Consider the following 72,089-nt stretch of genomic DNA (forward strand, 5'->3'; position numbering starts at 1 on the left):
GTTCGAACTAGGCAGCAGTAGTGCACACCTATGATCCAGCACTTAGGAGGCAGAGGCAAATGGATCTCTGAGGTCCAAGGCCAGCCTGATATATAGAGTGAGTTCCAGGACAGCCAGGGCTACACAGAGAAAGAAACCCTGTCTTGACAAATCAAAAAGAAAAAAACCTGTTTAGTTGATGTTAATTTTAGACTAGTTCCTAACTAGCTCTTATAACTTAACCTGTTTCTAATGCTGAGTTTCTCTCTCTGCCCAGAAGTCCCGCCTATTCTCTCCCGCCTAGCTATTGGCCATCCAGCTCTTTATTAAACCAATCAGAAGGAGCCTTAGGCACATCTTACAGTATACAAAAAAAAAAAAAAGATTATCCCACAACATTTTGTTTGCATCTTTAGTCTTTAGATGGTAATTTCAAGTGACACTTTCCTGGTATAAGTTTATGTGACTATCAAATAATGTATTTTAATATACCTAAATGCTATTTAGTCAAGTAATATGGAAAATGTGATACAGCAGTTAGATACTAACCAATTAAAAAAAATCAAGCAAAATTATTCATTTTTTTCTTATATTTTTCCTAACCCTTAACATTAATATATTTCAATTTAGGATTTTGATGTAATAAGACTTTCTCCACAAACTCACACTGTTTTGCTTAGAATAGAAATGAAATGTAAAGTTTTAAGAACTTGATTTTATTGCGAAGGAATATCAATAAGGCCTGATCTCATTTCTCCTATGCATTATGGAGTTGTTGTGCCCTTCACCAGTGGTGCCTAGGTCTGGACTTTGTATTGATAAACTTATCACTCTGAGACATACTTAACTGAATTAGGACAAATTTATATTTCCCTTGGGAAAATGTCCTAATTATTGAACTAGCAATGTTTAATTGGGAATAAGTCATGATTATGGTATATCAGATTATGGTATGTCATATAGAATAAGATTTTTTTCATACTCATACTTATTTGACTACAAAGTTCACCTTTTCCCTTATTTCTTATTCTAACTTAAAGAGAAAGCCTTTTTATTTTCCTCCCGGTATATTTTCTAACCTATACACAATGTATTATCACAGTTTGAAGTGACTCTCCCTCCTACATTTGCTCTGCTGCCCGCCTCAATGAACGAAAGTTAACTGTCGTTATCTTTGCTATTTACTTGTGAATATGCATTTTAATCTGTACCCCTTCTAATGTGACTTAGCGCGTCTCACTTTCCTTTTTTCTTTTAGGATACAGAAATGGTCGATTTAGATTCAGATGGTCCTGGAACTTCATCTGGAAGAAGGGTGAGGAAATGAGTAACTTTCTGAGATCAAACATTTCCAGGTTTCCTGAGTCAAGAGATCCCAATTCTTTTTTTTTTAATTTATTTATTTATTAAAGATTTCTGTCTCTTCCCAGCCACCGCCTCCCATTTCCCTCCCCCTCCCCTAATTAAGTCCCCCCCCCCCCCTCAGCCCGAAAAGCAATCAGGGTTCCCTGTCCTGTGGGAAGTCCTTATCCCAATTTTTTGAGAGTAGCTGAGACTCTTGGAAGCAAATACATAGCTTACACATGATTTAGATTCATTACAGCAGCAGGCCGCGACATACAGACCAAACGCAAGAAAAAAACAGCAAGGGCTGGGTGGAACCATATCAGTTCCCATAGGTTTTCTTTCTCCTATGAGGGGACTATACAGCAGTCTTCTCACAGCAATAAAAACGGAAATATGTATGTGATTAGTGACTCAGTTACCAAAAATTTTACTAGTGACTGGGGTATGTAGGCACCTTCTGACTAAGACATATCTTCATCCCAGATTCCTACAAGAAAAGCAGGCCATCTGCACAGTAATGTTGTTTATACTGTTTAAATAAACAGTCTTTACAATTCAAGAGACAGTTCAGGCTCCCAAGTACTGGCCACAGGTCGACACTTTTTAAGTCAAGGGGAGTAGGGAGACATTTACTTGTCTGTACTTTATTTGCAGTTTAGATTTTCTTGAAAGGAAATACAGAATACTAGAATTGTTGGCATTTGCTTTTTTTTTTTTTTTTTTTTTTTTTGCAAGACAGAATGGCGCTTTTAAGTAAGACATATAAGCAGTAGCTGGTGCATCTTATACAAGTGACTGCCATCGGGGTGATGGCCGTGTTAACATGGCTGCTTAGATCTGGACTTGGGTAATACCAGGCTTTTCTGAGAAAATCAAGGAATAGTTCTGGTTAATTCTCTTTGATTTGTAGGTCAAATGTCGAGGCAGAAGACCGTCTTTGAAGTGTAATCCTGACGCTTGGAAAAAACAATGCAAAGAACTATTGAGCCTCATTTATGAACGTGAAGACTCAGAGCCATTTCGACAGCCTGCAGATCCTCCTTCTCAACCAGTAAGCATCCCATTGCTGAAATAATTACCAACAGGATGATTTCTGTTAATTATCCAAGCTAGTATCTATGTCTGAACAATTTTCCTTTTAGTTATAACTCTTTAAAACAGTAGCCATGGACTTAGGATGGAATTGATATAGTTGCTAGAAGAGACTGGAATCACCTGGATGTGGCGGCACATGCCTTTCCTCACAGGCAGAGACAGCTGGATAATGGGGCTTTTGAGGGCAGCCTGGTCTTCACAGAGATCCAGGCGAGCCAGGACTGCATAGTGAGATGCCGTCTACAAGAAAACAAATGAAAAGCCCTTTTCATTTAGTTCATGCTTTAATTTATTTATTTTAGTCAACTAACTTCTAATAATACCTTTACACACTGTAGACTTAGTAATAATATATGTCAAACCTGTTTAATTTATAGTAAATTTGTTATCAATATGGCTACTTATAATTATCCACATACCAACGTTACTTTTCAACAAGATAACATTATGACAGTTTAGATTATAGAATTATTTTTACTTTCAAGACAGGGTCTAACTGTATTCTCCAGGCTGGTATGGGACTACTGTGTCCTAAGCTGACACTGTGTGCCCCACTGCTAGGATTAAAGGCACGCACTACTTTGCCCTGTGACTAGGATTTCTTTTATAAATATGTGACAACTCCATATACTGTAGACACTTGGGAACATATTGTGTATGTTTTGGAATGAAAAAGAAGTAACAATATTGCAATCAACTAAGTTTGATTTGTTTGTAGGAAGTTTGAGGAGGACACATGAGGCTTATATTTTTCAAAGCAGAGTATGGTAAACACAGAAATCTTTCAAGTAAAACATTATTTTTGTTTGTGGATTTTTGAGCCTTTGAATCACAACTTCATTGCAAGTCTTGATCCTGTGGAGTGGTGATGTGAAAATGACCTGTGTTCCTTATCCTGACAGGCTCACCAACAGCAAGAAGGAGAACCCTCAGCATCAGCTCTTCCAGATAGTCAAGATCCATCTCAGTCTGAGGTAGGCTTAGGCTGGTTTTGTGGTGTTCCCTTTGAAACTTTTCATGCCAAACACAAATTTTGTGCACTTTGCTCAATTTGCCTTTCAATTCAACTTAGTTTCTTTTTATACCTTTGTTTAAATTTTTGGTCATTTTAATTTTTTAATTTTGGTTTTTGAATCAGCGTGTGTTCAGAATTGTTCTTCATGACATCATATAGTTGTTTATTTGGAGATATGGCTAGAAAGCCATGCAGCAAAGCAGAGAACATTCAGTGGACTTTATTATATCTGTGTCACAGTGATATTTCCCGCACAGATTTCCCTAAATAGTCAGCTGAGGAATTTGAGTTCTTGTCTTACTATACACGTTCCAACATTATTCCTTATGAAAATATCACTGCTTTAGAAGGCATAAGCTGTTGGAATATACTTTTGGTGTTTTTATAACTTAAGGAAATCTATTTTAATACCCTTTCTCTGCTACTTTTTTGCTCTTTTCTCTTTCTTGGTAGATGAAAATGTGGTGGTTTTACTTCTTAACATTGTAAGTAACATGAGTGACTGAATACATATGTGTTTTACTGAAAGGTATTCAGGGTAGTGGGAAATATAAGTCTGTTTCAGATATTATTCTATATGATAGCCCTTGGAAAAACTTAATGGACTTGAAAGATTTAAGTTAAAATGGATTTTCTTTCTTCTAATTGCAATCAAACTAAGTTCTGAATCGGTGAGACTGAAAACTTGAGATGAAATAACAAATCACATTGGTTAAAGATCCAAAAGGCAGCCAAATGTGATGGTGCAGAATTATAACCCTGGTCCTTGAGAGGCTGAGATGGGAGAATCAGGAGTTTAAAGCCAGCCTCCACTGCATATAGACAGAGAAGAGGGGTACCCGGCACAAACTTTGACCTCAACTAGTGACAACTTATGTGAAATGTCCTAACTCAGAATCTTGGAAATATGAAGGTAGTTTGTGGAGTGGGACTCTGCAATTCTACCTGAAAATCCCATCATCTGTCATTAGATAACTTTGGCACTGTGTCAGCAGCTCAAGCCAGCGACTTTGACTTTTCTTTTTTAACCCTTTAAACTCATGTTATTTTCAGAAACCTAAAAAGGATTTGGTTTGGGAGCGGGAATAAGTAGTTGGTAGACATAAAGGTGGTGTTTGTGTCAAGATAACTTGCTTCAGTGGGTAATGTAATTCTCAGTGCTATTTTATTTAGGATTGTTTTGCAATTTGAGTATTTAAATGTAACACATTATCATTTGTAGGATTATCAAGATGGTATAGACACACCTATGGACTTCAGCACTGTGAAAGAAACTTTGGAATCAGGAAATTATGATAGTCCTCTGGAATTTTATAAAGATGTTCGCCAAATATTCAGCAACTCCAAAGCTTATACTTCTAATAAAAAGTCAAGGGTATGAAACTAATATTAAATGGGCAGTTATGTATTTCAGGCAGTTTTCCTTCCACAGTTTGCAAGATCTGTAAACAAGTTGCATTCTCAGTATCTTCTATGCACTCTGGATTCTTTTCAAGGCATATGTAAATATACTTTTAGAATAATTCTGAAATTAAGCAGCTTTTTCTTTCTCTTATCTTACTTTATTCTTTAATGATAATTACATCTGCCAGAGAAAAGAAAAAGAAAGGAAAGTTAATAATTTAAATACTCAAATCTCCATTAAATGAACTGATAAATAAAATATAAAGGTAGTTGACAATATTAGTTTATATGAAATGTTTTAATTAGCTCTTAATATAGATATTCCCATTACTATCACAAAGTCATCCCTTTTGGGAAGTTACAACTTTATTCATATTCATGTTAAACATTTCCTTATATATTATCAAAACTGAAAATATCTTGAGAACAAGAAATAGAAACAGTAATATTTCTCTTTTGGAGCCACTAGTGTCTTACTGTCAGATTAGTTGCATGGTATGCATATGTCTAAATGCTTCAACTCTTTAATATACAGTAAAATTTTCACCAATTTCTCTAGGTTGTAATTTTTTTGCATTTCCTTTTCCCTTTCATCATAACTTTTAGAGTAATAGAAAGTTTGAAAAATATGGAAAAATATTTTAAAAATCAAACTATCACATTTTTATTTATAGTTAATATTTAATGTGCTTTCTTCTAGTCCTATCTATACTAAACTTAACATTCAGGTGCTTATAAAATATTAGATTTCATATTTAAAGTCATTGTTATATGTGTATTATGATTTTAAACATCATTTTTATTAATTATTTGAGCATTTCATGCAATATATTTTGAACATAATCACTTATTACCCTGTCAAACGTCCCATCCCTTCCCACCCAACTTTGAACTTACTTTTTTCTTTTAATTCATTTCTCATCAAACCAATTTTGTTGCCCAGATAGTCTTGGAATCTCTTATTCTTAGCCAACCATGGGATGTCACCTCATTAAAATGGGTCACCATTACATGCTATATAGCCCCTCAGCTAGTGATAGGATTACATGATCAACCTTCCTGCCCTCTAAGCTGGGATTTTGTCTGTCTGGACCTTATGCAGAACTTGTACATGCTTTCATATTCTCTCTGGGTTCGTATGTGTATCTGTCCTGCTTCCTTGAAGTCATCCACCACTTCTGGCTCTTAACAGCCTTTCTCCCCTCTCTTCTGTGAAGATCCCTGAGCCTTGGGGTGAAATATGAAAGTCTGATTGGGGCTGAGCACTTTACACTTTTGCTTTCTGCACACTGACCAATTGTGGGTCTCGACGTTAAGTGCCATCTGCTGTAAGGGGCAAGTTTCTCTGATGAGGGTTAAGAGATGATCTGATCTGTATGATGACTGTTTAAAATGAGGTTTTTGATGGTATTCTTTTCTCTGACTATTTAATGGTTTATTGGAGTTTTGTTGATTTCATTTTTTACTAGTATTCTGTTACTAGAAAATTGAGTGATTTAAAAAATAATTTCCTACTTTACACGAATAATGACTAGCTAAAGTCTTTAATATCATTTAGCATTTTTATCATGTGTGTATAGTCCCCTGATTGTTCCTTACAACAGATTTCCAGAGGTCAAATTATTAACCAAATGATAGGTGTATCTTTAATGTTTTATGATACATATTTTAAATTATCTTTTGGGATATTGTCTCAGTAAAAATTATCTTATAATATATGAGGATTTTCCCGTCATTCACAGCACTAAATACTATCTTTTAAAGTTTTTATTACTTTTAATAAATGAAAATGACATCTTAATTCCTCCAGAATTTCAAATAGCTAGTGTGTGTTTTCCATCGGGAATGATGTTCATCCTCTTCTGTGATTGCTAAAACAAGGCTGTGCTTTCCACCTTTCCAGATCTATAGCATGACGCTGAGATTGTCTGCCTTATTTGAAAATCACATTAAAAATATCATCTCTGAATATAAGTCAGCAATCCAAAGTCAGAAGAGGAGAAGGCCTCGGTACAGGAAACGCCTGAGAAGCAGCAGCAGCTCACTGTCCAGCAGCAGAGCTCCTAGGTACATTACACTGATGTAGCAGTAGGCATTAAAGCACTTTGTATGTGGTAGCTCATCCGTAAGGTTGGCGAGTAAACTTAGCACGTCTCAGGGGACTCAAGAAGTCCTGTTTCTGTCTCTGTCTCCTTTCATCGCCTGATGAAGGTTAATATTCATGAGGATGCCTATGTGTTTGTCTTTGGATTCACCTTCTTATTTAGCTTCTCTAGGAACATGAATTATAAGCTCAATGTCCTTTATTTATGGCTAGAAACCAAATATGAGTGAGTACATCCCATGTTCCTCTTTTTGGGTCTGGCTTACCTCACTCAGGATAGTGTTTTCTATTTCCATCCATTTGTATGCAAAATTCAAGAAGTCCTTGTTTTTTACTGCTGAGTAATACTCTAATATGTATATATTCCATACTTTCTTCATCCATTCTTCCGTTGAAGGGCATCTAGGTTGTTTCCAGGTTCTGGCTATTACAAACAATGCTGCCATGAACATAGTTGAGCATATACTTTTGTTGTATGATAGGGCCTCTCTTGGGTATATTCCCAACCAGACAGAAATCTCAAGGTCCAAATCAGGAGCAGAAGGAGACGGAGCACGAGCAAGGAACTCAGGACCACGAGGGGTGCACCCACACACTAAGACAATGGGGATGTTCTATTGGGAACTTACCAAGGCCAGCTGGCCTAGGTCTGAAAAAGCATGGGATAAATCCGGACTAGCTGAACATAGCGGACAATGAGGAATACTGAGAATTCAAGAACAATTGCAGTGGGTTTTTGATCCTACTGCACGTACTGGCTTTGTGGGAGCCTAGGCAGTTTGGATGCTCACCTTACGAGACCTGGATAGAGGTGGGCAGTCCTTGGGCTTCCCACAGGTCAGGGAACCCTGATTGCTCTTCGAGCAGATGAGGGAGGGGGACTTGATCGGGGGAGGGGGAGGGAAATGGGAAGCGGTTGCGGGGACGAGGCAGAAATCCTTAATAAATAAATTAAAAAAAAAAAAAAGAAGTCCTGTTTCTGTGCAAAGGTGGAGTTTGTAGCCCAAAGTATTGATTATGCTGATTTTACTGTGCCTTTAAATTTTTAATTTTTTAATTTTGTTATGTGATTGAAGCTTCACTTTGTCAGCTCACCTACTTTAGGTATTTCACTTGAAGTTCTAGGTAGTTTCCATTTTGGTCACCATCAGAATTTTGTGTCATATTGTTCATCATATTGAATTACTAACAGAAAAAAATGTTCATAATTGTATATCTATATTTATTTATTTATTTACAGCCCGAAAGGGAAGCAGAAGCAAATGAAGTTACAGCCTAAAAATGACCAGAATACCTCAGTGTCTTATGCCAGGACTGGTTCTCCTTTCTCTTCTCCTGGTAAATATATCTTTGGTTTTGTGTTCTATAATTTTGGTGCTAATTAAAGGATATAGAGTTGGTATCACTGTTTATAGTACAAAGAGCAATAGATTTGGATTTAGAAAAATTACATTTTAATCATTATTTTACTTGCTAGCTGTATGGCACTCCTGTAAGACATTAGGTAAAGTGATTTGGTTTCTTTGATTAGGTGATTTTTCAAAACCACTTTAAAAAAAATCTATTGTGTATTTATGAGTCTTTTGCCTACCTGTGCATTTATACTCCATGTACATTCCTGGTACTCGCAGAGGCCAGAAGAGGGTGGCAGATCCCCTGAAACTGGAATTACAGATGGTTGTGAGCTGCCATGTGGGTGCTGGGAATCTTCCTCGGATCCTATAGAAGAGCAGCCAACACTTTTACTTATTTATTTATTTATTTATTTATTTATTTATTTATTTATTTATTTATTCATTTGTTTGTTTATTTATTTATTTATTTATTTATTTATTTTATTCTCAGCATTTATTTATTTATTATTTTTTATTAATTTTTTTAATTAAAAATTTCCGCCTCCTCCCCACCTCCCTTTTCTCTCCCCCTCCCCCCACTCCCCACACCCCACTCCCCTTCCCCTCCCTCTCCAGTCCAAAGAGCAGTCAGGGTTCCCTGCCCTGTGGGCAGTCCAAGGTCCTCCCCCCTCCGTTCAGGTTTAGGAAGGTGAGCCAGCCAATACTTTTAAATGCTGAGCCTTCTCTCTCTAACACCTAACTGTATGAATCTAAATTAAATGTCCCTTTGAAAGTTCTGTAGCTGTATGATTTTTATTATCTATAATATCTCCAAGAATGTGTACAATATATTTGTCAGTGTAAGACTTGGAGATTAATATGTGATGGAGGTTTTTTCTCAGGTTTTTTTTTTTTTGACATTTTGTATTTGAAAGTTTTTAGTGATGATAAATCGTTTGTTTTCCTGTTGTCACATACTCATACTTACTTTGGGGGTGGGCTCTAGGGTCTTGCTAAGTAGCCAAAATAGATTTCAAACTCACTGTCCTCCTAGCTGAGTTTCCAAAAAGCTGGGAATATATGTGGGATACCAGTTGTAAAGCAATGTTTAATTTTATCATGAAGTAAAGTAGTGAAGGTAGTTTTAAAAGCAGCCTGTATTAAAATTTCCTGAAAAACAAAATTATGTTAACATCATAATCTCTTTAAACATAAGTTTCAGATGCTGCTGAAGGTGTTTCACAATATCTACTTGATGATGAAGGAGATGGGCCATTTTCTCCATCGAGTTTCAGTGGATATAGCCGAAGTGGAAATAGCCATGACCCAGGAAAAGCCAAATCATTTCGTAATAGAGTTTTACCAGTTAAACAAGGTAGGAAATGGAATATTGGAGAGGTAACTTGTTTTCTATTTTTGTATGATGGATGACGAGTCATTTAAAAAGATGATGTGTTAGGGCAGTACAGCTAGTATGTCTTGGTACCGAGTAAGAATTATAATAGCCAAATTTAAGTCAAAGGGATTTTATAAGCACAGTTTGGAACAGATGTTTGGCAACTACTTTTGAACAGAATGTAAAATGAAATGAATAAGAGAACAAAACGAAATGAAGAATTCTTTCCCCAAGTGCATAAGAACCAGACTGTCAGGAAACATTCAGAATTTTTCATGTATTAAACCATGTCAATAAGAAGTGAACAGGTCTCAAATATTTCAAAAGCACTCCTTCTTCCAGGCTGTTTCAATAACTTTATATTTGAAGAAAAATTTAGTGCTTACAAAAATCATTGACTTAATTCATGAGTATGTTTATCTATCTTGTATGCCAAGCGAATTGGTTTTATAAGTATTTGAAGTTTACTATTATCCAGAAGCTCTTATAAAGGGTCCTGTACACACCTTGAACATGCTCAAAGATACTTCTATGTTCAACTATTTGAAGTTTGTAAAAATATTTAATTTGGTTTTACAAATAGGTTACTTGGAATTCATTTTAACTTTATGTACATTTTTAGTGGATATTAATTTTTCTTATGCATTGTTTTATAATCACCAGATGACCTAAAATAGACTATAAATACATTCTTGGTTATATGAAAAATATTGAAACACATTGTTGTTGATCTGCGATAAAAGACTGACAAGCAGTTGTGACTTATTTTTATAGTTCCCATTTTGAAATCTATTTCTCTCTGATTCTGTTGCTTTGTTCATATTTATTCTTCGTGGGAAAGCTTATAGACAGAGTAGCCTACATTTCATGCCTCTTCTTTCATCCATGACCCTTTATCCTTCATAGCCTAGTTTGTGTGCCAGGCACTCTCCACAAAGCTCTTCTCCCCCAATCACCAGTAATGCAGACTGCCCAAGCAGTGTTCCTTTTCTCAGTATCTAACTTCCTGTTCTCAGTGTCACTGGACACTGTTTCCTGCCTCTTCTCTAAGCTTGTCTTCACTGCTTTCTAGACTCTGCTGATATTCCTATACAGTTCTTTGTCTTTACTTTGCTTGTGCTGAGCTTTATTGGCAGTTTTCTGCTATTTTTAGCTCTCTTGATCTTTGGCTTCTGCAAATAAAGAACTCTAATAAATCTGTTGACTAAAGCAGTCGTCATATTTTTTATAGGCCAGGGTGGTACTATGTAGTTCTTAGATGGTTTGGAACTCACGATGTACACCAGGTTGGCCACAGACTCAGAGTTTTGCCTGCCTCTGCCTCCTGGGTGCTGGAAATAAAGGCATGTGCCACCTTTTCCAGTTTAAACTAATCTTCCTGATGCTAGGGCCTATGGAGATGTACCAACCCAAACATCTGTTCATTCTACCAGGCTCATTTCTAGGAGCTTCCTAAAAATAGTTTCATTCCTTTTCATCACGTTTGTGTCTCACAGTCATCCTTTTCACTCAACTTAAATCTTATTTTTTTTATTGAGAAAAGAAAAAAAAAACATAAACAAAAAAACAAGTTTCCACCTCCTCCCAGCCTCCCATTTCCCTCCCCCTCCTCCTACCCTTCTCCCCCTCCTCCCACCCTTCTCCCCCTCCCCCCACTCCTCTCCCCCTCCCTCTCCAGTCCACAGAACAGTCCGGGTTCCCTGCCCTGTGGTAAGTCCTAGGTCCTCCCCCCTCCGTCCATATCTAGGAAGGTGAACATCCAAACTGGCTAGGCTCCCACAAAGCCAGCACATTAAGTAGGATCAAAACCCCGTGCCATTGTCCTTGGCGTCTCATCAGCCCTCATTGTTCGCCATGTTCAGAGAGTCCGGTTTTATCCCATGCTTTTTCGGTCACAGTCCAGCTGGCCTTGGTGAGCTCCCAGTAGATCAGCTCCACTGTCTCAGTGGGTGGGTGCATGCCTCGTGGTCCCGACTTCTTTGCTCATGTTCTCCCTCCTTCTGCTCCTCATTGGGACCTTGGGAGCTCAGTCCAGTGCTCCTGTGTGGGTCTCTGTCTCTATCCATCACCAGATGAAGGTTCTATGATGATATGCAAGATATTCGTCAGTATTGCTCTAGGATAGGGTCATTTCAGGTTACTAATCCTCAGCTGCCCAAGGAACTAACTGGGAACCTCATCTTGGGCACTTGGGAGCCCTTCTAGGGTCAAGTCTCTTGCCCACCCTAAAGTGGCTCCCTTAACTAAGAATTGTGGTTCCGTGCTCCCCTTTCCACCCTTCCTTTATCCCAATTCTCCTGTTTCCCCAAGTCCCCCCTCCTTCCCTTCTACCTTTTCTCTCCCTATCTTCCCTTACCCCCATCCCACCTCACCCCCAAGATCCCAATTTTCTCCCCAGCAATTTGGTCTACTTCCCTTAGCCAAGAGGATAACTGTATGTTTTTCCTTGGGTTCACCTTCTTACTTAGCTTCTTTAGGTTCACCTATTGTAGACTCCGTGGCCCTTATTTATGGCTAGAAACCAATTATGAGCGAGTACATCCCATTAAATCTTATTTTTAAAGGTGTGCTCTCACTAGGTAGTCTAAGCTCACCTCAAATTCTTTATCTTTCTAACTTAGACTCCAGAGTAGGGAAGTTTGAAGCTCGTATCACCATGGCCTACTCAGTAATTTTCAACTCTCCATTTTCCTCTTGCATCCACATAGTTGTAAAGCCTTGTTAATTCTATCTTTTTAAATTTGCATTTGTGATTTTGTATATATGTTTGTGTCTGGTTGTGGGTTTGTACGTGTTAGTGCACAGAGTCCAGAAGACAGTATCAGATTCCCCTGGACTTGGAGATATAGGCAGTTTTGAGCTGCCCATGTGGGCACATGGAAAACAAACTCTGCAAGAACAGCAAATCCTCTTCACCATCTCTCCAGCCCCTCTATAATTCGTAAATACTACTAAAATAGCTTATCTCCTCGTTTTTTTGTTGTGTGTGTGTGTGTGACACCAACTTAGTCTCTAGCTGAGTGTCTTAGTCACTTTAGATAACCATAAAATACCAGAGCGAGGAGCTTAAACAACAGACTTTCATTTTCCCACAGTTCTGGAGCCTCTAAGTCTGAGGAATCAAGGTGCATGGAGAGTATTATCTGACAAGAACTTTCTTTTCCTCAGGCTTGTAGAAGACCACATTTAAGCTGTATTCCTTGTGGCCATTTTGTCTGTCTCTATATTTCTGTTCCTTTGTGTGCTCCTCTGTCTCTGGCCTCACTCCCAACCATGTGTGTGTGTGTGGGGGGGGGGGGGGTAAAAAGATGAGAGAAACTTAGAAACTTCCTAATCTCTTTGTTTTTTCCATAATAATTGTGACCTTCATTAACTTTCTTTACTATGTAAAGGACTCCAGTCTCCAAATGAATTTCCTTAGGGAGTTAGGGCCTTGGCCTAGCAATTCTACCTTTAAATGCTAAGATAACATACTTTGCTTTCCTCATCCATTTTCTCTCCCTTTATTTCTCTTCATAGACTGAAAATGTCTGGAACTCCCTCCCTAGCTCCATAATCTTAGGAGATCCAGCTTGTAGACATGCATGATATCTCATTTCATTTTGGCTGTGCTTATGTATGTACATACATATGCAAATGTATACCAAGAGCTGAACCCAGGGTTTTGTGCATGCTAAGCATATTACCATTGAGCTATCCTCTTAATCCCTGTTTGTTTTTTCATGTCTTTTTTAGATGTCTACTGGCATCTAAAACTAGAAAACTTGGCCTTTTCTCAACATGCTGCCCAAACTTGTATAGTCTTGTATAGTGTTTCCCAACTCATCCAGTATTTCTGCCCATTACCCATGTCTTAGACTAAAAGCATAGGGGATACACTGTTTTATTCTTAGTATTTGGCATCAAAACCTTCAGCAGGTCCCATTGTTTCCACCTTTGAAAAACAATTATTCTGGTGGGCCTTCTAGGTGGAAATGTTGTACCAGATTAGATGTCAGTTCTTGACCCCTCATTATGCCGTACCTAGACTACTGATTCAGGGGTCTCTTCTCCAGTTCTGTCTACTTAACCACCGTCTACAGTCTGTTCTCTATAGAACACCAGTAATATTTTTAAATGTAAATCAGATGTTGTCTTTCTCTGACCATCTCCTACCATTTCGTTTTTCTACTCCATCCTGTCTAGACTGAATTTTCTTAGTTCTTTTTCTACTACTCAAACTTTCCCCCACATTTCACTTCATTAACTCTTTCTTTAAGTATTGCATTCTAAGAAACATCTCATTGATCTACTAGATAGCACCCCAAAACACAGTCAAATATGTTTGTGCTCTTATTTTCATTGTTTAGCATTTTTCTCTACTTAAAATTGTATTAGTTTTTTATTCACTTTGTTATCATCCAAACTGTCCTTAGTAGTATATGAATCATGATGTATGATAGCAAGTTCCAACCTCCTACTAATACCTGTTTCATACCAGTTAATTGCTAAGGATTTATTAATTGAATAAATGAGACTTGTATGCTTCCTTATAATTCTTCTTAAGTTTATGCTAAAATTTCTGCCCAGATAAACTCAAAATCCCTCAGCCTATTTTTTTTTTTTACTTCAAAAGAAGTGTGGAATAAGGATCCAAACTATCTGTCCCTTCAAATAGATCTAAGATCTATTCCAACACCTTTGATTCTGTCCAGTCAGTTTGGGGCCCTAGATATTTTTAGTAGATTATTTTGATTTTGAGTCTGAATGGCTGTCTTACAATGTCAAGGCTTGATTTCTCAAAAACTCGTTCATTTTTACTTTAGATCACTCCACTGATGGGCCTCTTACAAATGGCGATGGCAGAGAGCCCCGAACAGGAGCCAAAAGGAAACTACTCAGTGCATCAGAAGAGGACGAAAGCATGGCAGGAGAAGAAAAGGAGATGAAAGAAACAAAAGAGAAAGCGCATTTGTCCTCCTCCGAGAGTGGAGAGCTAGGCTCCAGTTTAAGTTCAGAAAGCACCTGTGGCTCCGATTCTGACTCGGAATCTACTTCCAGAACAGACCAAGATTATGTAGATGGCGATCATGGCTATAGCAAATTCATACAAACCAGACCTAAAAGAAAACTCAGAAAACAACATGCCAATGGAAAGAGAAACTGGAAGATGAGAGGCACAGGAGGAAGAGGCAGATGGGGAAGATGGGGTAGATGGAGTAGAGGAGGCAGAGGCAGAGGTGGCAGGGGGCGAGGGGGGCGAGGGAGAGGTGGAGGTGGGGGGAGAGGGCGAGGGCGAGGGAGAGGAGGAAGAGGTGCATCTAGAGGAGCCTCCAGAGCCAAGCGAGCACGTATTGCTGATGATGAATTTGATACCATGTTTTCAGGACCTTTCAGTAGACTTCCTCGAATCAAAACAAGAAACCAAGGCAGGAGGACTGTTTTGTATAATGATGATTCGGATAATGACAATTTTGTGTCCACTGAGGATCCTCTGAATCTTGGTACATCCAGATCAGGCAGAGTCCGTAAAATGACAGAAAAAGCCAGGGTTAGCCATCTCATGGGATGGAATTATTAACAGTTAATGAATTTAGAGTAATTTTTAAGAATAAAATCAATGGCCTTCTACTGCAGGGAATTTACCAGAAAATCCACAAAGCAAGTTGTGTGGGGACTTCTGCTTCCTTTCACATTGGTGCTTTTCCATTATGCCAGTATGCATTTGTTTCAAGACTTTTAATCTCCACACTTCATTTGTTCAAACAAGCCTTACTCATTAGGCCTTAAATTAAAACAAATTCTGCCCACACATATACATGTGTGCACATACACATGCGTGGACATGCGCACACAAGCGCACACACACACACATACATACACACGCACACACACACACACACACACCACAGACACACTACAGATTTACTACATTAAAGGAGCATTCTGCTTCTTAAGAGTAGCATGACATTTTTATCTCAATAAGATATCCCTCTTTGCTTTTGTATCACAGAAGTATAGCACCTTCTTACAGAGTTTTATATAGTTTGTTTTTGCCATTTTGATTCCTATACCCAGTAATAATAACTTTTGCACAATACACCAATCCTAAAGGCAGCTATTAAATGTTTACAGTTTCTATATTGTAAGAACGATCTGGATTATTTTACTCTTCCCAGGCCAAACTCTCATGAACTGTACTGAACTGAAGTATATATTTATACTGCAGTTTTGGGGTGGGTGGGGGGATCTTGATATGCTTTTCATTGATTTGCTTAATTCACGTTTAAGGTGAGAAAGGGTTGGTGCCTTGTAAATATGTAGCAAATCTTTGTGGTGTGTCCTGATGTGTGCATTAACTTTATTAAAAGAGAATACTTGAGGTATCAATCTAGACAAGGTGCCAAATGCAAAAGTTTCTTGCATCCATTTTTCTTTTCCTGTTATATTTTATTGCATTAATAGAAACTTGTGTAGCTTAATAGTAACTTAAACATTTGAAAAATCCTCATCCACAAAGAATACTTGTTTGAACAGTAGCTCAGCTACCTCTATTAACTACAACTACTGGAAATGCTAAGGAAAGTAGATGCTGTTACTCATTACTAAGGAGAAATAGAACAAGCTTGGTAGGGATGAATACTCCTAAGTTATAAGCTGAGAATTTTCAGTAATCACATTGGCTCTCAAATTCATAGGTGTGACAAATTTTCCTAAGTATTCTATGCTCTAGGCTTCTGTAGAACCTATTTATGTAAGCAGACTTGCTCTGCTGCTTGGCTATCTCTGCCACCACTTCCTCTTTAACAGCTGTGAGTTACTGCTTTTCATTTGAATCTGGAAAGGTAACAAAACACCTAACTTGAGCTGGCCTAATTTGGCTAGCTAATATTTGGAATCAACTTTAGTGGGTTCTTCTGTTCTCATTCCAAAGGGTTCTTCTGTTCTCGACTTCCAGAAAAGAGCCTCATTGCACTGCAAACAGATATATTGAATCATTATTTTATAGTTGAGAAAAAAATCTTTAGAATCATTTATTGTCTTGTTTACAGCAATAGAGTGCACATAGAGTTCCATAAGTGAGCTTCAGTTCCAAGATCAATTGTCGTCCTCAAATTTGACATCACAGTTGCGCTACTTCGTCAGATACTTCCACTCTTGAAGTGGGAGGGATAATAATTGATCTCTACTTTTGTAACAGCAATTTTGTTGCACTTAAATCAGACTTGTGTGATGAAACATTTTCTTAATGTACACCTGGTAGTCCAGGAGATATCTTAAGCTGACATGTTTGTCTCATGCTTTCAATCATTTCACGCATCTGAAAAATCTGTTAAGTGCAGAGGAAGGAGTGCACACATAACTTTGCTTTTTGGTGGGGTTGTGGGGGGGTTATTCTTGAGCTAATACCCTTAAGCAATTTTCACTTGCAGTAGAAATGATGTTCAGGCTTTAAGAAAGTATAATGAACTGTTAATGGCACTAATGTCTGTTGCTAGGGAGCAGACCAAGCTGATATTTTTGTTGTTGTTGTTTTTCTTCACCATACCAAAATGATTTCTGGTTATAACTCAGCTGCCATTTTAACCATAGCATAGATTCAACATGTTCCTATTTTGAGAGTCTACATTTGGTTTTTACTAAAACATACTATTTCAGTTTTTCATCTCTTGGGCGTTTAGACTAAAATTGTGCCTGTGTTTTCCTGGAGTCAGTAATGTTTTGTCCTACAACAACCGACATATTGTAGTTGCTTAAATTCCTGGATATACCCAAATATGTATCATGTGTACCATTTTAGTGTGAGATTTTTGTTGGCATTCTTCTATGAAGAGCTGAGCTCTTGAAACGTAGAAGAATCGCCATTTGTATGATGCTAGCTGTCAGGAGCTTTATTTATAATTTATTTTGAAAAATGAAAATGCCACATTTATTCCCCAAATGTCAAGATTTTTTAGGCTTACAGAATTAGAAGAATAAGGCTAAAGACATTTTTAAGCATATTTTCTATGTAGTGAAATACTGTGAAATACTAGTGGGCAGCATTTTGCTGTGATGTTGACTTCAGTTATTAGAATTTAAAGAGTTAGTCACCAGGGTATGTTAGGTGAACATAGTTATCATTTATTATAAAACAAACAGATAATTTTCTGTTTGCATGCAAATTATTTTCATAAGTGTGAAAATAAAAGTCTGGGAAATGATATTTTTACTTTTCTAATCTGGACTTCCCCCTTTCCTCAATTTATATTTTGGGTTTTTTAATACCACTTCCTACAAATGTGTCATAATTTATATCATATTGAATACTTTATCATTTCCGTTTTCTAGAGATCTTTTAAACCTAAGTAAGATCTGGGTTCAGCCATAGCAAAGAAATTAGGGAATGAGTTAAGAATTCTGCAAATGAAGACCACTGTTCTATTTAGGCCCATGAGAGCATACACATGTATAAGCTTAATCCTATGCTATATCTGAATAGCCAGTAAGCTATAATATCACTCATAAATGCTAATGTTCAGATTCCAAGCTTTATGATCTTAGCATGTGTATATGTTTATAAAACTCAATCATGTATTCTTTTCTGGCTTGCTGTATGTAACTCATTTAGCAATAGGATGCTCTCTGAAACATTGGCAAACCTACTAGCCTAATAACTAAATTTGTTTCTGTATAAGTATTTGTGTACTTGTGTGTATGGAGGTTTTTCCAGTTTGCCATACCTTATCCCAGACATTAAAAAAGAGAATATTTTATATGGAGGACACTGTCTACAAATTATTTGCCTCTTTAGAGCTTAGCTGTGCATTTATTAATGCTTAGTCATCCATGTCATTATGTCTCTTCGATAACCAGTTCTGGTTCTGTCATATAACTGTGTCCCTCTGTTCTTTGAATTTGCCATTTTACTTGTTTCTTTTTCTCTTTCCCTCAGCAGAAATCAGGCTTATTCTATAATTCTTCCTTACAGTGTTTTGTTTCACCCAGAGGCAAAGCAACTGAATAAAATTCCCAAGTTTCAGTCTACACAATGGAGTTCTCATACATCTAAATTATATTGCAGATATTTTAAAGTAGATTGTCATCAGACAATACAATGATCTAAAGGGAAAGAGGTGAATACCACTCCTAACTTTTTAATGAAACTTTTTTTGAGCATTTTTCAAAATGTCTTAAGTTTGTGGCAATGATATACACAATATGTGTATATATGGAACCATTTTATGCACATTTGCCAACTGGTACTTATCTTTAAAGTTGAATTTTCATGAATTTTCATGCCCTTAAAAAGGGGTCCTAAAATATTTGATTTTTCACTACTATTTGATGCCCAGCCTTTTAAGCAATTACAATTAACATTTGAAAATCTGAAGTTAATAGTTCCAGGGAGAAGGAATAAGACTAGATATTTAAAGGCCTTTCTTTTCAATGCTAACACATTCCACAACCTCTTTGTGGTATGAAAGGCTTTATGGGTGTTTTATTAAAATATTATTAGATCATTTTAAAGCTCGTTTTAAAAATTATTGGTAAAATAGTTGCATGCTGTTTTTATTTTGCCTCTCTTAGCAAAGATTCTTTACCAAGTGTTAATTTATCATATTTACAAAGTTTGGATTAAAATCCAGTATAAAGTTAAATGATCTCATGGTGCTGTATTTTGTGGAACATGAATAGCACTCAGGTTTCTTGTTATTTATTCCCTGGTATAGTCTTATCACCTTGAGTATTCCTTGTCTCACCTTTCCTCTTGGACTTACTCTTATCTCCACTTCTCTTTCTACAACGAAGACTGCACTTAATGTAGCATACTTCAGCCAGACTGGAAATTTTCCATTCATTTATGAGGGAAGTACAATAGAAAGGCCCTGCAGTTTAGAGTTAAGGTGTGTTTATTTATATGTATGCCCATTTCTTATTCTTATACCTATCTTAATTAAATCTAGAATATGGGACTTAGACATATAAAAGCATGGTAATTATTTTCTAAAAAATAAAATTATTGATACATATTGAGATCACCATTAGTAATTTACTTTTAAAAATCCCATATTGAAATACCTAGAAACCCAGTTGGAAAATGTGTTTTTTGCATATGTCACCAAATATACATTAGGCAGTACTACAAATGTTAATTCTTTAAACAATGCTGTGGTGATGGCAATCAGTAATTTATTTCTTTGTTCTGTAACTTATCATCCTTGTCTTTTGTAATCCTTTACACAGTATTAACAAAGCTGTACTTTGTGTTTGTTCTTAGTGTCCATAAATTTTAAGATGGAAAAAAACCATTCATTTAATAGTTGATGTTATGCTGTATATGGGCAGAATGTCCATTAAACTAAAACTCAGTGGGGAAAAAGGTAAACAAAACTGGCTTGGTTTATAAAAGATGTTTTGTTTGGCAGTTGTTGGTCATTATAAGCAATTACCTTCAAAGACAAAAAAAATACTGGACTAATTTGTTGCCATTCTTTATGGGATGTTTACAATAAAATTCCAAGTTGTTTGGAATCAGTTGCACTCTCGCTGCTTTATGCCTTAATTCATCCTAGAGATAAATTAACAAGACAGAGAAATATAAGAAATATGAAGTTAACCTTTCTACTGCCAGCTTTCGAGACTGTGTCATGTAATCCTCGGGTCTCCTTTGTCATATTTTATTGCTATCATTTTTTAATCTTAGAAACTGAGTTGCTTCCTATGAAAATAAAAGATGTATCCTAATTCTTGCTGATATTCTTTGGATCACCATTAGGTAATCATACGTATGCTGTTAACATTTTAAAATATGGGCTGCTCAGTGCCTTAAATAGCAGCCTCCAAAGCACTAGTCTGCTGATTGTTCTGCAGAGCTTTTGGAGATGGATAGATGTCTAATATATTTATTGTTGAATTTTAACAGCTGAGCTATGGATACCTAGCACTCTTTATTTGGGGTTAACTTGCCCATCAACTTTGAATTAATTATAAATGGTGCTTTCATTTGATGTAAGTCTAGGAGGGAGAGCAAGAAGTGAGCCAGGATCTGAATCTTTTACCAGGAATACTCATCACTGGCCTTTAATCTATCTCCACAAGTTTTCTCCCAATGTCAAGAATTTTACTGAGGTCAAGATAAATAAGCTGGCTAAAGACTGCTGTGCATCGTTCATATGTAGGCTGTTTTGTGTTTTTAGAATTAAGTGAGATGACTCGGTATAGGTCATCTCATCTGGCATAGGATCCATTTACTGATAGCCTAGTTTTCGCAATACCCTGATTGAGGTCTGGGGATACTTGTTATTTTTGTTTAGCTGTTTGACTGCTTAAAAATAGCCCTCTTTTACAATGTAAATATGTTATATTAAAAATTTTTTGTTAGCAAACTTTGGTATTTTCTTACTTCACTCTCTAGATTTCTTAAATAGAAAATTTAAAGAATTTTTATGGTAAAACTTTGCTGAAGTATTCAGAAGATTGTTTGCTTTGTTGAGAAGATCAAGAAGAGAAGTGTTCCTTGTCCTTCCTATATAATATTTACCACCTACCTAAAGCTACATTCCAAAAAATGCACAAAATAAATTGAAACTCATACATTGAGCTTGTGAGTTAATATTAAATGAAAATTTGGTGCTATATGTAAGCTCATGTACTTTACTGTTTCAAGTTTTTTTATATAAGCACTTAAGGCATTTTATGATGCATAATGCTGGTAGACCAAATATAATATTAAATAAAATGTTTATGGTGTCATTCCCCCCCCCCAAAAAAATTGGAGTAACAGCTTTTTCTCATTTTGTGATTTTTAGTGGACTTTCCTTGGCCATCTGTAGTAACTGACTTAATAAAGTTACTTCTCACTTGCAGAACATAAGGATCTAGTAGCTACTTTTAGGAAAATTGTTATCAAACTGATCTTTCACATATCCTAAGGACTTTCAAATCTGTGATGCTAATATGATTGCATTCATTTGTAAAGTTCTACTTAATAACTTGCCTTCTCAGTGCCCTCCAAGTCTCCAATTTTATAAATTTTCTCTCAAACATTTTAAGAAATAAATACGTTTCAAATCATTTAATACAGGTTACTAATATTAATTGACAAGGAAGTTTATTCATTCTTAGAGGTGTGATGTGGTTCATCTTTGTCCTGTCAAAAATCTAAGTAGAATTTTATAGTTGTTTGTTCATTTGTACTAGGAATTTTGTGTACTCTGCGAAGTATTTTATGGATAGAAGCTTGTCATAAGAGTTTCTAGTTTGTCATTTTGAATGAAATATGCCTCCCAAATTGTACGATAGACATCTTAAGAGGACATTTTGTTGCCCTTGGGAATTGTTCACTTAAAATGCCAGGAATGAACTGCTGATTGTTCTGGGTTGTTTCCATATGTTAAGCTGAATCTATAAACTGGAGGTTTCCTTGTATACAAAGCATAACTGTTACTGGATCTAGGCTGACCTCATAATATATCTTGCCCTTTTATTACATGCTTCTAATTCTTCAACTGAAAATTGTCAGGGACTGAGTCACATTCTTTCTCTGGAGTTGTATAGTGGTTTTCTTCCTATATAATATTTACCAGCAGGAGTTTAAAGCCTTTAATCTTTGTGTTGGTGACAAGAAATGGCGGCAGAAAGACTGTGCTGTTCTTTCCTAGGGTTGTTCATCTGTGCCTTCTGTGCTTTTAGCACTGTACTTTTAAAAAAAATAGTTTTAGAGCTTAGAAAATTTATCCCTCAAATATAGTCTCAATCACCAGAAAGATTATCTGTTGACTCCCATTATTTTTCCAAGGAGAAAAAAAATGAGTTTTGGTAAAACCAAGTAATTTGCCTAGGTCCATGTAGCTAGTAATCAAAAAGTAAATCAAAAATCCTGATTCATCCTGGTGGATGGTGGTGGCACACACCTTTAATCCCAATACTCCGGATGCAGGGACAGGGGAATCAGGGGAATCACTGAGTTTGAGATCAGCCTGGTCTACAGAGCAAGTTCCAGGACACCCAGGGTCACACAGAGAAACCCTGTCCCGAGAGAGAGAGAGAGAGAGAGAGAGAGAGAGAGAGAGAGAGAGAGAGAGAGAGAGAGAGAGAGAGAGAGAGAGAGAGAGAGAACACTTGATTCATCCAGGGTACTTAGTTCTAGTTTTTCTTTAATTCCACTGGCTTCCTTCCTAACTGCTATGAAATAGAGATCCTATGTCTTCTATGTAAGTGTAACTTAAAGAGAACTTTCTGTTGCTCTTCCCAGTTTTACTGTATGTGCTACCAAAGTAAAAGTAAGCATATGGTTCCGATTTTTCATGAAGATGTTCACTGAGTTGTGTCTTCAAAGCTTCTACCTTCTTTGGGGACACGGTGGCTACAGGGTCTTTTGATTCACGGGATGGTAACTGCTGTTTCTGATGCTGTTGTGTCCACATTGCTCATCCAGCTGATGAGGACTACTGTGACCGGAGAGATCTCAGGCACAACCACCTACTGTGTGGTGGTCTCTTCCTCTTCCATTTCTCGGTAACAAGACAACGTGTTCCTGGCCCAGTGTTCTTCTGCTGTAAGATGATCTGACAATGCTAACAAAAGAGAGAACCCACCTTGGTTCAGGAAGAAGCTTTTAGTCCCTGTAAAACGGGAAAAACTGAATAGGTAAGGCTGACCTATTTGGACATATGGTCAGTCTGGATACTTATTCAAAGAAGTTGTGGGCAATAGGGTGCTCATTGAGAGGAACAGCAGTTGAGGAAAGTGGCAAGGCCGTGGGACTCTAAATGACAGGTTGAAAGCAGCAGTGCACATTCATATTTTAGTAGAAGATTGGTTTTGGAAGAGAACACAAAATCAGGAGAAACCGGGATAACTTAAAAAGAACTGATGAATGAGTTGACAGACGATGTCAGATAGCCCAAATGACAGCTGAATTAATCACCTGTAAAGGATCTTAATTTTTTTTTCTTAGAGCAGTGGTTCTCAACCTCTCTAATGCTGTGACCCTTTAATACAGTTCTTCATGTTGTGGTGACCCCCAGTCATACAATTATTCCGTTGCTACTCCATAACTGTAATTTTGCTACTGTTAATGAATCATAATGTAAAATCTGGCATGCAAGATATCTTATATACAACTCCATAGAGGTCGCAACCCACAGGTTAGGAACCACAGCTTTAGAGTTTGACACTGAAGAATTAACGTGGAAATTGTATCCTAACATTGTACTGTATCCCTAGCCCAAGACTGGCTGCATGCACAGCAGTGGGGCTCTACTTCACTGTAGCTAGCCTTCTTCTTTGGATATTTGCCAGTGGGACTGTTAAATATTTTTGTTATCGCAATCCCATCTCACTGACCACATTAAAGGCAAAAATATTTTTAAAAATTCTCCACTATGAGATTTTTACTTCTAAGCAATTAATGATCATGAAAAAGTTTACAGTTTTTACTAGTCCATGGGATAATAAATTTAAAGTATAAAAATCAGTGAACTTTTAATGTCTGTATTAATACAAGTGTGTACAAAAATAAATGCTTGGAGTCTGAAGAGATGGCTCAGTGATTAAGAGCACTGGCTGCTCTTCCAGTGGTCCTGAGTTCAATTCCCAGCAATCACATGGGATCTCATCTGTAATGGGATCTGATGTCGCTTGGCATGCAGGTATATATGCAAACAGAGCACTCATACAAAAATTAAGAAACTAAGAATTTATAGAGAATTTAATTATGAAGATTGTGTGTACAAGTCTGCTTTTCCACTATGTTTGACTAAATACCAGTTCTTGTTACCTTCCAAACTACACATGCCAGTACACTCTTAAAATTTTTATTTTTCTTCTAATAAGTCATGTGAATTTCATATAAAAATTCTTAGAAAATACCAAAAAAAGGGGGGTTGTGACTTACTTCTCCTTGCACTTAATTAGGATACCCCCACTTGGGCCACCTCAGATTTTTTTCTTATTATTTAATGCCCCCTCTTTTTTATGGCCTCATATTTTAAATTGTGTTGCAAAAGCCAAACTGTCCAAGACAATAAGATTATTTCATTAAGGAAACTACCATTCCTTTTTTATATACTTAACTTTGAAATACTTACAATAATTTGGTTTTTTTTTCTACTTAACACTGGGCAGTGATGGTAACTGGTAAGGGTTTGATTAGGTCTGTAGATAGATAAATCAAACCACCAAATTCCATAACAATTCCATAACTAAATGGGAAATTTTCAAATAATTATACTAAGGATTTATACTTGCTGACTTCGTTCTCAAGTAATGAGGTTCTTCAGGTTTTGCAATGTATTTTTATTTTTTGTTTTTTTGTGATAGAATTTCTCGACATAGCCCTGGCTATCCTGGAACTTGCTGTGTAGACAGGCTGGCTGAACTAACAGAAATCCTTCTCCCTCTGCCTTCCCCATACTGGGATTAAAGGCAATGGAGTTCTAAAATCCTCCAGGACTGCTTCAGTTGCATTTGGTTATAATGTATCGTATTTTATGGTGCCACAGTTTCCCTTCTAAATACCTACTGTCCTTTTGCCCATCCAAGGAGGATACATATTAGTTCCAACAGATAGCTTATGAAATCCTAATAGAAAACAAAAACAAACCAGAAAGGGAATAGAAAATAACATTAATTTTCAGGACTCCCTGCCTCCTTTACAGAAAGTAATTTCCAGTCTGTTGTCACCCTTAAAATAGAACACAGCAATTTCTATTATGCCTACTTATACTAATACTAATATTTGCTTGCATTAATAGAATAGAGTTTATAAATCTGCTCTCTGGGCAGTAATTAGATTAGATACCACGCTGTGCTCTGCCTTGTATGTCTTTAGATGGAAGTGCACCTTACCAAAATCTAAGGTTCTTGCCTGATTTTCTCTCAATAATTAGGAGATAAAAATTGGTGGAAACAGATAGTTATTCTACAATTTTTACCAGAACTGAGCAAAAAGAAATTCTCATTTCCCTCTGCCTTACCTTCAGTGATATAGACAATATGAAGCTAGGGTATAAGAATATGTAGATTTGGCTGAGTGACAAGTTCCTCTCCCTTGGGTGGCCTATCCCTCAGCCTTGATATGGAATTTCTTGGAGAAATTCTAACCCTTAGTGCCCCTGACCTTAGGAGAGGTAAGAAGAGTAGGAAAAGTAAGGAGACACCCGAAGGTCTCTTGAAGCTTCATCTCAGCAAAGAGGCTGGCAGGTTTGGGGGAGGGATAATGAAGAGTGGAAATCATCAGTGTTGCGTGGATGTCATTTGTTCCCAAATAGCAGCCTGAGATTCGAATCACTGGAAAGAACAGGGATGCACACACCTGGGTTTTCTTTGTATTTTTGCTGTGGAATAGGTTGGAATGGGGGTATTTAAATGTACTACTAGCACTCTGTAGTATTTTAATGTTCGTATCATTGTATTATAATAGGCTTCCCAAAGTGTCAAACCTTATTAAGAAGTCATTATCTTTAGCTCCATGTATAGATGAAGAATTTGCATAGGAAAGCCAAGTTCCTGAAGTTATCACTGGTTAAACGGCAAGTTTTCCACTTGGATCTTACCGAGGCTGTAGACTTGTTTGGTCAGAAATTTGCTGAGTGTCTTTAGCCAAGTCTCTTGTTTTCCCTGGTTCCAGTTGCTCTCTGTGCAAGGTTGAAATTGAACATTAACTTCTTTTTTTTTTTCTTTATTTATTTATTTATTTATTATGTATACAATATTCTGTCTGTGTGTATGTCTGCAGGCCAGAAGAGGTCTCCAGACCTCACTACAGATGGTTGTGAGCCACCATGTGGTTGCTGGGAATTGAACTCAGGACCTTTGGAAGAGCAAGCAGTGCTCTTAACCACTGAGCCATCTCTCCAGCCCCCAAACATTAACTTCTAAGGGGCTCGTTGTTCTGTTCTTTGAACTTTCTTGCTTGTTCTTTTTGTATCTTCTTAATCTCTAAAGTGAACTGCTGTTGAAGGTTCCTCATTCTCAGGAGCTTGGTAAGCCCCATATCCTGGCTAAAGTAGCTTGTTTGAAGGCAAATCTCCTCCCTGAAGTATTTGGGAGGCTTCACATTTCTTAACGGAAAGTTTATCAAATGCAGTTTAGGACATGTACAGTAATTGGGAACTGACTAACGGCATAGCAACATGGACTCCAGTGACTTCGTTCTCAGTGAAACTTGTGGAAAATGCTTTTGAAATCACTAAGAAATGCTTGACAAGGTCCAAAGGACAAGAGAAAATAGACAAAACTCTTCAAGAAAACCTATGACAATTCATTAAGGGAAAACCCAGTAGTTAAACTCCTACACACACTTTCTTCCTGGTTGGGGGATGTGTCCATACTCCTGGGCCTTGTGCTCTGCTCAGCAGCTGAAATTCCGTCTTCCTGCTGCAGCCCCAGATGCCAGACCCTGATAACCCTTGCCCTAGCTCATGAAATATTTAAATACCATGAGAAAACCTCAGCTACTGCCCTGGCCCTGCTAAATGCTCAGCTCCCAGAAAGTGTGTGTGTGGGAGGGTCTTTCACTCAGAAGTTTGACATTCCAGAGCCTTGACTCACAGAATTTTTGCCTGGGGTTGGGGGGAAACCAGAGAGAAACTGTAAAAGACTCTAATCTCATCCTGGATGCAGTAGGGACTTCATGAATTCTAAAAGCGGTCTAAAGGATAGCAGAACTTCAGGCCTATGTCTGGAGCTAGGCACTGTTGTCAAGGGCTGACCCATATGTGCTTTCTCAAAGAGATTGTGGAGAAATGGGAATGGATTGCTAGGTGGGGAAAGAGGGAGGGAGAGAAAACAATTTTTATTGGATTCATTTTCAGTGTAATTTCTTCCTGCAATGAATGGATTTTAAAGTGTAGCCAGAGGTGTAGAAGAGACCTCTCCCAAACTACCGATTTGCTGGAGTGATTGTGGGCATACCACAGGCTGAACTGCCTTCAGGAGGAAAGTGAGTCTCTTTTAACAACCGGGAGAGAAAACATTTCAATGAAATAATCCAATTAGTTACTAAATACATAACCAAGTAAATAACAAGATCGAATGTCTAGCCTCAGGGCTAGAAAGGGGGTGTCACTGCCTCGAGTCGCTGTACCATATTCTCAAAAAGGCCAGTTACCTTCCAAAAAACTATTTACAAGTTATGAAAATGAAAACAAATACGGCAGAAAAAATTAATACATATAAATAATTGCATCAAATGTGAATGGACTGAATAATCCAATCAATAAACAAATTCTTCAAAAACAAACAAGGACAAGAGAGATGGTTCAGCAGTTAAGAGCACTTGTTGCTCTTTCAGATGACCGAGGTTTGGTTCCCAGCAGCCTTGTGGTGTGATCACAACCATCTGTAACTCCAGTTCTGGAATCCAATCCCCTCTTCTGACTTCCAAGGGCACCAAGGACACGTGTAACATAATACATGCATGTAGGCAAAACACTCCTATACATAAATCTAAAAAGACTTAAAATTCTATTATGTGCCATGTACACAATATAATTTTTAATTCAAAGATGCAAATATATAAGCAAAAAGATGTCAAGAGAGGGGAGCATAGAAAAATGTAGAGCACAACAAAAATCAAAAAAAAAAATCAAAAAAGAAAAAAGATGTCAAGAGAATGAAAATAGCAACCAAAGGAGAACAGGGTATAGTACAATAAGCAAACATAGGCATTAAGATAAAAACTATTTATTAGAGATCTTTAAAACTGTAAATATATAAGAAGAAAAAGGTTCTAAAAATTAAGAGATAAAACTTAAAAGGTAAAGGACAGTTAAAGAGACAGCTAAAATAAAGACTAGAAAACTGCTAAGGATACATTGAAATAAGAAAGTCCACAAATATCAACAAAATTCAGCCAACGTTCACTACATCAGTGAGAAAACTAAGAGAAAAAACCTAAAATCAAGAATGTAAAATAAAATACCTACCTCACAGAAAACAAAAGGGGAAACTAGGAATCGACTGAGTAGCCTGAACAACTGAAATAATAGCATCTGATACAGATAGGAGACTAGAAGCTAGACATTGACTTTAAATTTAGAAGAGGAAAAGATTGAGGCTAAAGCAATCAGCACGCCACTAGTTTAGATAACATTCACGAACAACACGTTCATAGAAGGCTCAAACTGACAAAACTAGAAGTAGACAAAGTGTATACAAGTAAAAAAGACTGAATCCACACTTTCATTGGTTTCCAGAAGCAAAAACTCCAGTCCAATATGTCATCCTCACTGGTAAATTTTATTGAATATTTAAAGGAAAATGAATACTAATCTTTGGCAGAATGTTGCAGAGGATTTTAAATGTCCAACTAATTCTGTGAAGCCTGTATTACACTGATAACTGGGTCTGAGAAAACATCACAAGAAAGCTACAAAATAAAGTTCTTCTTAAATGTAGATACAAAAATCCTCCAGAGTGCCGACAAACCAAATCTAATAATGTAAAAAGCCACATACAAGTAAGACTTGTCCTCAGAGTGACGAGGGTGAAGCTGTTGTCTTTGAGAACAATGGAGACTTTCTCATCTCGGGTGTCCGAAACTCAGGCTAAAGTGCCAGATGTCCGTGCTCATCAAACTGCCACTGAGTGTCTCTGAGTCCTTTGTCTTGTGATCTTGAGAAATGAATTCTTGACAGCAGTTTTAAAAGGAGTAAAGCCTTTTAAACAAAGGACTAATTGCAGAAGGAAAGCAAGCAAGCTACTGTAGGAGAGGCATCCCAGGAGGGCTTGCCTCTGAGGGGCTTTGTCTGGGGGGATCAGAAGGCTTTTTACTAAGAAAGCAAATTGATATTTCAAATGACCAAGCTGAAATAACGAGAGGTGGGCTGCTTAGTTCAGGTGATCCAACCACCAATCTCCACGAAGCATCCACCAACCCCTCCATGCCAGTGACTGGAGTAGGGCTCCGATGCACACCTCTGAGGCCCAGTGGACTATCTGATCATGCACAGCTTCCAGGCGGCGGTGCTCATTAGGTTGCTATGCTAAGGAAGAACATAAGTGCATCTAGCAGATGCACTTCTGGCTTCTGGCCAGGACAGAAATGCACGCAGGATCAGTGACCCTTCTGGCCAGATTAGAACCTCTTGTCAAAGACAAGAAGCAGAGCTGCCAGTTACAGAGGTCTAACTGCCTGACAAATTCCCTCTATTGTCATCAAAAGGTTTATGTAAGTCTAAAACTCAATATAATATATTAATAAAGTAAAATGAAAACGACATGCTCATGTCATTAGAGTCATCAAAAAAGCTTTTGACGAAATGCAATGCCATGGACACTAAAAGCTTGCAACAAGCGGTGGTTAGAAGGAAAGATCCGCAAGCTGATAGCTGGCACTTGAAAACCTCATAGCTAACACCATACAGCTGTGAAATGGGGAGTGCTTTGCTCTTACAAGAAGGATTTCAACTCTCAATATCTCCATTAAACATTGTCCCAGAGGTTTTAACATAGAAAATTAGTTTTACAAAAGGAAAATGTATCAATGTGGAAACAAAAGCATCTATCTAGGTAATTATTGTGTTCTTTGTTGTGTAGCTCTTTCCTCTTAATTGAAACCTTCCTTCCCGGAGGGAGGAAGGAGGTTTATTAGACTCAGGAAGTAAATGAAATAAGGCTCAGGATGCTTCTGACCCTTCTGATTAACAACAGACATCCAGAAGGCTATGTCAGCACCAACATAGCCTTCAACATAGTGAGGAGACAAGACTCCAATTAGCTGGGCTGCCTGCAAGTTGTGCAAGAAGCTCCAGGAATGCAGCTCTCATGAGTCCACATCCACCCTGGGGTGGGCTAGCCAGTGATGCATATACATTTGAGTCACTCAGGCTCTGGTAAGCAACCTCAGTAAAACACTGGTGACTAAGCTAGACCTGGGTGAAATTGCTCCTTTGGTCTGTTGGGGTGCTATCTTGGGCGAATACACATTTGTTCACATCTCTCTGAGAAAAGTCACACAGAAGGTTTAGCACATGAACAGGGACCAATGGAAACATAGGTCAATAGCGGGGGGAGGGGGAGGATGAGTGGTCCTATGCTTAGCATTCATCACAGGGAGAACAACTGTGTCACTACAACAAGGAGGAATACTACACACACACACCCCCGGGCGGGGAAAGTAAAACATATTAGGATTGTTCTAGAGATATTCCAACCTCTCGCAGATCAAAATTAGTTCCTGTCTCATCATCAATGACAGGGACCATAAAACCATTCCCCCTTGCACAATTTTCAGGAAGCTCAGCTGAGGCTGGAGAGTCTTGTCTCCTCAACAACAGTTACTGTGGATGCAACCAACCTTCCTAAGGATGTTGTTAATGCTTCCTGTGATGAATGATTAAATATGCAACAAAGGTCATGCCATCTTAAAATGCAATGTCATTATTATCAAAACTGCAATGTCATTCAAGGGAATCTCAGGGTGGCCATATTCCTTGTGGTATGGGGCAAAATGCCTCACTGGTAAACAGGGGCTGCCATGCAAGTATGTAGATATTTCTCAAATGGCTGATGGATGAAATAACATATTATAATTCCCGGTGCATGTGAGGGCTGGGATCATAAACAGGCTATGATGCTCAATTTACTGGGTCACATAAGGGGGTTCTATTCACAAACCAGGTATGAATCTCAGGATTGGTGTTAGTCACTTTGCTGAACCATGGGGTATGATTTAGGAGTTGCTTTTGTGCATCTAAATGGTTTAGATTAGCATGCAAATTTTGCTCATAAAGTGTAGTACTGATCAAGAAGGGAAGAGCATCTGGGCCACCCAAAAATGTAGCAAGATTCATGCCAAAACTGCTGTTCCAAGGGGAAAAAATGAGTAGAAAGGCAAACACTGTATTAAGAGTCTCGAAATGTGAAGCCTGACCAAAAGTTCAAAGAGGACATAAATGATAAGACAGAGCAGATGAAAACATTTTAAAAGCCTGCTGTATGGGTGGCCAATATCCCCCAGAGTATTCCATGTACATTTTTACCTTGAAAGAAAGTATACGGGGAACACATTAACTACTCTGCAGGGGCTCCTTTCAGTGGCCAGGTATGACAGATGGAAAGGCAATTGCTGTGGAACAGTGGTCTTGTCACCTGTCACTTATATATTTTAATAAAATGCTGATTGGCCAGTAGCCAGGCAGGAAGTAAAGGCAAGGAGACCAGGCAGGAAATATAGGGAGGGAAACCAGAAAAAGAGAATTCTGAGAAGAGGAAAGGGTCAGTCTGCAGGCATCACTCAGACACAGAGGAAGCAAGATGAGAATGCCTCACTGATAAAAGGTACCAAGCCACGTGGCTAGCACAGACAAGAATTATGGGCTAATTTAAGATGTAAGAATTAGTTATTAAGAATAATAACTTCTTATTATTAAGCCAACCAGTTTATACTTAATGTAGACCTCTGTGTGTTTCTTTGGGGCTAAAAGGCTGTGGGATAGGTCAAGACAGAAATCTCAGGCAACAGGCATTAACCACAAAGATGGATGGGAATGTGTAGGAACCAGGGTTTTGGCTTCAGAATTAAGCACAGCAGTCTACCATATAGTCCTACTACATTTTAGAACTGAGAATGGCTGAGCAATGCTAGCTAGCCCCAGCAAGTCGTTAGGGGTGCCCCAATGAATTATGGTCTCAAGGGCATAGTAGTCCAGGGTGAGAAACTGGGATTGTTTATGGAAAGTGGATTATAGATTATGGAGGAGGGTAGTGTCCCCCAATATATACCACTATATCCAACATTGCTCTTCTAATATTCTAAGAATTGAGAATCCTATACATACATATAATACATTTCCATCAAGTTCATCCCCCAAATCCCTCCCCTCCAGCTCCTCCTCTAGTCTCATCACAATTATTCTCTCCATTTTTTTTGTATTTTTCTCAAGCCCATGAAGTCTACCTATTACTGCCAAGAGGTGCATGAATATATAGCTAACTACTTGCTGAAGTATGCACGAGTAGTTTCTCAAGAGCTGCATCTCTGTAGAAGACTGGCACTCCCCTTCCAGTGGCCATCAATGACAACAGCTCTGTAGCAGGGGTTGGGACTCCCTAACTAGAACCCCTTCCAAATCAGGATTTCATCTGCCTTGATTTTGTGCAGGTCTTGTGCATGTGTGCAGCTGCCTTTTTGTATCAAAAAGCCCAGTGTTGGGAGCTCACCAAGGCCAGCTGGACTGTGACTGAAAAAGCAGGGGATAAAACCGGACTCTCTGAATATGGCGGACAATGAGGACTGCTGAGAAGCCAAGGACAATGGCACTGGGTTTTGATTCTACTGCATGTTCTGGCTTTGTGGGAGCCTAGCCAGTTTGGATGTTCACCTTCCTAGACCAGGACGGAGGGGGGAGGACTTTGGACTTTCCACAGGGCAGGGAACCCTGACTGCTCTTCACTTGAGAGGGAGGGGGAGAGGAGTGGGGGGAGGGGGAGAGGAGTGGGGGGACGGGGAGAGGAGTGGGGGGAGAGGGGGAGGAGTGGGAGGCTGGGAGGAGGCGGAAATTTTTTTTTTCTTTTCTCAATAAAAAAAAAAAGAAAAAAAAAAGCCCAGTGTTTCTCTGTGTTCATCCACTGCCATTGGCTCTTAAAATTTCTGTTCCAAAGTCAGGCAATGGTAGTGTGTGCCTTTAATCCCAGAATTTAGGAACAGAAGTAGGTGAACCTGAGATTCAGGCCACCCAGGGCTATGGATCAAGTTCCAAGACAGCTAAGCCTACATAGAGAAACACTGTCTTGAAAAAAAAATATTTTCTGTTCCCTCTTCTAAGATGATCTCTGAGCTTTGGGAAGAGAGTATGTCCCATTTAGTAATCAGCATTCTGTGATATCTTATTCTCCGCACATTGACCAATTGTGGGTCTTTTTGTTAATTGCCATCTACTGCAAAAATAAGATTTTTCTGATTGGGGTTGAGAAATGAATTCATCAATGGATATAAACACAAGTCCTTAGGTAAATACTATGCCCGTTTTCAGAATAATAGTACTGGGTTCTCACTTAGGGCTATTACCCACATATCCTTCAGTTCTTTGCCCCCCTTTATTGTGTTCAGGGTCAGTTTATATAGAGATAGCCATGCCCCAACCAAACGCACCAGAAACCATTCCCCTGCCATCAGGAACTCCTGAGGGTCTCATGCTCAGAGCAGCTGTAGGCACTCAGATCAGGGGAAAACAAGTTGTTCACAAGAAATTCAGGAGCTGAGGATTCACAGCTCCCAACAAAACAGGCCTTAAATTTAATTAAAAAGTCATTGGTTAGTAACATAATATTGGTGTGATGTCACTACGGCACCAGTGAACATAGCTTGCAGCATTCACTGTGGGGTAAGACTGATGATAACGTTTTCTTTCCTGGTGGCATGCATAGCAACTTCCAGTATTACAAAAGCTAGCCAGTGGGAATGGAGCTTTCTTTGTGTTCTATGGTGCAAATATTTTGTGTCTTTGGCAATAGTGTCTTACCATCAAGTTCTGGATGGCAACCAAGAACAATGGCAATAGCCAGTAATGTAGTCACCATTCAAGAACCATCATGCAGTTGGTGGGTTTCTGCAAGGTCACTCTCGGCTCCATGGATAACAGGGTATTCTGAGAGTCAGGGATCTTCTGGCCATAGTGACTAGGCCAAAGGCAGGCTAATGGGGTGGTGTGTGAGGCAATAAAAACAGTGTCATGAACAGGGAGCAGTGAAACTATATGCTACACCTCCCTTGTTAATGGGACATGAGAATCTATAAGAAGGAGAAGCACCCCAAATGCTCAGAACATGTCAATATTCTCCAGCTAATATGCCCTCTGTTGCTTCGGGGGCTTCTCTGAAAGTGTTTTCTTGATGTTTTGGTTGTGACTCTAGTCTTTAATCTCTAGATCATCTCTTCAACTTTGAAAGTGTTTTCTTTATTGACACACATAGTAAAAACTGGGAAGTGCTTAGGAAATGCAGGGACCTGCCATAGCCTCATAAGCTTCTCCCAGCAAGAAAGCAGTTCTTCTAGCTCTCAAGCCGTGCCGGATTCTGTTCACAGCTGTGGAGACTTTCTACTCTGTCAGATTATTTTATGTATTTCCTACTAATGGCCTTTTATTTATTCTCCAGTTTATATTTTGGCAAGGTACATGTGCAAACAAATAGCAGGCCTTCCTTCTTAAGGCCCATGAATCAAAGGAATACCAGTGGGGAAGGACAGCTTAAGGGAGCCTTTGCCGTGTACTACCCATATTAAGACAAGAGCAGATATATTGGAGCATCTTCTGGATCTCTTTGTTTCTCCAGAGCTTCCTCTGGAGATTTAGTCGCTTCTTTACCATCATAAGTATGGGTTCCTGTGTCCTCTCCTTCCTAATAGGGACCTTTAAGAAGGGATAACCTGTTTGGAGTATCTACTCTTACCAATGTGACTTTTGAATACCATGTGACCTTAATGAATTCCTAGTCTTATCTTGCCAGTGCAAGATCAACCCTTCAAAGAAACCTCTGGAGAAAGCAACTTTGACCCTTCATTCTCAAATGTATAATCTGTAAACAAGCACAAAAGGTACTCAGAGTAAATAATTTACCACTTGCACCCATAGTCTAGAGAACATGGAATGCTCTTTTCCCTTAACCCGCTTTTGTCACACTAACTGGAAAGGGAAAACAAAAGCAGGGGTTCCCAGGGCCTGATGGGGGCAGAAACAAAAGCGGATCTGAAAGCAGGGCAAAGGAGAGAGATACCAGGCAGAAACGGGAGGCATTATTACCTGGCGATAAGATTCAGAATAGCTGTCAGGCTTCTCCTCCCACATATGCGGACTGATGGGTCTTTTCTTCTGCCTGTTAGTGGAAGCAGCTTGTTTAGCATCTTTGAAATGATGATGCGGAGGCAGAGTGTCCTCTTCATTTGTTTCTGAATGGCTGCTGTTACAGCTTTGGGGGTGGAATCCAGGACCTGTGTGTTTGGACGACCCCTCTACTGCAGAGCCCCACCTGTACCTTCGTAGTCAGCATTTTTCTCATTTTCCTCCTTGGCCCCTCATGAGCTTGAGTAGCTTCAGAATCCAGTTTCCTTTTGCAAGTCCCACAGAGAGCTTTGCACTCAGAACAGAGACACAGGGAAGTAGAGGAAGGCTCGTGTGGGGGGGGGGGAGGGCTTTCATCCTGCCATTCCAGGAGTAGTCACATGGGTTCTGGAAAAAAAAAAAAGAACAGCTAAAGCTCTTTGGGGGTTCCAGCACCCAATATTTGTGTCCTTTTAAAAAAATCAAGTCCAATATACCCTTACCAGGGCCATATTCCTATAGAAAACTCTCTCTCTCTCTCTCTCTCTCCCCCCCAGTAGTGATGAATTTCCCATAGTTCCTCCACTAAGGGAGGGACCTCATGTATCTCGTGTACACTCCCTCTTTTCATGCTGGGTTTATGGTGGGCTTGAGTTTGCACAGGTCTTATGCATACTGCCACAATTGCTGCCTTATTTTATCCAAAAAACACAGTGTTTTGTAACCATCCAACACATCTGGCTCTTAGACTCTTTCTGCCCCCTCTTCCATAATGACCCCAAGCCTTGGGAAGAGGGTATGTGATATAGATGTCCCATTAGAGATGAGCACTCTGCAGTCTCTTATTCTCTACACATTGGTTAAGGCTCTCTTTGTTAATTACCACATACGGCACAAAAAAGCTTCTCTTATTAGTGCAGAGATAATGCATTTCTCTATGGGTATAAAGTTAAGTTTTTAAGAGTTGGATAATACTATTTCTATTTAACAGACTAATAGGAGTAGGTTCTTTCTTGGGGCCTATTACCTACCAAGCCTCATGTTCTTGGCCCCATCAATGGTGTCAAGCTTGAGTTCCATTTCATGTAACAGGTTTTAAATTCAATTAGAAAATGATTGGGTGGTCCTTGGACATCCCACAGGGCAGGGAACCCTGATTGCTCTTTGGGCTGACGAGGGAGGGGGACTTGATCGGGGGAGGGAAATGGGAGGCGGTGGCGGGGAGGAGGCAGAAATCTTTAATAAATAAATAAATAAATAAAGTATAAAAAAGAAAAAGAAAAAAAAAAAGAAAATGAGCTGGGTGGTGGTGGCGCACACCTTTAATCCCAGCACTCGGGAGGCAGAGGCAGGCGGATCTCTGGGAGTTCGAGGCCAGCCTGACAAGAGCTAGTTCCAGGACAGGCACCAAAGCGACAGAGAAACCCTGTCTCGAAAAACCAAAAAAAAAAAAAAAAAAAAGATTGGTTAGTACTATAACATTGATGTCATTTTTGCACCAGTGGCTGTATCTTGCCAGACTGTACATTACCATCCTTTGTGGAGTTCACAGCCTGGTAAGACTTTTCTCTTCTGATAGCATGCATTAACAATTCCCAGTAGTATGAAAGCTAGTCATCGTCTTAGTCAGGGTTTCTGTTGTTGTGAAAAGATACCATGGCCATGGCAACTTTTATAAAGAAAAACATTTCATTGATGTTGGTTTATGGTTACAGCAGTTTAGTCCATTATCATCATGGTGAGAAGCTTGACAGCATACAGGTAGACATGGTGCTACGGAGAGAGCTCAGAGTTCTACCTCTAACTTTAGGCAACAGGAAGTGAACAGTCTACCACACACTGGGTATAGATAGCTTGAGCATATAAGACTTTAAAGCCCATCTTCACAGTGACACACTTTCTCCAACATGGGCACACCTCCTAATAGGGCCACTCCTTATAGGCCAAACATTGAAACACATGAGTTCATGGGAGCCATACCTATTCAAACCACCAGTCATTAAGAGAGAAGTTGCCAGATGAGTACCAGCTTTATTTCTTCATGTTCTTTGTCTTAAGAATGTGATGTCTTTGGCAAAAGTGGTCTTGCCATCAAGTTTGGTAGGTTAACCAAGAACATTGGCAATAGCCTATAATATTTGGGGAGATCTAAAAGAGGTAACCCAGTTTTTAACTCTGGGCCCTTTGTTTATTAGCCTGTGGTATCTAATAGAGGCATTGTTGTCCAGTTGTAGGTTAATTCAGTATGTGTGTGTGTGTGTGTGTGTGTGTGTGTGTGTGTGTGTATTCTAGAAAGCTTCTATGATAGTAGGTCTCCGCATACGATTTTTTAAAGGTCTTTAGTGGCAGTTCTCCTTTCCCATATTCCCTCCTCCTCCTGATTTTCCCATTCCCAAGCTGATTCAACCCTTCCTGTTCCACTATTCCCCTGTCAAACTTTATACCACTGCAGCCTATTTCCCCTCTCTTGAAGGCCACCTCTGTTACTCCTTATTAGTCTTCTGACCTCTATGGTTAGTCCAAATGGAACACATATACCTGAAGATTCAAAGGTAACATTCATAAGTAAACCAGAGAAAATATGAGACATTTGTCTTTCTGGGCCTTATTACCTCATCATAATGACTGTTTCCATCTCCCTCCATTTACTTGTGGTAGTTTGTTGTGCGTGCTTTAATAAGTCTTTCTGGTGCTCACGTTCTGTGATTATTTGACCTAGAGAATTGTGGTCACAGGATCATTGCTGTCAGTAATGATTTTTGGGAGTGGCAAATGTGTAGAAGAAGTTAACAAACAGCAAAGATCCGCACAAATGAAAGGTGCCATTATGGTTATGTTCACTTGGGTCCTAAATAAGTTGAGCGAGGAAGATCATTGAACAGGAAAAAATAGAATATCCAAATTTCTTTCAGAGTGGCATACAGAGTAATGCAAGTTAATCCTAAAAATAAATAAGAAAGATTAAACACTAGATGGCAGCAGTAGAAACATATTGAAAAGCAGAAGAGGGCCAGGTGCCCCGTCTACCATTTTTCTTCTTTCAAAGTTCTCAATTTTTTTTATACAAAACCATGTTCATTATTAGAAGATTCATTAGTTTAATTTTGAGATATGAAAAACATTATTCTTAAGTGGTGCTAATAACCCCTCTCCATTTAATAATTAGAAGAAATAAATGAAAGTTAAAAACTGAAATGTGTAGCTCCAGAATTCTCTTGGTATTTTTCAATTGAAAATTCATACAACATATTCTGATCATGGTTCCCCTACCCCATATCCTCCTAAATTCTCCCAACCTCCCTATCCGTCTGACTCCACATCTAGTTTCTCTCTCTTTAGAAAACAAACAAACAAACAAACAAAAAACCCCATATACATGCAGACACAAAAGCAAATCCCATTAAAAACACAAAACTAAAAGCCATAATATATAAACAAAAGACCAATAAGATAAAAGGTGTATAGACAAAACAATATGAGACCAAAAAATCCCCTAAAATACCATTGACTTAGTTTTGGGTTGACCATCTTCTGCTAGGCCTGGGACCTGCCATTAAATGTGGTTTGTATACCTAGCGAATGTGGGTATCAATTGCAGATAGCTTCTTAGTTAGGTTCCCATCCATCACTTGTGTCCACTTCACCCTCTCAATGTGGGAACCCTTCTGGCTTGAACCTGTGCAGGCCCTGTGTATGCTGTCATAATCCCTGTGAATTTATACGTGCATATGTCCTCCTGTGTCAGAAAGGCACTTTCCTTGCCATCTTCCTCTATTATGGATCATCTTCCTCTGATTTCCCTGAGCCCTGAGGGGAGGGACTTGATGGTGACATCCCATTTAAGACTGAATGTTCCAAAGCCTCTCACTTTCTGCACATTGTCTACCTGTGGGCCACATATCCTGCGGGAGGAAGCTCCTATAATGATAGCTGAGTAAGATTTGAGTATACCCAAATGTCATTGGGGGCATTTTATCGCGCTGTTTCTTTAATAGAACAATAGGATTTGGTTTTCCCCTAGGCCCACAGCCTACCTAATCTCAGGTTCTTACCCAAGCAATGTCAGATATGGGTTCTGTAGTGGTTTGAATGCAAATGGTCCCCACAGGCTCTTAGGGAGTAGAATTGTTTAAAAGGATTAGGACAAGAGTAGGGGTTATTTGGAGGAAGTATGTCACTGGGGGTGGACCTAGAGGTTTTATAAGCTCAAGATAGACCTAGTTGGCTCTTTCTCTCTGCCTGCTGATCTGAATGTAGGACTCTCAGCTATATCTCCTGCACCAAGTCTGTCTGCATGCCACCATGCTTCCAACCATGATGATAATGTTCCATCTCATGGAATGGAGCTTAAATTCAATCAGATAGTGGTTGGTTACTCTTATGAGCCACTATTGCAGGTCACCATTATAAATCAAAGGGTTTAGCTGGGTTGGTGTTTACCTTTCTCCTCAGGCAGAATACCTTCCATAAACACTAGTCAGTAGACATGAAGGTACAAGGTAGGGACCAGCTTGACTTCCCTATGTTCCACGAGTTATATAGGTGTTGTCTTAAGCAACAGAGCTTTCCCATAAGTTGGGGAAAGCAACCAATTCCTGGCAACAGCACAGGATATTTGGGGGTCTCCATGGGCTTCCATTGCCCTACAACTCAATTACATGTAGCCCTTTCCTGGCAATAGAAATTTCACTTAGTGGCAAAAGAAGAGCAGTTGCTGAGATTTTCCTATTTTCTTACTATTGATAACATCTTGATAAGATTAAAATCTGTTATCTATAATATTTTTAGCATTTTAAAAATAAATTAACTCTCCATAATACAATAAAGCATCAGTGTACCAAGATTCATATATACCATGGTAATACATGCATAAGTTGGAATTTGAATTAGTAGTTGGCTAGAGGGATTTGACATGCCCACACAAGCATTTTTATTTTTCTCAGTATTGATTATAATAGTATTATTTCAAATAAAGTTCTAAGCCAGGCGGTGGTGGCGCACACCTTTAATCCCAGCACTCGGGAGGTAGAGGCAGGCAGATCTCTGTGAGTTCGAGGCCAGCCTGGTCTACAAGAGCTAGTTCTAAGACAGGCTCCAAAGCTGCAGAGAAACCCTGTCTCGAAAAACCAAAAAGTTCTGGTAGCTGGCTCGCTTTGTTTCATATGCTTCCTAGCATTTGTTCAGTGTTTAGATGTTCAGATGCTGTTATAAAAAATGACATAAGCAGTTCTCAAGGCACGCATACTTACTGAAGATGACAAAAGATAGGTACAGTTTTTGCTAGAGGGAAATGGAGGATGTTAACAAGCGTTTCACTGAAGAAGCAGCAGAGAAAGGGTAAGAGCAAATACAAAGGCATTTCTGCTTAAGAGACTATCTTTGGATACGTCAAGTAACTAACTGATCTGACAGGAATGAAGATAGTCTAAAGAGAAACTTGTGTCCATCCTTTTGACTATCAGATTATTGAAACAATAGATTCTAAGGGATTGGAACTTTCCCAGAAGTCTCGTGGTGGAAGAAGAAAAGGGCTGAATCCTGGTGCCAAACAAAGGGAAAGGTTTCACACAGTTCTGAGGGTTGGTCTGATCACTTTGCCTGAAAGATTGGAACCTAGTTAGACAATGAGACCACACCTTGGCCTGAACTGCATACCTTTTGCCTTCTATTTAAATCTAAATGTCCTAACAGGATCCTCCGATGTGGAGGGAGAGTTCACTGGACATGTTTACTTATTTGTCTGTCTATCTATCTATCTATCTATCTATCTATCTATCTATCTATCTATCTATCTATCTATCTTTCATCTGTCTATTTATTTCCTAATGTGGCCACATTGAATAATTCTTCTTGCTCTGATTTTCTGTTTGACTTGTTTCTTTAATTGGCTTATTGAGGAAGGATAGTGGGGACTAGCTTGTTAGGGTTGCCAGGGATCAATCTCTGACCAGCATAACTTGAGTAACATAGGGAAAAGATTCTGTACCCCAATAAGCCTCTCCACTGACACAACAACCCAAATCAGACTAAATTAAACTGAATTAGAAAAAGCCCAATTTTAATGGATACAACGCTCCTGGATGATTTTCCAGCCCCCCAGAGAGAAGATGAGAAAGGAAGACCGGAAAACCAGATGTCTGTTTTCTGGGGGTCAGTTTAAATACCCTGTGGGAGTGGTCTTGAGCACCTCTTGGGAAGGGGTCATCATTTGGTGGGCTTTCTGAGATGCATCAGGGTTTGGTGAGAGATGGGGGAAGGGGGCTTGGAGTGAACCTTGTTTGATTCATGTGTATTACCCTGATCGTTGAAGCGAGATTTTAAGTCCTTATACATTTGAGGAGAAGTTCTGAACATTTCATTTGTGATTTAAATGCTTTGGTGCATTCTAAATACATTAGGAGTCACAGACAAAGGGTTTGAGAGAAGTTTTGAGTATTGGCAGAAGCGTGAGGGTTTGAGAATCAGAATCCAGGGTTAGACAATCTTACAATGCTTGTGGTTGCACACTAAAGAGCACAAGTAAGTTTTTCCTCGGGACTCTTCTTCCTATCTGTTCCCAAATCTTTGTAACTGAGGTGTTGTCTTTTTCTGTCAACACACAGCCATTTAACATTGAGTTTAGATTGCGGAAGACCGGCATCTCTTATTTAATTATTGTGAACAGCATTTCCACAGTATGACTGAGCTAAATTTGACCTCCAGTAATTTAGACTATAATAGAAAACTAGTGCTACTTTGTAGCTTGGAAACCGTGCACTTTGTGTCCTTAGAGGTTGAAGAACATCCATTTGCTTGTTTCAATGAAAAAAAAGTGATTAATGATGTTTTAGCTCCAAACTATCTATAATAAGGCTGTAGTATTAGAAAATTAGGTTTACTATCCCATTAAAATGAGAAAGATTCAGACACTGGAAGAATCACAGAGTGTTTTATCAAAGGAAAAGTATCAGAACTACTATAGGATTCTGAGGAGGCCACTGTTTAGGTGAAACACCAATAAAGCAGTGTTTTCATAGGCCACAGCTCATGTAAAGGGGTCACTGTATGATGGAGTCTTCAGAGTTGACTTATGATCCTGTTTCTCTAAAAAAGTATGATCTACGTGTGGAACTTTATCTGAACGTTGGTGTATATATTGAAATGAAGGCTGCTTATCTGGGTCCAAGTCATCTACATCTTGTATGGAAAACTGGGATGCTTCATGCTTCCTTAGAGTGTCAGGTAGTAGTGTTTCTGCTAATCCTTATATTCAGAGAGCACAGGAGTTGCTCAAAGACTTTGACTGTTGTGACTCTATATACCTTTGAGAAAAATAGGGATTTTTTGCTAACCTTTAACTTATTTTACCTTTGTCAATTATTTAAGACAGATAAATGTTAAGTACATAATCCTTCAGTCCAAACCCATTGCCACTTCCTCAAGGCTGTTGGTCAGTTCCACTCCAGAAGTTGCATACTTAGTCCTCAAAGAGCTTTCGACTACACTTTTTAATTCTGACCTAAGGTTCAACGCCTCCTACCTCTTGCAAGAACAGTGCTTTTTTTGTAATTTCTGGTCTGAGGTGGTATCAGGAATAGAGGGACCTCAAACAAACAGGGAAGAATGATTCAGAGGCTTAACTCTGGGATTGGGGCCCCAAGTTGTCTAGTGGTAGGTAGTGTTAAGTAAGTGGTAGCAGTAGCCACACCTATCTACCTCATCTCCCCTGAGATACTAAGTTGATAGAGCTGTGCACAGAACAGCACAGACAGCAGCTGTGCTCTGAAAGCCCTGCCATTTTGGAACGAGAACTGATTGTTTGCAACAGTGATTTTGGCGGGGCTTGCACACTAAAATCACCTAGAGACCTTTTTCTCACTTGCCTGCTTCTGCCTATGCCTCACTCCTTCTTAGGGCATGTCCCAAGGTTGAGATGAAGTGATTGAGAGGATGTGATCAATCATTTAAAATTTTCACAAGTGAGAAAGCTTCGGAGGTGTGGCCTTGCGGAAGTAAGTTCCTAGGGGCAGGCTTACTCATGGAGCTGTACAGCAATAGAAAAGTAGCTAGTACATGAGGTAGATCTCTTTTCAGTTTTTGGAAAAACTTCCACACTGATTCCTATTCTGGCTGCACTAGCTCTCACTCCTACCAGCAGGGAGTGTTGTGGCAGTAACTAACAACTTTCAGACAGTGTTTAGGGGCCACCCCGTTCCTGCCACCGATATTGGATCAGCAATCTGTGAATAGATAACTCCTGGGTGTCGGGGAGAATCTACTACAGTTGCATTGCTAAATAGACACAGTATTAAACCGACTCCTGATTACTTATCCTTGTAGATTAAGGCATCCCCTCAACCTTAATCAGAGAAGCTTCTGAGACCCGCAACTGGCCAAAGTGCAGAGAAGAAGACTCTGCAGAATGGTCAGTCCTAAGTGGACATATATACTCTACCCGCTCCTCCCAAGGCTCAGGAATCATTGCGGAAGAGGGACTGAGAGCTCCAGAAGTGATGAATGGCTATAAGGAAACTACAATGGACACAGCAGGACAGCTGCATATGTGAATTCTCAGAGGCAGTGGCACAATAGACCATCCCTGTGCAAGTCCAAGCCAGACAGAATCCCATAATAAAAAAGGAGAGTTGAACATGAAGTTCCACCCCTAGTTGAGGGGCTATTGGTAATTGTTAGCTGCTGACGGAGGGAGTCAGATGGCTCTAAGAGTGTAGCCAGTTGACCATGCTCCAGTAGAAGACCATGCAAGAATATCTGGATAGCACCAATTGGATTTGATGGGCAAGAGAATTAAAAGGACACAAAATTGGATGAAAAGGGAAGACAGGGGTTGGATTCGGGGAGTGTTAAGGGAGGGAAGGTGATTATATTTAAAATGCAATGTATGGAATTTTCAGACACCAACAGACATGCTGACATGGAAGGGGAAATTTCATGGCCTCAACCCTAGACAAAGGCCACTACGGAATGCTGAAGACCAGAGAAAATACAATTCCTGAGGGAAGACTCTCTTTATTGATTATCAAGTACCAAGTGGTCATCCCTGAAATCATATACCTACAAGTAATGTTATACTAAGCAGATTATATTTATATATCTAAGAATCTGTTTATGTATCTATGTGTGTATCTATGTATTTATCTATCTGTCTGTCTGTCTGTCTGTCTGTCTATGAATTTATCTGTCAACAGTAAAGAAAAAGAGGCCTTTGATGGAGGAAGGTCATTGGCTAATAAAGGCACTGCCCTGGCCCATTTTATTGGTTAGAGGATAGGTGGGAGGAGAAAACAGGACAGGACTCTGGGAGGAAGAGGAAGTGAGCTCAGACTCGACAGCTCTCTCCTGCGGGATCAGACACCTGAGAGAGACGCCATGCCCCGCTCCCGGCATGAAGCTCCGACCCAGGATGGACTAGGCTAGAATCTTCCCGGTAAGACCGGTTCTCACAGATTATTAGAGATGGGTTGATCCGGATGTGAGAATTAGCCTGTAAGTGCTAGAGCTAAAGGGCCAAGCAGTGCTTAAAAGAATACAGTGTCTGTGTAATTATTTTGGGGCATAAGCTAGCCGAGCAGGCGGCCGGGGTGCTGGGAACGCAGCCCCGCCGCCCCCATTACTTCATATGGCGCCCAACGTGGACAACTGCTTCCACATAAAGCCTGAGACAGCTTGGGAAGTAATTCTAGAACAAAATGAAAGCATTGTGCCTGGTTTCTTGGTAGTAGCAATTTCTCGGTTCTACTCTGCTTGCTAGAGGCAAGCAAGCGCCTCATCTAAGAGAGGCTTCCTGACTCAGCTTTAGCTGCAAAGCCTGCAGCTCATTAAGAGGTCCTGCCACGAAACACTTAAACAGTGTTGACGAAAAGCTGAACGCATGCTTTTCGGTTTTCAGCCGTAGCAGGAAAAAAGCTGCGCCATTTAAAAATGCCGGCTTTCTGGGCTGTCCTGCCAGGGCAAACTCTGACTGTTTGAGGCAGGAGGGCCGGCTACCTAGAGAACTTGAGTGTTGTCTGTTGTAGCTCACTTGCTGGCAGGGACCTTGAAATGCCATGCAGTTGTTGCAGTAAACATGGCTACAGCCTGTATATCCGCCATGAGGCTGGAAAGCTAAGGAATGGACTGGATCTAGCTGGCAAAGGCACGCCTTTAATCCTACTGATATTGCTTGGTAAATTAAAGACTCGTGTGGTCAGAAAAAGAGAGATATACAGTAAAGAGAGATTCAAAGACAAAGAAAATTTCTAAATGGTTTGAAGTGTGTTAAAATATATGCAGACTAAAATTTAAAGTTTTTAAAGTAAAAAAAAAAGGAAGAGAGTTGTTGTGTGTGGTAGCACATGCCTTTAATCCCAGTGCCTAGAAGGCAGAGACAGGCAGATCTCTGTGAGTTCAAGGTGTAGTAGTGTACACCTTTAATTCCGAATGCCTGGGAGGCAGAGACAGGCGGATCTCTGAGAGTTCAAAGACAGCCTGGTCTACAGAGATATTCCAGGTCGAAGATATACGCTCAAAAAGCAAAAAGTTAACCTAGGAATGTCACAGCTTAGATTCTTAAGCGCCTAGTGATTTAAAGGCGCAAATCAAAAGTGCCCCTGGATAGTAAAAAATTGCAGATTCACAATAGGACAGATTCAGACCACTAAATGAGTCACACTGTGGATGAATGTACGTAGGCTTGGGAGAGAGAAGAAAAAGAATATAGAGAATAAAGTTAATGGTTTAAAAAAGTAAAAGTAAAGTCTTTAAAGAGACAGAGTACAGATAGTTAAGAGATTAAAAGAAATAAAGAAAAATAAGCCACATAAAAATGGAAAATTCACAGAGAGTCTGGATTATGTACATTGTGTTTTCTTTAAAATTTTTGACTGTGAAGGAGCTAAGTACAGAGAGACATTTCATTATATGGGCTGCCAAGTGGAACCAGAACGGATATCATGAGGGTATGATTTCAGAATTTGGATCTAAGGATATGATACTTTGGAAAAGAGATTCTTCTTTTGTTTTCACAGAGGATGAGACGCTGTTCATTTCTTCTATTCCGATTTGGTATGATGGACCACGCCCTCCTGAAGGGTTGGTGTGAACGCCTTCAAAAAATTGCTTCGCTCAACTGCCAACTGAGATGAAGCTAACACACAGGTTATACCATGAAAGACCTAATTAACGACGCCCCCATTCAGCAGGAAGCAGTTTGGAGAGAAAAAACTGCGCCCATGTTCCCAAATATGGTTTATAAACATCCTTTTACATTTAAAGGGGGATATGATATAGGTATGAATAATTTGCATTAGTATAGATTTTGCTTTATTGATGGAGATTTAAGGTCAATTTTGTTATATGTATAAGTGTTTCTGATTTTGATTAAGGTATTGTGATTGTGTAGTTCATTTAAATATGTACTGTATAATTAAGAAATATAGGTTGTTAATGGATAATCATCGATAATAGTAAAGCTTGTAGTCATGTTAGTTAGATTTTCTAGATATATAGAGATATATTTTAGATAGACATTCTTCATGTCTTTCAAAGATTACAGAATAGGACATTTAATGTTTTAATAACTGAGGACTTTTCATGACAATGAGACACTCTGCTCCTGGCAGCACCAATCTACTTCAAGAGGAAGATGGGCATCGAAGAGGCACCTTATGGAGTTTGATAGCCATTTGGGCAAGAAACTGCTCTTGCCTGGACTATTGCATAAACTGGACACAGAGAACCCGCAGAGAGAGGACTACTGAACTTGCCTAAGGTGAGATGATCTTTCGGGGTTCCTGATTCATGAAAGAGTCTGCGAGACATTCTGCAGGACACAACAGATAGTGACTGAACTGACTTTGAATTTTCCTGTTTTATGGAAATGTCTGCTGGATACCATGGGCCTAAAGGCTGAAGATGGATGCCCCAACGGTACAAAAGAACTTTGGGTGACTGTCCAGGCAGCGAGATGTCTTTGTCATTTCTAGAGTTTGAAGTTTCTTAGTTCTTGTTTACTTAGGTAATATTGTATCTTTCTGGAATCTTTGATGGAGTTAAGAATAGTTAGTTATAGTTATAGTTTTCCTTAGTTATGATAAAGATTATTGTAACTTGTACTTGATAACTGTTTTGTTATATGTAATTTTGCTATGTTAGAGCCTTTTTTTTTTTTTTGTTTAAACCGAAAAAGGGGAAATGATGGAGGAAGGTCATTGGCTAATAAAGGCACTGCCCTGGCCCATTTTATTGGTTAGAGGATAGGTGGGAGGAGAAAACAGGACAGGACTCTGGGAGGAAGAGGAAGTGAGCTCAGACTCGACAGCTCTCTCCTGCGGGATCAGACGCCTGAGAGAGACGCCATGCCCCGCTCCCGGCATGAAGCTCCGACCCAGGATGGACTAGGCTAGAATCTTCCCGGTAAGACCGGTTCTCACAGATTATTAGAGATGGGTTGATCCGGATGTGAGAATTAGCCTGTAAGTGCTAGAGCTAAAGGGCCAAGCAGTGCTTAAAAGAATACAGTGTCTGTGTAATTATTTTGGGGCATAAGCTAGCCGAGCAGGCGGCCGGGGTGCTGGGAACGCAGCCCCGCCGCCCCCATTACTTCATAGGCCTTGACTTTGAGAGGGAAATCAAGGGAGTACATGGGAGAGACTAGAGCAGGGGTTCTCAACCTTCCTAATGCTGTGCCTCTTTAATACAGCTCCTCATGTCGTGGTGACCCCCAAACACACAATTATTTTTGTTCCTACTTCATAATTTTGCTACTGCTATGAATCATAATGTAAATATCTGACACACCAGCTATCTGATATGATACCCCTGTAAAAGGGTTGTTTGGCCCCAAAGGGTTGCGACCCACGGGTTGAGAACCACTGAACTAGAGCAAGGAAAGGGAAAGAGGAAAAAATTAATTCTTCTCTCATACAATATATATCCAGACTGCAACTTCTCCCCGCACTCCTCTTGGTCCTCCCCCTGACACTACCCCTCTCCCCCAACCCTATCTCCCCAGAAAAGAGCAGGCCTTGCAGGTACGTCAACCAAACATGGCATAACAGGATACAATAAGAGCAGGTGCAAACCTTCACATCACGCCGGGGCAAGGCAACCCAGTTGGAGAAAAGGGGTTGTAACAGCAGGCAAAAGGGTTGGGGACACCTCCACTCACACCTTCAGGGGTCCCTCAAAACACCAAACCATCAACCAGAATGTATATACAGAGAACTTAGCACACACCCATTCAGGCTCCATGATTGCCTGTTCAGGCTCTGTGAGCCCCCACCATCCCTGCTTTATTGATTCTATGGGCTGTGTTTTCCTGGTGTCCTTGACCCCTCTGGCTCCCACACTTCCTCCTCCCTCTCCCCTGTGACCCTTGGCAGCTCATGGGAGTGGAAAATGATGTCTTAATTTCAAAAAATAGAAAATATAAAAAAAATATAAAACGGAGAAGGAAAACGGAGATAAGCTATCAAGCTTGCATTTTGGGATGATCACTGTGCTGGGTGGCTAAAAAGTGACCCACGCGAACAGATGCGTAAGGGATTGCCAGAGGTGGCGTGAACTGACTAGAGGAAAGAAAGCTAGTGGGCAACCAAGGCAGCAGCATATGTGCGCATTTGTCTGTGTGGGAAGCCCCTGCCTGGAAAGAGAGCACTCTGTACTTGAAGTAAGCATGCTACATTTTCTTTCTTTTTTTTTTAATTTATTTATTTATTAAGGATTTCTGCCTCCTCCCCGCCACCGCCTCCCATTTCCCTCCCCCTCCCCCGATTAAGTCCCCCTCCCTCATCAGCTCAAAGAGCAATCAGGGTTCCCTGACCTGTGGGAAGCCCAAGGACCGCCCACTTCCATCCAGGTCTAGTAAGGTGAGCATCCAAACTGCCTAGGCTCCCACAAAGCCAGTACGTGCAGTAGGATCAAAAACCCACTGCCATTGTTCTTGTACTACTGCTTTCCAAAAATAGGTTTTGATTCCAATTTCCAAGAGGATCTATATATGTTTTTCTTTGGGTTGACCTTGTTATTTGGCTTTTCTAGGCTTGTCAACTATAGGCTTAATTTTTTGAATGGAAAAATAAAAAAACAAAAAAAAAGAAAATAGAAAAAAATAGGTTTTGAGTGGGAAAGTGGATTTTTTTTTATTTTTATTAAAAATTTCCACTTTCTCCCCTCCTCCCATTTCCCTACCCCTCCCTCCACTCCCCCTCCTGTCCCAAGAGCAGTCAGGGTTCCCTGCTTTGTGGGAAATCCAAGGTCCTCCCCCCCCCCGCTCCATCCAGGTCTAGGAAGGTGAGCATCCAAACAGACTAGGCTCCCAAAAAGCCAGTACATGCAGTAGAATCAAAACCCAGTGCCATTGTCCTTGGCTTCTCAGTCAGCCCTCATTGTCAGCCACATTCAGAAAGTCCAGTTTGATCACATGCTCCATCAGTCCCAGTCCAGCTGGCCTTGGTGAGCTCCCAATAGATCAGCCCCACTGTCTCAGTGGGTGGGCGCACCCCTCGCTGTCCTGACTTCCTTGCTCATATTCTCCCTTCTTCTGCTCCTCATTTGGACCTTGGGAGCTCAGTCCAGTGCTCCAATGTGGGTCTGAAAGGGGATTTTTTAAAAAAAGCAGCACACAAAGAAAATTTATAAACTTAGTACATACAGTACAAAGAAAAGAACATGGCTAACCTGGGGTGCAACTGATCTGATAAAAAAAAAATTAGCCTAACCTGAAAGATACAATGTTGATGTTATTGGCTTTCATCCTATTTGGACACCATCTGGTTTAACCTGATACAATCATGCAGGAGGCATGCCTCTCTATAAAAATCTCTGAAGGACGTTTTCTTTTTAATTGATTTTATTGAGCTCTACATTTTTCTCTTCTCCCCTCCCTGCCTTTCCCCTCCCCTTCAGCCCTCTCCCAAGGTCCCCATGCTCCCAATTTACTCAGGAGACCTTGTCTTTTTCTACTTCCCATGTAGATTAGATCCATGTATATCTCTCTTAGGGTCCTCATTATTGTCTAGGTTCTCTGGGATTGTGATTTGTGGGCTGTTTTTTTTTTGTTTTATGTTTAAAAACCACTTATGAGTCAGTACATATGATATTTGTCTTTCTGGGTCTGGGTTACCTCACTTAATATGATATTTTCTAGCTCCAACTATCTGCCTGCAAATTGCAAGATGACATTATTTTTCTGAAGGACTTCTTAAACTTAGGACTTTAAGTAAATGATAAAAAAATTCTACCTGCACCTTAAAATTCCTCTTGAGTGACAGTTGCATGCCTTGTTTTCTAACTAAAGTCTGCACACTCTAATTAAGAGGTAAGGACTATAAAGATATCAGGTGGAGCCTTGAAACACGTTTCCAGCTTTCCCTTACTATAGATCTGTTGGGAATCCAAGCTTGGGAAATTAAGAGAACAATGAGTGTGTGGTCCAACCTGAAACTTTTTGTTTTCTTAGATCCTCCTTAAGCCTCTTTTATGTTGCCCTGGATTTCATGTTGTTCAATGATTGTGCTAAGGTTGCTCCGAAAGTTTGCAGATTTTCCTCACATTTTAAAAGCGCTCCAAATTCTCTTTGATCGTGTTTTCCAACCAGTTGTTTTCCACAGGCACTTGTGTCCTTCAATATCTTCTGCAGAATCCTGTTGCCGGCTTTCCTCGTTAATCAGTAATCAGCACTGGTCTTTGTTTGCCTGCTCTGTTGCTCTTTCTAAGGTGAATACCTTCCCTGCTTAAACTCCTCTTTGTGTTCTTGGATCTCTTCTATCGCGGAGGAATCGACATGGGAGTGAACTAGAGGCAAGCTATTATGCAGCTAGTTAGATATTACCACAATTAGAGGACATTAGGTCTGAACCCCTCCCTCATAATCAACATCAGGTAAAACCAAGTATTGGAACTATGGGCCTTTAATTACTGGTTAGAAGAATGCCTTCCGAGTCAGTTCCCATCCTGGGAGGAGATGTGATGTCCTGAACTTCCCAGAAGATCCTAGTTGAAACTAAAGCTGATGCTGGGAGTCCTGAACCTTGTAAGATAGCAGGAGACTTTCTGATAAAGAACAAGCACATATGTTGACCCCTTGGGTAAGAGTTGATCCAAATTGGCCTGACAATTACCTGGGCAAAAAGTAAATGCTCCACCCGAAAGAACACCATCTGTTCCAGAGATTTGAGGAATAGCAGAAAACTTGCCTAAAATGTAAATCAACATAATGGTCTCGTTGGCCTTCATCCACTCCCACCCATTAAGAGAACACAGTTCACTCTGCAGTAAATTCTGCCTGTCTTCTCCCTTACACTTTATGTTCCTTGTCGGAATCCTCCACCCCCTCTGTTTATAGGCACATCGGATGCCTTCCCTCGCCACATTATTTTTTGAAACAGGATCGCCTCTGAGCCCACAGCATACTGATTGACTCGACTGGCTGCTGAGAAAGATCCAGAATCCCCCATCTTCGCCTCCTTCTCCCCAGTGCTGGAATTACAGAAGCATGCTACCACACCCAGCTTTTATGTTGGTGCTGAGGATTAAACTTAGGTTCTCACACTTGCCCAGCAAACACTTTACCAACTAAACCATTTTCCCAGCCCCCTCTCCAGACTCGGGGTTTGGGGAGCAAGGCCAGAGAGAGATACTGATGACAAGAATACTCTATTTATTCTTCCTTACTGGCTTGATGATCTACGTCCCTAATCAGAAATTTAGAAGCAAAATGGCGATGACCCCTTTCTTGACCATCTAAAACAATCATGTCTGACTTTCCTAGAACAAATGACAATCAAGAGAAACGCATAACGGGCCTGGAGAGATGGCTCAGCAGTTAAGAGCACTAGTTGCTCTTCCTAGAGGACCTGAGTTCAATTCCTAGCATCTGTAACTCCAGTCCCAGAGCATCTGACACCCTCACACAGACATACATGCAGACAAAATACCAATGCACATTAAATAAGTAATAAAATATTTTTTTTTTTAAAAAAAGGGCCTGGAGAGAAAAGCATAACAAGTGCATTTGGTCACAGTTTTATGCAAATGTGATCCTTCAGGCTAAAAATCCTAAGATGTAATATGAACTATACATTTTAATGCTTGAGTTTGATATAGTATGGACAGCCCTGTAGATACGATCAGATAAAAGTAAGATTTTTCTAGAAACAGCTTGAGATAGCAAGGACTTTGTAGATTTTTAACGACCTCTGTATGTAACATTTCTTCCTCCAAGGTATGTGGCAGGATCCTCTGGGACAGCAGTCTAAAAACCATTATTCAATAGCTTAGAGAATGTCTTTATGGCTAGCTCTAAGAAAAAAAAATAAGAGAGAATTAGAATAATACTTTTGAGGTTTATGGTTCCCTTTTAGAAAAAGGGGGTTCTAGTTTCTATAACCTGCCTTAGAGAAGAAAAATCCTAATTGTTGTGGGGCAGTGGAGTGAAACAGGTGTCAAGAGAAGAGAAGAGAAGAGAAGAGAAGAGAAGAGAAGAGAAGAGAAGAGAAGAGAAGAGAAGAGAAGAGAAGAGAAGAGAAGAGAAGAGAAGAGAAGGGGAAGTCAGCAAGAAATTTTCCTTATGCTTCTTCTGGGCCTTTCACTTTGGCATATTGTTTTCTCACTAGGTTCGCATTCTCTCTTCTTCCATCATTCAGCGATGTTATGACTCTCTTCAAAGTAACAAATATTTTTCTCTTTGGCAGTGAGAGAAATATTGCATTATACATACTGATTCATACCTTTATGGTGTAAGAAAACCAATTATTCCAAGCATAATAATGTCCATGGACTAAACATATCCCTCTTCAGCAATTTAGCTTCTGTCACTCAATGCATTTTCTCAAAAAATCTATACATAGAATAATTTGCCTGCTATGCCTAAGATGTTTGCTTCTACACCTAGCTCAAAGCTAGTAAGTAACCAACCATGGGTAAGGATAAAGATTTTTCAACTGGGTTGTGCTATGTTGCCCTGGCTGCTCTCTAGCTCCTGACATTGATCTCCTAATTCAGCCTCTGCAGTAGCTGGTACTCTAAGCAGGCACCATTGTGCTCTCGGGATAGGGCATCACTCGAATTGGGTTAGGCTTTTTGGGCTCGAGAGGCTAGATTTTGCTTTCCTTCTGAAATACGTGTGAAGTCATCTCACAGCACCTCAGTGTGGTAGAAAGTAACGTCCTGTCTGAGAAGAAACAAGACTTAACAGCGTGTGCATCGTTCTAATCACTTCTCAAGATAGAAATGGAATGAGCTTGGAGTTTGATATGCTTTGAAGACTACAGATGGTTTTGGTTTGTAGAAGGGCATTTTTGAAAGCACCCTTCTCCTTCCTTCTAACGTTTGGTCTTTACTGAAAAACCACAAAAACTTTCCCCACATGCCATCACACAAGTGAATGTTTTCCATTCATTTAGGATCTGCTTTTGTGATGTTTCAAATCTGCAACTAAAATAAAAGTGTTCTTTTTCTTTAGAGAGCAAGGAATTTAAAGCCAGAGTAATTATTACATCTGTTTAATTTCTGGTGTGTCCACATTCTCCTGTCATATAGTCTGGGAATTCTTCCAGACAGAGGAAAATGTTTAAGTTTTTAATATTCTGTTTCAACAAACTTAATTAGCCTACAGATATTTGGACAATATAAGAGACTGAAATAGCACAATCGATGGCAGGAAGATAGCATGACACATGAGTAGAGCCGAAAGGTGTGGTGAACACTTTCTTACAGTGTGAAGTGGCTTCACTTTGCTTCGGGTCAATTCATGTTCCTTTAGAATGTATGAAGTATTATTGCATGTTTGGAACACAGTTAAGTTTAACTGAAGCAAATGCAATGATGAAGTTTATATGAGCAAAATTCCTAGTGGACTCACAGGAAAAGGAGGGGTCAAAGGGCAATAAATAACTGTCAAGTTTCATTTGTTACTAAATTTACACTCACTCCAGATTAACAGGTAATTTTGGAATTTACTGGAAAAAAAGAAACACAAATGGTACACTACAAACTTAGTCTCATCTCATTTTCTGCATAGTTTGTCATGGAGTCTCTTTGACAGTGCACTGGGAGATTTCGTTTCCTTATCCACCCCTAAAAAACATGGTGTGTCATGTGGCAGTTTTGAACTCTATATGAGCCCTGTGCTGTCAAAAAAACAGATAGTGGAGAAATCCCTGAGCCCCTTTGTGTTCCAAACAGCTAACCATACAAGACCACCCTGTCATGGTAAATTCTGGCAACTGCCTCCAACCTTCAGAACATCACACACACACACACACACACACTATTCAGGATTAAAATGCATTTAGATTTTGTACATACTACAACAGGGATAAACATTAAAAACATGTTAAGTGAGATGAACCAAAAGGATAAACATTATGTATCATTCTGCTATGTGAGATATGCATGATAAGCAAATTATTGAAGACGGGAAGTTCAGTACTGGTTTACTTGGTGCTTAAAGGAATCCAGTGAGAACCTATTGTCTAATAGGTACCAAGTTTCTGTTTGGGAATGATAGGAAAAGTTTGAAAATGAACAATATTGATGGTTGTACAACATTGTGAATATACTGAATACCTTTGAAATTGGCTTAAAAAACAAATTGTATTATATAATTTTCTAAAATGAAAAGGAATCAATAGAAGAAATCATGCTACATAAAATCAACCAGATGCAAAGGTTATGTGTGTGTGTATTATATGACTGACCCCATTTCTGTGAAGTATGTAGATGAGGGACTTCATAGAGATAAACGTACAATAAAAGTAATTGGGGGCAACACAGGAGGGTATGAAGAATTATGATTCAATTTTTGGGGATGATGATGATTATACTATGTTGATAATGAACTTGGCCTAAAATTTATGCTTAAAATGATCTGAGTGATAAATTTCATTTTCAATACATCTAACCACAATAAATAAATATTTTAAAAGTATAATTTGGGACATCTTGATACAAATTTCAAGCAAACTTTAAAAACAATATAGGTGCTATCGTTTTCTTTGTTCTGAACCAATGTAAATATGTGGGTCATATTTAATGAGACCAGGTTTAGTGTGTGGTCAAGAATAATATTTGCTGGACTAGAGAGATAGCTCAACATGTAAAGTACCTGTTGCTAAGCCTGAAAAGCCGAGTTCAATCCCCTGGGTCCATACTGTGGGAGGAGAGGTCCAAGTGGCTCCCATAAGTTGTCCTCTGACCTCTACAAGAGGGGTATGGTACACACAACTGCTCATGCTCACTCCTCCACCTCCCCACTCACCCACCAAATAATAGGGAAGACAATGTCCTCCAAGTAGACATCTTATGCCACCAATTAAATCCTCCTGTGCCCAGAATGGGTTACATCATGTTGAGTCATTGGTCAAGGGGGCCTCATTTAAATCACCAAACATCATAGCTTCCTTCCCATTGAACTTCATGTATTGCGATTACTTGCAAATTATGAACTTGTTAATTTAACCTGGATGTGCACACAGACAGAACATGCTGTGTGTTGCTGAAATGTCCATTCATCATATTTATTTGTTGAATCTGCTAAGTACATAGCTATGTCTGGGGACTATACCGAATTTGTATTTGCTTGCCTTGTTTACAATTCCTGCATTTTTAAATGACAGAATAAGGATGTAATCCTTATTATCCATAAAACAAAACCAATGATTTGGGTTATTGATAATCATTTTTCTCATAATTCTTATTTTCCTTTGGATCCGGTATTTTCTTTTCCTGTCTATTGTTATTGTTGCCTCTGTTTTGTATATTGGCTGTATGTGTGGTTGTGTGTGTGCATGTGTGTGTAGCTTCCCCTACTTCCACAGCACGCCTATGCAAGTGAGGGGACACCTTTATGTAGTAGGTCCTCTTCTTCCCCTAGCATGGTTTCTGGAGATTGAACTTATTTCCCCGTGCCTGTGAATATACTTCCTTTACCCACTGAGCAATCTTGCTGGATGTTTGCTGGATTTTCACCGTTGCTAATATGATGTTGACTTTTCTTACATTGCATAATTTACAGTTATTTTTCAGGAATCTCATTTTTGTTTTAACACAAAAATTCTAAGGATAGTTTCAAATAAATTTAATGCCGTCTTTGGAGATGTCTACCATCCCTGGATTCAGAACAGACATAGATCTCAATATAAAGTTTAGATAGTTTCCTGACTGACTACTAATCTAACCCAGGCTAAGGATTATCTTCCTATGAAAGCACAATTGGTTAATTTGGATTTAAAGTAAGTACAACTATGTTAGGTTTTTAAATAGCCACTTGTCTCATTCCTATGACAAAGTATCTAAGAGAATAATTGAGGAAAGGAAGGACAGCCTCAGGATGAAGATGCAGCTAATGACATCACATCCATGCTCAGGAAACAGAGAGCAAGGAATAATGTCATACAGTTTTCATTGTGTTTTCTTTTGTGGAATTGAGGACCAGAGCACGTAGAGCGGTGTAGTCAACAGCTACCCTAACCTAGGTAATTCCTCACAGACGTGCTCTACAGTTTGTGTCTTTGGGGATCCAATCTTGACAAGTTGATGATAAATACTAAACAGCACACTAGCAGCATGCCTTTCTATTGAACCCATCAAACCTTCACGATCTTCTCTGAACAAGCCATTGGATTAAGCCGTATGGAGGCTGTAAAAGTAAAACTGGCCAGCATACCATCCCTGAGAAAAAGGAGCTTCAGATGAAAGGGAGGCAGTCACATAGACTATCTTGACATAAGGCCGACTGACGTCAGTGTCTCATTAAAGGCATCAGCAGTGATACTCCAAGAGAAAGAGATCGTAAAGGAAAGAAATACTCCTTTTTTTTTCCAGTAGAATTAAGACAGTGTTCTTTAAGCTTTGGCTGAAATGATAAACTGGAGATAGAGAAGAATAAATGTTTCAGATAGCAGAACCATCATAAACCCAAAGGGTGAAAAGATAGGACATGTTTGAGAATCACTAAGTAGTGTTGTCTGAGTTTAGAGGCAGTAATTGTGTCTAGAAGCTTATGTTAGAGTCGACTGGTCATTTGCATTGAGAGTTCTATAATCTAGTAACAAGACTTCAAAGGTTATGAAATGGAGAACGCTGGCATCAATATAGAAGGAACTCTAGAAAAGCATGTTTTTCAAAAAGTAAAACCATGACTCACTTAAAAATATGTAGTATCTATCGAAAATATATTTAGCTTCTTATACAATTAGGATAACAAAAAAACTTCAAATGAATACCAAAGAAACTCACACAATTAAATAAATTGTACATGGAAAATGTTGGTAGAAGATTCTTGTGTCACATTAATAGCTACTTAAGAAAGCCCTAATATTATTTCACAGGGTGACAGCTATTTCGGTCTTATTCCTAAGGTGGAGATAGTCTTTTTTTTTTTTAACAATAGTCAAAGTAATCATAGCTAATCTGTATTCAGTACTAACTTGTTAGGCATTGTCTTAGAAACATGTATATCTGTCTACCTTGTCTCTGAGGCAACATTGGTATAGAAGGTGTCATCTAAATTATAAAAATAGTTAATTCAAATGATGGCTGAGAAATTAATTTGCCTTAAATCACTTTGTGAGTATGAGATAAAGTCAAAACATACTCTAAGTTGTTATGATCCCACTTTACACCCAACAAGTATTTAGAGTCAGCAAAGACTTCTTAATCCTAATCATCTCCTTGCAGGGCTGTGAGTGTGTGTGTGTGTGTGTGTGTGTGTGTGTGTGTGTGTGTATGTGTGTGTGTTTCATGGAGTTTCCTTATTTTACACTTTTTTGCTCTTTACAACTTCTTGTCTAAGGCCTCAAAATATAAGACTATTTTCGTGTGTAGCTATGTTTACATGAGTTTAATTTGTCTTATCAATTACAACTTGATATTTGAAACTCAACTAACCTTTATGCTGAATGTCTTTGGTTATTAAAAAATTATCTTTAGTTAAAGAAAGAATATGTTTCCATATGTAAGGACTAATTCCAAGTGTTGGAATGCTCAAGAACCAAACTTTTTATTATTTAGTTCCTTGACAATTTTATACACATATATAATGCACTCTGCCTCTTCCTCTATAATCTCTTCTCTCCCCCTACCCCTACCAACTCCCCATACTCCCTACCTTTTCTCTCCCCAAATTCAAGACTTGGTTTCATCGTGTGACCCATTTAGTTTAATCCCAGTCATTTGTGACTATTGGTTTGCAATTATCTATTGGAGCCTGTGGATGCACAACTGAAAGTAATGATTTTCCCTTTCCTTGAATCTGTCTGGAGGAAATATTTCAGCAAGGAGGTACAAGACCCTGTTAGGCCCTGTCCATGCAGGCCTGACTGTTGATACGTCCATACTCTACAGACCCAATGCAGTCACCCATAGTTGTTGAATGTTTGTGATTGCCACGGCTATGTTTTGCTCCTAAGATAGCATTTTGAAATCCTTAGCCCCATCTTCTGGCTCTTAATTGCTGCTCTTTTGTCTACATTGTCCCCTAAATTTTGCAGGGGATGCTATGAATGTCTTATTTTAGACTGCACGCTGATAGCCATAACTCTCCAAGCTTACTGCATGTAGTTCATTGGGGAAAAGCTTTTCAGATTCAGGCTGAAAGTGGTAATTATTTATGGGTATAAACATACATATTTAGAAGGTGATTCAATGCTATGTCAGTTTAATTGAACAACAGACTTAGGTTTTCTGCCAGGGCCAATGACCCAACTCAGATGTGGGTTCTTGAGCAGGTTTCCAGTACCCAGTATGGATTCCTTCTGGTGGGATGTGCCTCCTATTCCGTCAGAGAGTGCTTTGTCTGGAAGGTCATAGTTTATGGGGTTCATAGCTGGGTAAGAGTACTGATTTCTATTCTCTCACAGGAACCCTCTGGCACTATAAAAACTACCCAGCAGGTAGAAGCTACCAGCACAACTAAATTTTCTGACTGCTTCTTTTTCCTACAAGGTGCCACTTTAAGCTCTTTAGAATTGCGGGGTGTAGGTTTAAAGAGGTGAGAGAGCTTCTCTTTGGACCTGGTCTTTCTATGTAGCTCTTGCTCTCTGGGAACTCATTATGTAGACCAGGTCCGGAGTGTGTTGGGATTAAAGGCACGCACCAGCACACCTGGTTTATCACTGGTTTCTTTGTTTTATTTTTGCTGTTTGCTTTTTCTGGCAGAACACGCCAGCTGTCCTACTTTTATTTCCATCCTCCACAACAAACCTCTCCTGACCAAATGGCTGAGGGGAGAGGCTTGATTCCCGCTCTCACTTCTCAGCCTCTGTCCCTCATCCCAGGGAATTCGAGGTGGCTGGAATTTATAGCTGGTCAGAGCCCATCCCTGGACAAGAGCAGAGAAAGGAATGCATACATGTTTAGCACGCAGCTTGCTTTTTCTCTTCTAAGACAGTTCAGGATCCAAACCCACAGTGGGTTGGGTCTTCCCACACCTACTAACATAATCAAGACTATCCCTCCAGACATGCCCATGGGCCAACAGGATCTAGACAATCCCCCACTGAGACTCTTTTCCAGGTGATTCTAGATGGTGTCAGGCTGACAATTAAAAATAACCATCACCTCAGCCCGCCTCCCATTTTACCTCCCCGCCCCCTAGCCATGATTGACTTCACAATGGCTATAAACAGCTGAGCTCTACAGATGTACTTTCCCAGGAACAAACCAATAAATTACATTTCATAGTGTTGTAGAGAAACGACCAAGGAAACACAAACAGGCAGTTTCTTGTGAGTTTTCAACATCCTTTCACACAAATACAAAGTCTGGGCGTCTTTTCACAGAGGACTTCCAAGAACAAACATTCAGACTTTCAAGGGATCTCAATAATGATTTGCTAGCTGGCGAACAGAGAGAGAGACTGAAAAGGAACGCTTCCTTTGTTTGCCACAGGGAAAACACTTAGGGCGAGGAATGAAAAGAGCAGGCTGTCCTTGACATGGCAGCTGACTGACTTCTTTCTTTTCAGCCGACCCTGATCCTGTTTGCAAAGGAGGGCTGCAAACTTGGTCTGGTTTTTAAGTCTTTCTGTGGTAAACCATGAATGTGGCCTTGTTTACTCTGTAGATTAAAATAGGTGGAAAGTATGACCCTAAGAACAAGAAGGGGTAAGTTCGTACTGAATAGAGATAAAAACAGATGTCTTAATTTGGCTAAGATGATTTTAAGTCAGTTTAGTATGCATTTTCTTTTTTAGAGAGTCACAGACTTTCCCCCATTTGACCTTACAGATTAAGGATGGAACTTGATTAAGGATAGACTTGAGTTAGAGACCTGGTGAAACGAGAAGGCCGTCTGGCATGCTCACGATGAATTTGTAGTAGTACATGTATCTTTCCCACTTCAGCTCCATATGACTCAGCTGTGTTCCCAAATGAATAGCTTAATGTCGCATAACATTCACAGATTACTTAAATAGAAAAAGATGACACTATTTCTTACAAAGATATAGAACTTTTGGAAGAAAAAGGCATTATTCAATTTTAAAATATCAATATAATAACAACTAAACAATAAAAAAAGATTAGATCTTGAGATCAAAGATATTTTGTGTGTGTAAGATATTCTATTTTGGGTTACTTTCCACTTTCAAGTGATACATATGATTTCTGTTCTGCCTTTAAGCTATCTGAGTGGAAAATATTGAGAATAGTTTTACAGATATTTATAGTTCTGAATCATCTCTCTCTATGAATATTTTTTTGAGGCAGGATTTCATTTTGCAGCCCCAGCTGGCCTGGAACTCACTCTGTAGACCAGGCTGGTCTCAAACTCATAGAGTTCTGCCTGCTTCTGCCTCCCCAGGGCTTGATTGAGGGCATATGCTGTGGGCCCCATGGTGGAAGCACACATTTTTAATTCCCAACACTCAGGAGGCAGAGGCAAGCAGATCTCTGAGTAGCCTGGTCTACAGAGTGATTTCCAGGACAGCCAGGGCTACCCAGAAAAACCTTGTCTCATGAAACAAATCAAAACAAGAAAGGGATGAGCCACTATATCTGTCTTATTGTTGTTCTGCTTTGAAACAGTCTTGCTTTGTAACTCTGGGTCGATCGGAACTTATTATGTAAACCAGGCTGCCTTCTAACATGATGTAAGTCTCTTACTCCTGCCTCTCAAGTACTGGGATTACAGGCATAAATCCCCATACCTAGCTAAGACATGTTCTTAAGGGCAAATAACACAAACTTAAATTTTAATCGTTAAAAGTAAAAAAAATTCCAGAGTTCTAAGAATGAAAATAGAGGTCACAGATAGTTGTAACTGCACTCGTTCATTTGTTCAGTAGTCCAGACTAACATGGGATTAACAATGTAGTCAGACTAACCTCAAACTCCAGATTCTATAGCCTCCTAAGTGCTAGGGTTTAAGTGTTTGCCATCACCATCAACTTAGGTTTAGATTCAACATAATATTGCCAGGGCCCAGTTCTACAACTATTAAGACTTTGCTTTTGGTAACTCATTTATCTTTCCTCCTATTTTCTTCCTCCCCACCCTCGCATTTATCCTTTTCTTATTATCTGGGCTTGCTTTAAAAGACTGTTCAGTGGAGCCGGGCTGATAGCTTTGACTATAATCACTAAAGACAGGGTATTAGTTGAGGCATGTAAACACATACATATAAGGCAGACAGTCGGGAAGAACTGAGTCACAGAAGTCACTCAGATGCAGCTGTTTCAGATAAGTTTGTAAGCATTCCTTTAAAAAGTAAGTGGTATTTGCAATGTAAGGAGTATGATGAATAATTTCCCAATTTAAAGCATAGTGCAATAGTTTTCAGCATCTTCTCAAACTTGAAGGCCTTTCTCACCCTTTTGAAAGTTCCCAATGCAAGGACTACACTAATTAGCAAGTCCTTGCCAATTCTCTCCAGCCACTCAAAACCTTAGGAAACCATGACTTGATGCGCTGTGGCTATGGATTTGCTTATTCTAGATATACCATATAAATGCAGTCTTGTTTCAGAAAATGTAGCCTTTTGTGTCTTTCTTCTTTTATTAAATTTAATGATTTTAATGTCTTTCCACATTGTAGTATGTCCCAGTATTTCATTTGTCTTTATGGCTTAATAATATTCCATTATCTGCGGCTGCATTGTTTTATTTATGCTGTCCCTTTTTGCTGGACATTTGGATTGCTTCCACACTTCAGCTATTATTTTAGTTTGTAATTGGGATGCAAACTATCATATTTCATTATGCATTTTATAATTTGTTTTTATTGACCCTTACCACCATAATTTCTTCCATATTCTTTGTCCTCTCTTGTACCCCTTCCATAGTAGCTTCTTGAAAAAAAATTTTTACTTTTTGAGATTGTGGTTACAGCATTTCTTCTTTTCCTTTCCACCCTCCAAACCTCAGTGGAAAGCCAACTACGTCTCAACCTACACAAAGAACTTCAAATAACTAAGAAATGCTGAAAATGGGAGAAATAGTCTTCATCTGGGAAGACGGAGCCCCAACTGGACATTTGTCACCAAATGAAGCTTTCAGTACTGGAAAAGTGTTACATGTAATTGAGTTGTTAGCCAAAGGAGTCCCATGGGAACCCTCAAAAAACCCAGGCTGTTGCCAACACAATAGGTTGCTCTCCACAAACTGAAGGCAAGGCCCCTTTGCTGAAGATAACACCTACACAATTTGTTGAATATGGAGAAGTCAAGCTGGTTCCTACATAGCTACATACAGACTAGCATATTTGGTACAGGAAGGTACTCTGCACACTAGCAAAGGAGAAACATAAACACCAATCCATCTACAAACCCTGTGATCTACAATAGTGTCCCACCTGCAAGAGAAAGCTAATGAAAATGGTGGCACAGTCTTGTGGGAGCAACCAACCAATGTCTGATTTGACTTAAGGCACACGCCACAAAATGGAACCCATATGAGATGCTGTTTGGGTGACCAAGAACCTGAAACTAGATAGCCCAAGGGCCTAGAGTAAAACCAGATAATATTTGTCTAAAAAACAAACAAACAAACAAAAGCTGTAGCAATAAAACGACCCCTAATGACATTGTGCCATACTCGTCGATAAGTGCCTTGCTCCATCATCAACAGGGAAGCTTCCTCCTGCAGCAGATGGGAATACAGAGACCCACAGCCAGACATTTTGCAGAGTGAAAGACCTTGGACCATTTAGCTCTAAATGGGATGTCTCCATCAAACCCATTTCTTTAGGCCTCAGGGAACCCTGAAAAAGAGGAGGCAGAAAGAGTCTAAGAGTCAGAGTACAGGAGGACGCCAAGGAAACAAGGCCCTCTAAATCAGCAGGATGGACACACATGAGCTCACAGAGATGGAGGTAGCCTGTACAGGGTCTACAGCAATCTGGAACAGACAGAGTCCTAGAGCTGAAAGAAGTGGACAAATATTCCCATCCCTAAGCCAGAATAAACTGTCTCCTATTGATAACTGCTTGCAAATGAAAAATAAGTTTCCTACAAGGGAGTCTCACCGAGGAAACTACTCTTCAGGGCAGTTTGTTAGCGCAGCAGTGGGTGTCCAACAGAAAAGAATGAACTCAACAGCTTCTTTGGAAGGTCGTGGTTCATAATGTTGTGTCAGGCTTTCGTTTTGCTTGTTTTCTTTTGCTTTTTATTTTTTACTTATATATTTTAATTTATTTACTTTCTCTTTTATTTTAATCCTACATATTTTTTTCCATCTATATTATGGCTTCCAGTTTTGTGTTTTTATGGGATTCCCAAGTATGTGAATGAGGGGGCCTTTTCTTTGTTTGTTTTGTTTGCCCCATTCCAGTGAGTTAGTTTTTGTTTTGTTTTATTATGATCCCTTAGAAACTTGTTTATTTTCTAATGAAAGACAGAATGGATACAGGTGGGAGGAGCTGTGGGGAGGAAATAGGAGGAGTAGCGGGACAGGAAACTGTAATTAGGATTAGGATACATTGTATAAAACAAATCAATTTTCAAAAAAAGGAAAAAATAAAATAATAAAAAAGAAAACAGGGTAAGCGAGCCATGCTTAAGTCAGTAAGCAGCTCTGTTCCATGGCTTCCTCATCAGCTTCTGCCTCCAGGTGTCTGCCCTGTTTCAGTTCCTGTCTTCACTTTCTTTTCAATGATGACAGCATAAGCCCTTTACTCCCCAATTCCTTTGATCATTGTGTTTTTTTTTACAGCAATAGAAATCCTAACTAAGACAGTCACACAATGACAAATGGTCAATTCTGAAAATATGCATAAAGTAATATCATACAGACTGAGCAGGTTGTATTTATGTATTCAGGAATATATACATAGTGGCCTCTTTTTAGTCTTCCATGTCATATATATAATCACCATCTCCCTGCTTCCTCAATGCCTCTTTTCCCTTCTTATGGTTTGTCTTCCAGTTCCATGACTGATAGCCCACATATATACATATGTATAAACACTAAAAGCTAGGATCCACATGTGAGATAGAACATTCAGTATGTGTCTTTCTGGGTCCTGCTTCACTCAAATGTTATCCAGTTCCATCCATTTTCCTGCAATTATCATAAGTAAACAAATAAATAAGTAAATATATACAATTCCATTAGGTATATATACCATAGTCATTGTCCATTCATTTGTTGAGGAACACTAGGCTGGTTCTCCTTTCTTGTTATTGTGAAAGAGCAGCTATTAAACATGAACATTCAATGTCTCTGTAGTAGTATGAAGAGTGTTAGATTACAGACCTCTCCTTCTTTCTCTCCCAGGAAGCAGGCCCTGCTGTACGATAGTACCTTGGGAGAAAGAACTGGCAGGAGCCTGCTGTGACAGAGCACATAGGCCTCAATGTGTGTGGAGGGAAGGAAGTCCAGTTCTCCCTTGCAACTGCAAGATATGTTTGCTATCCTACCTAATGGCTGCCTCCAGGCCCATGGCTTTTGGGAGACTAGTTTAGGAATAATGGCACTATCGATATTCATGCTCAAGATTTGGGTGGGCATCCAAACATTTCTAAATTGTTTCCCAAGTTGCATACTAGTTCATATTCCTAACAACAATGCATAATGATTATAGTTTCCAATATTACTAAAATCTATTATTGTTTATTGAAGACAAGCCAGAAGTAGTATCAAAGTGTGGCTTTCATGTGCATTTCATATGGCTTATGAACCTATGCATCTTTTTATGTGTTTATTGATTATCTAATCACTCTAGAATAATGGTAGTACTCTGCCAAATTTTTATTGTTATCATACTTCTATTATTTATAAATAGTTACTATTTAAAACTCTTTATTGACTAGTTGCTGGTCTAGACTACATACTTAAAAGATTTTCAGCAATTCCCTATCTTTGGTTATATACTATGCTTTTCTTTTGAGGAAATACTTCCCTTCTCAGTATACTGCTTCAATAAGTCTATACTAACCTACTTTTCCAGGGAGGGGTACATAAATTAAACAGTCTACTCTGACCAGAACTCTTCCCCATACATTTTTATATTAAATGTTCATTTCACCTGAGTTTTGCTATTCTCCTCTGTAGATAGCCCTCCCCATGGTCCCTTTTTATTTCCCTAGTTTCTATGATTAGCCCAGGCTATATACTCACACCTGAAGATTTGGAGCTAGGAACTAAATACTAGAGAGAATAAGCAATGCTTGTCTTTCTGGGTCTGGATTTCTTTACTTAATATGATCCCTTCTAGTTACATCCATTTTCTGCAAAGTTCATGATTTCATTGTTTCTTTGCAGCTCAATAGTATTCCATAGTGTATATGTATCACATTTTCATTATCCATATATCAGCTGAAGGGCATTTAGCATTTAGTTTGTTTCCATTCCCTGACTGTTGTGAATAGAGCAGCAATGACCATGATTGGGCAAGTATCTATGGAGTAGGATGTCAAGTCCTTTGGGAATACACCAGGGAGTGGTATAGCTTCTTCTAACTCTTTTTACTTTTCTAGCTTTTAATGTCATATTTTATAAGAAAATTTCAACAAATGCTAAAAAGACTATTGGATTCTTTAGCAGATATTTATTAAGTTCTTATACATAGCAGGTCATATTCTAGGCATTTTTATGGGACTTGGGGTGTTGCTATTAGTAGATAAAGCCACTGGAAGATGATTAAGCTATGAAGGCCATGTCCTAATGAATTAAATGAGTGATCTCATAAAACAGACCCCAAACAAAAAGAAACCTGAGAGATTTCCTTCACCTCAGATGTAATGTGCAGTCAAAACAAAAAAGGCCATCCATGAGCCAAGAAACAGATCCCCGAAAGACACAGACCCTGTCTACAGCTTGATCTTAGACTTTCTAGTCTCTATAACTGCAAGAAATAAATCATATTGTTTATGAGACAACTGGCTTTTTCTGTAGTTATTTTAATAGCAGCCCCAATGTGCTAATATAAAGTTTTTAGAAGAGATTAATTAAACAGAGGAACATGGGAGAAAACAAAAAATTGGAAAAAAAAATCAGGACTAGTGTAAAATTTCCATAACATTCAAGGTCAAAATGTAATAAAAGATGATTTAGCTGAAGATGAAAAGAGCAGAGAAATAAAGAAGAATTTTGCAGTGGAAAGATTTTATTAGACAATTTGAATTCATTATGCAGCTCCAAAATACTTTTGCACCTTGGAAAACATTCTCTTGCACTCAAATTAATTACATATATATATATATATTTAAATTATGCCCAAGAAATTTTCATTTCTGTAAGTAGCCCCAGGTTTCTTTGGTCTCTCTGCTTTTACATAAAGCACCAAGAACAAAGCACACACACATGCACGCAAACACACGCATGCACGCACACTCACGCATACACACACACACACACACATACACACACACACACACATAAACTATAGAACTTCCGTTAAAGGTAAAGACTTTGAACTTTTGAAATAATATAATGCTAAGATCCTTGACTTTTCATTTTACCTCTCATATACACACATAGGAGAAACATGTAACTCATAACTGATAACAAACACAGGTAAAACAAGCTTCAATCTCATGCCAAAGGACTGGAGAAATGGTGACCTAACACAGAATTTTTCTGGCAATGCTTTTTCTATAGCAACAAAAAAAATTCTGAAAGCCTCACTGAGATTTAAAAGGATCTCACTTTCCCCCTCTTTGCCCTCCCAAAAGCATTTCTTCTCTTCTTGGAGCTGGAATTGGTGGAACTGAGTAGAGCAAAATGCATTTAGTGTTCCAGTATATTCCATGTTAGAGTCTGTGAGTTGTGGGGAACTTAGTCTCTGTCTCCATCTGGGAGCAGAGATATAGAACATGTTAATATAGGATAAATGTATTGGCTATGTTTTTCTTGCTTGACTTAAGTAACTGTATAGAAGAAGAGTTTATTTCAGTAGAGTCTATTATGACAGAGAAGGCACAGTGGCAAGCACATGGAGGCAGCTGGGCACATAGTGTCCACACTCAGGAAGTGCAGAAAGATGAATTCAGATGCTCACCTGGCTTCCTTCTTTTCATTTAGTATGGCCCTCTAGCCCATGGGATGCTCCTGCTCAGAGTGGGACTTCTCTCCTCAATTAAACCTCTTTGGAACCTCTCTCCTAAATACATCAGGAGGCTTGTCTCTCCTGTGATTTTTTAAAAAAATCTAAACCAGTTTTAGTCAGAAATCTGATATTTCACACACTACGGCATTAACTGTGCATAGAATCGCCAAATCGGGATCGCTACAGAAAGCTCAGTATTTGGGATCCCTAGCCAAGTTCAATTTTAGCAATGTCAGATTTTAGGTATATGACCTAATCCCAAAATCATGTGAAAGGGTGGTTTCATTTTAGAGAACTTTACATGTATATAGCAATAGAGTTGGATCCTGGGGAGTGCAAACAAAAACCCTAAGAAGAATATTGATAAGAATTTAGCAATATGATTTTCTCAACACGTCTCAAGTGATTCTCAAGTTCCAGCAAATTCTGAGATGTGAGGCAGAGCCACTAGGCAAAGTAAATATTAAGGAATAGGGAAAATATGTTGAGAGTTGTGATTGAAGGATTCCATGGGGGCCATGAGAGCCTCTCTTTTTCAGTTTCTTTTTCTCCTCAACACAAAGCTTGAGTCTCCTTATTACTGATTGGGTGGCTGGCATATGTCAGTTTAGACAATAAAGGTCTCATAGGATCCGAGAGAGAAGAAAGAAACTTCCCAGAAGGAAAAGGAGCTCTCATTGGCCTTCTGCTACTTCTTAAGTTCTATGAGATTTTCTTCAAGCTATTTGTTAAAACAAACAAACAAACAAATAAACAAATAAAAAATGGCAATGAAAGACTGGACAGAAAATCAGGAGTATATTGGCATACTTGACTTTTGCTGAGGGCTTTTCTTCTTGTAAGGCTTGTTAAGATCAGGGTACTTGGAGAACTTGGTTTTTGTCTGTTGAAATTGGGGCATTTAGGTTGTGACAGGGACAATAGCTTGGATGCAATATAGGACTTTATGCTTCCAGAAGCTAGCGGGGGGTGAGGGGAGATGACATGGCAAGCTAAATGAAAGGACAGCGAGGGAGTCAGAGCATGGTGGAAATTACTGGACAGAAGACAGAAACTTTTATGAGTATGAAAGATGTTTTGAGGGCCTGGAGAGATAGCTCAGTTCTTAAGAATGCTTGTTGATCTTGAAAAGTGATGGAGGAAGGTCATTGGTTAATTATAATAAAGAAACTGCTTGGCCTCATAGGTTAAAACATAGGTGGGTGGAGTAAACAGAACAGAATGCTGGGAGGAAGAGGAAGTGAGCTCAGACTCGACAGCTCTGCTCTCTGGAGCAGAGACACCATGCTCCCCTCTCCCGGGCAGATGCGATAACTCTGCTCTCTGAAGCACACGCGATGAAGCTCCGACCCAGGATGGACGTAGGCTAGAATCTTCCCGGTAAGCGCACCTTGGGATGCTACGCACATTATTAGAAATGAGCTAGTCCAGGTGCGAGAGTTAGCCAAGAAGAGGCTAGATATAATGGGCCAAGCAGTGTTTAAAAGAATACAGTGTCCGTGTAATTATTTCAGGGCATAAGCTAGCAGGCGGCTGGGGCCCAGCTGCTCCTTATTACAACAGAAGAGTGAAGTAATAGGAGTGACGGCGGGGCTGCGTCCCCAACACCCCAGCCGCCTGCCTGGCTAGCTTATGCCCCGAAATAATTACATGGACACTGTATTCTTTTAAACACCACTTGGCCCATTCTCTTCTAGGCTAATTCTCACATATTAATTTAGCCCATTTCTAATCATCTGTGTGTAGCACCCCAAGGTGCGCTTACCGGGGAGATTCTAGCCTATGTCCATCCTGGGTCAGAGCTTCATGCTGGGAGCGGGGCATGGCGTCTCTCTCAGGCGTCTGCTCCTGAGAGGAGAGCTGGGAGCTGTCGCGTCTCTGACCTCACTTCCTCTTCCTCCCAGCATTTTGTTCTGTTTACTCCTCCCACCTATCCTCTAACCAATAGAAGAGGACAGGAATTCAGTCTTCATCTGTGCCTGGCAGCTCAGATACACTTGTAACTCTAGGTTCAGAGGAGCTGACTTCCTCTTCTGTCCCCCAGGAACACAAGTTTGTATACACATATACACATAAAACATACAGCTTGAAAAGAGATACTTTGATGCTTCTGCTTGTTTGCTCTTGTCAAACAGAAACTTGGGTAAAAGGTAAATGAATTTAATAACTTGTTTTAGAGTTTATAAAAAGAAAAAAAAGGAAACTAGATCGTTAACTAACCAGGAAACATTTCTTTTTTTTTATTTTTTCCCTTTTGATGGAAATGGGTTTTATCACTTAATATATCTTGATTACAGTTTCTCCTCCCTCTACTCCTTAGACTTCCTGCCCTCTCCACTGCCTCTCCTATATAGTTCCACCCCATTTCTGTCTCTCATTAAGAAATTGACAGGTTTTAAAGGGATAATAATAAAATATAATAAGACAAAAACCAAAATCTAACACACCAGAATAGGACAAGACAAAAAAAAAATCAGAAGAGCGCCCCAAAAGGCATAAGAAACAGATATGAACACAGAGACCCACTTGTTTACACACTCAGGAAACACAAAACTGGAAGTCTATATAGCTATATAGCTATACCCAAAGGACCCAAAGGGTAAAAAGAGAGTATATGTATATATTTCTCTTTACATATATCATATATTGCATATATTTCATATACCTTCATATATAATAAAATAATATAAAATTTAAAATACATATAAATAAAGACAAATTAAATTAAAATTTAAATTAAAATTAAAGAAAAAAAAACTCCCTGAGTTTGATTGAGAAAATTAACACCCAATGATGTGGTGAAGTTCATTTTCTGTTGGCCATCTACTGCTGGGCATGTAGCCTACCCTTAAGAGTAGCTTGCTTCCCCATGAGACTCTCTGTGAGGACACCAATTTTCCATTTGGCAGTGGTTATCAATTGGAGATAACTTCTAGATGAGGGATGGGGGTGTGTGACCATTGTTGTGTGATATGTTGATTTCATTCTAAAAAATAAAGCTTGCTTGGAGTCAGAGGGCAGAGCTAGCCACTAGCTGGCCAAAATTAACCATAGAGGTTTGGAGGACTGTAGACAAATGGGAAACAGGAAGTCATAAGGTGGGGTTGAAAGAGGATCTCAGCCTTTTTGGAGGAAGAAATGGAAGAGGTAGGAGGTGGCTGTTGGCTTCTCTGTAGCTCTGTAGCTTCTCTGATCATTCAGGTTCTATCCCAATATCTGACTCTCAATTTTACATTGATAAAGAATAATTAGTAAGTCTCCTTTTAGCTCTAGGACCCTATGTGGTACAGACCTATGCAGGCCCTGGGCACGATGCCTCTGTCTCTGTGAATCAGTATGTTATCAGTCCTGTTAGGTTTGGAGGACCTTGTTTCCTGGGTGTTCTTCACACCGCTTTGACTTTTACACTCTTCTGTCTCATTTTCTGGAGGGGTCCCTAACCCATAAGGGGAAGGATTTGATGGAGACATCCTATCAGTTCTGAGTGTTTCAAGGTCTCTACTTTAATGTCTGGACGTGGGTCTCTGTATTTGTTCTTACTTTCTGCAGGAGGAAGTTTCCTTGCTCATGACTGGCAAGGCCATGATCTATGAGTAGAGCAGAGTGTCATTAGGAGTCATTTTATTGCTACATTCTTTTAGTAGAACAGTAGTGATTGGTCTTACCTTATGTCCGCAGGCTTTCTTGTTTCAGGTTCTTGGTCACCTATGTAGCACCAGAAAAACATTTTAACAAAGACTTGGCATTGAGAAGAAAGGGGAGTGAGGAAACCAGCTACATTTCAGTATATGATATTTGAAAATCCTATAAAGAATCTAATTATTTGCTTCATTCAATTATGTGAAGGAGTTGAATGAGTGATGGGCTGGTAGCCACCCGATAGAATAGCAGGCAGCTTTGAGTTGCAGGTAATGAGTTGCATGAGGAAAGGATGAAAAAGATTATTATTAAATGAAACAGGTCTTCAATCTGGAAGCTGTATCTTTTTTTTTTGTTCCTTCACTAGTGAGTAGGCCTTTATTTTTGCTATAACCTTTGCCTGCAGCCATGTTTTTTATTGCACAATGTCAGTAGATTAAGAAGGGTGTTTATTTATTTGGTCTGAGTGTTCCTGTGTGCGAGCGTGTCAGTTCTCAATGATAACAAAAAATCCAAGTCATTAGTGAGCCATTCTCAGTCCTTTCCTTCCTTGTGTTCGCTACATACTTGGTTACCTTCCTTGG

At 39.3% G+C, this 72,089-nt stretch overlaps 1 protein-coding gene across 1 annotated transcript; it reads left to right on the forward strand.

The window, feature by feature from the left end:
- Nucleotides 1–1,237: 1,237 nt before the first annotated feature.
- On the forward strand, nt 1,238–15,234 carry LOC121445600 (bromodomain and WD repeat-containing protein 3-like; the record flags this gene model as incomplete). Its single annotated transcript, XM_041647747.1, has 8 exons — nt 1,238–1,294; nt 2,237–2,377; nt 3,324–3,395; nt 4,659–4,811; nt 6,744–6,907; nt 8,185–8,282; nt 9,495–9,653; nt 14,480–15,234. Coding segments are annotated over 8 exons (1,599 nt in total), but the record flags the coding sequence as incomplete, so codon positions are not given.
- Between the last annotated feature and the right edge of the window lie 56,855 nt (nt 15,235–72,089).

The sequence above is a fragment of the Microtus oregoni genome, unplaced genomic scaffold, assembly GCF_018167655.1.
Source record: "Microtus oregoni isolate MIOR12 unplaced genomic scaffold, Mior012 000222F_ref0000416, whole genome shotgun sequence".
Taxonomy (NCBI): Eukaryota; Metazoa; Chordata; class Mammalia; order Rodentia; family Cricetidae; genus Microtus; species Microtus oregoni.